Consider the following 71,708-nt stretch of genomic DNA (forward strand, 5'->3'; position numbering starts at 1 on the left):
TTAGAATATATTCACCTTTGGTTGGTCCCATCCAGCTGTGAGATTCTGTTAGTGTCTCTTTTCCAGGAATTATTTCTAGGGCATTCTCACAGAAGATTTTGGGGAAAAATAGCTTCTCATTTCCTTCTTTCCAAAGACTGATTGTTTGACCTCACAAATCAGAATTCATTGCTGCTGCTTCTGGGCCGAGAGCTCCCCGCTCTGTCCCTCAGGTACACTCTGTGTCACTCTGCTCTGAATCACAGGTATTCGTTGGCAGGTTGATTTCTTCCACAGGACGATAAGCTCCTTGAAGGCCAAAATGTGTGTCCTATTCTTTCAAGTGTCCCTTCCTCCAATATTGACAATAGATAGACCCCCTAAAAGCAGAGAAGAATTGGGAAGAACTTTGCACATAGAAGGTTCTCTACACTTGTTCAAGGAAGATCAGATGCACCTCAGACGTTGCAACTTGGTGTCTCAGAGACGGGCGCAACTCAGCAGCCGAGTCTCCCTCCTCTCCAGCCCATGACACCCGGACCAGCCTGGGCCCTGGTGTCAGAGCGAGTTTGTGTATCACTCAGCTAGGCTATGGAGCCCCACGGTTTGGTCAAACATCAGTCTAGATGTTCAGATGAGGGGATTTTTTCACATATGATTAACATTCAAACGATTAGACTGGAAAAGCAGGTCACCCTCCATAGTGTGGATGGGCCTCATCCAATCAGTTGAAGACCTGAACAGAAAAAACTGAAGTCCCCTTGAAGAAGAAGAAATTCTGCCTCCAGACTGCCTTCAGACTCAAGACTGTGACATCAGCTCTTCCCTAGGTCTCCACCCTACCACCTGCCAGCACAGCTCTCCTGCTACAAACCAACTGCTGCTTGTACAGGATGCGTTCACCCCTCTCGTGATTAGCTTCCCAGCCCCACTCCTGGACCAAAGGGAAGTGGATATGAGATGCTTCATGAACGTTTCCATCACTCTGCACTCTGATGCCAGCTCAGCTGCTAGCAGATGCCAGCCTCGGTTAACCTCCCTGGGGCCTGAACCACAGGCAGGAAAGGCCTGGGTTTACTTGTATCTACCATCCAATTTAAGTCATGTCACTTTCCCCAGGAAATCATAGATTATCTGAAGATGAGAGCTTATCTCTACTGGTAAAAGCAGGTTTTAAAGGGCAAGAGCCACTCCAGCAGAAATACTTTGCTACCCCTCAGTAACTATTCTTTTGTATCAGCCCCCTCCCCTGTTGAACTGTATGCATTCCCTTCAGCCCTTTCCAGAAGGGTTAAGATGTGATTCTGTTTCATTATCGGTTCTGAGGGGACCATATATTGATGCTTAAAGGAGCCGCCAAACTAGATTAAGTTCTCCTCTTAAAATCCTAGACTTCTTGCCTAACTTTAAAAATAAAAATAACAGAGGCTGGCCCAGTGGCCTAATGGTTACGTTCCGTGTGCTCCACTTTGGCGGTCGGGGTTTGGTTCCTGAGTGCTGACCTACCCCACTTGTCGGCAGTAGTGGGTGGTGACCCACTACAAAATAGAGGAAGAAGAGCACGGATTTTGGCTCAGGGAGAATCTTCCTGAGCAGAGAAAAAATAACAGAAAGATTGGCAACAGATGTTAGCATAGGGCAAATCTTCCTCAGCAAAAATATAATAAATAAATAAACGAAACCAAGACAGAGGTAACCGGAAGATGGATCACTCCTTCAAAACTAAAGGTTACCGTTTTCAAAAAATGGATCTATTTTCCAATAAAATGTTATTGTAAAAGCAAATGGTATTCAATTGCCCTGGTGTGTGCACAGTCACTTCCTTGCATAAAACTTTTGCTAAAAGCTGAAAACAATTTGCCATCTTGTCCTTCAATCTATTCTCCACATGAAAAGGCAAATTAGATCACAGTAGAATTTCCTGCTTAGAACTCTTCACTGCTCTGCATGCCCTATAGAATAAAATCAGAATTCCTTGGCATGTTGTATAAAGATCAGAGACACAAATGCTGACAGCCTGGAGGTGGGGACAATGACTGAACCGGATGGGCAGAGGTCTGACCAACTGGGAAGTGCACGCGTCATCCATTGGTGCTGTGCTGGAATTAGAACAGGATTGCCAGACTTTCTAAATTTTCTGTAAAGCCGGGAAATCTAGGTTTTTCTGTGTAAAAGATCCTAAATTTTAATGTTAACACCTTATTTTAAAGAAATACTGAATGAGCCAAACAAAACCCATCTAATTTCCCATTTCAACCCACGGCCCCTCTTTGCAATGCTGGACTCTGACGTCCGTCCACCTGTAGGGCTTCAGCTCTCACTCTGCCCCTTAAACACTTACCCAGCGCTCTGATCATAGTCTGAGAAGGGAAGCTCTGTGAATGCACCCCACTGGTTCTCAGTGCGGGCCTCAGTCACGTGCTCACAAACCCCTTCTTGCCTGCTTTTCTTACCTGCAAACATGTAAGTCATATGTCACGATAGCTCAAGCGCATTTCCTCAAGGCATCCCTCCTCTCTACCCAGGCCATACTCACCATACTGTCCCTTGTCCCCCTCCCTCTCTATCGAACTTCCCTATTACACCTGTAATATTTGGCTCTTTTTTATTCACCTGGCTTTCCCCGAAAGACCGTAAGCTTCCCAAAGGCAGAGACAGCATCTTAGCGATCTCTGTATTCTCAGCACCTGATGCAGTGCCTGGTGCTTCATCATCATCATCAATACACGTAGTACCGACTTCAGTCCTGGTGCCTTACAAGTGTCAACTCTCACAGCAACCAGTTTTGTCCTCATTTTACAGATGAGGAAACTGAAGCAGGGAGTGTGACAAGATTCAACACCAAATAGTCCAGACTCAAAGACCTTGCTTCCAGACCACGCTTCTAGACTATATTTCCTCCCATACAGAGCAGTGTCATTCTTCAGAAATTAAAGCTAAAGGTCATTTCCTAGTAGTTGACCACTTTTCAGTATTTCTAATCCCTTTCTTATGTACGTTCAGTGGCTAATCAAATAAAAGGGCTCAGAGATGTTTCGCCAAGAAGGCAAAACTTTATTAAAATAACAGTGTTCAAAGAATCTAAACTCACCTCACCTTCCGATTTCCTCTGCCCTTGATTCAGCCTTGGTGAAAAGCAGAGTATGGTCTGACCCAGTGCATCCCCATTAGGGAGTTTCTTTTCGTGCAAATAGCAGTTTAAGCAAATATGCCCTTCTGTTTTCTCTAGTGCTCTTTGTTATTGTAGCAAAATCCATGGGGGTTCATGTGGGAAATGAAAGGGCCAGAGACAGCGGGACTTTTCATCATACACAGAAGTGCAGTGAAATGCTTTTTATTCCCGTTCGAGCAGTTATTATTCATCTGTGTGACTGAGGAACAGAAGGTCTAAAGAGAATCTAAGTCCTAGACTGGCCTCTGCTCCTTCACCCAGATGGAAGTTTCAGGGCGAGTGCTGTCACTCTCAAAAACCACGGAGTCAGCCTTTTCCTGTGCAGTTCAAGGACTCAAACTACAGACGCTGTCCTGTTTTTAATCTTATTATAAATACCCAAGTGAAGTAGTTAAATGTTTAGAAAAGCTGGAGACCTGATAATACTAAGAGATTGTGAAGTGCTCGGTTGACACTTAAATAGTGGGGCCAAGGACAACGTAGGAATTCATTTAGTGCTAATGATCAGAATGTAAAAAGCACTGTGTCTGTGAGCAAATGTCCTTCTCTTGGCCAACATCTGTGAATGGATCACTGAAAAATCTGATAAAGGAACATTGTAAAGGTACCCAATGTAATCCAAATGATCTCCATCCGCTACAGCTCCCCTTCTGTAAGGCTCGAAGTTGGCATTGTAAAACATTTCAATTACCAGTTTGCTTCAAAATGAACGATGTGCCTGTGGTTAGAAGCCTGCCTTCCTGTCATCAAGGTATTTGAGACCCAGAAAGCTTAACTCCCTGTTTGAATTGATTTTACTTCTGTAATTTTTTAAATAAAGATTTCATGCCTTATATATATGCTTTATTTTTTCCCAAAAATCTTTCTCTATACTCCCAACCCATGGAAAGTGCTGCCATATGCTGGTCATCAGTATATAATTCTATATGAACAGTTTGGGGTCCTTGAGGAAAGAACTATGAAAATCCACATGCACTGTTCTAGAAGGAACTGAAGTAAATTACAGTAGAGTACACTTGCCATGTTAGAATTGACCTTTAAATTATAACGCCTCTCTTTTTGACTCTTTTTCCTTTTTTTTCTTTCTCATATGAAGCCAACATGACTCAAGTATAGGACAATGTTGACTCGTAGGTTTAAACCAGAAAAAAGCAAAGATTTGCTGCCCCTTCCTGTTCCAGTTCCTTAGCATTTCTGAGCTTTCATTTTCTCTTTCGCTGAAACTAAAAACATAATAATTAATTAATGTGTTTGTTCTTCCATTTATTGCTTCATATAGTCGTTCACTCAGTTATTCATTCAGTGAATGAATATAAGCCATAATACGCACCTAGGAACCACGCTCTGTGCAACATGACTGGGACACAAAACTGACCAACGCGACAAGGAAGGAAAAATGAAGAATTTCAAGGCAAAATTACATGAGAATCTGTTTTAAAGTGTCCATCAGTTCTATGAGTTGTAACAAATCCATCCGTTCAGTTGTACCAAATCTGTGATGCCTGGGCTTAGTGACAGTCTGAGGAAGAGAGAAAGGACAGGAAGGGGTGGACAGGAAGGAAAGGGAGGGGGATTCAGAGACAATGGGCAGGCACAGAGAACAGGATGTAATCCAGGCAAGACAGCACGCAGAGGACAACTTGTTTCCTCTCTATTTTAAATCCAATATAAGCTCTTTAATAAAGAGCTACATGAATTTAGCCTGAGTATGTTCCTTTTGGAGCAAGATTTGTGTCTAAAGTTTAACTTAATTCTGGCAATTATTGTCAGATGATCTAGAAGAAAATATTGCATCTGGTACGACATTTCTGGGGAGGCCCATGAAACTCTCACCAACACCAAGCTTCTTTCCTCTTACCTGTGTCCCATTTGGCCAGCAAGAGCTATTCTCACAGTTGGATCAGATGCATACTCTTCAATTCAGCCACTTGGGGGCAATACCACAGTCGTTGGTGGCAATACCACAGCCATTGATGACACACCACAGAGATGCCATATCTCCAGGAAACACCATCCACCCACTTGAAACTTGATGCTTACCATTCCCTCCTCCTCCTTTCACCCTTGACCTTGCTAACTAGAAACTGTCTTTCAGGACCCTCGTCACACAGCCCCTCTTCTCAGAAGTTTGTCCTGATTCTTCCCAAGCTACCAAGCCAATCAAGAACTCCTCTCTTCCATTTCCCCTCAGCACTTTATAAGTACATTTTCCACTGTAGCTGGGAAACGATTGTTTAATTATTAACAAGCTCCTCCACAACCTCAACCTCCTTCCAGATCCCTCTTTCCACCTCCTTGCCTTGGCTGAAACCTAGTCAACCATTTCCCTCCACAGCCCTCTCATGGGGAGGTTGATATACCTCTCCGTATACTACAGGGTCGTGAGGAAGGGTGGCGTTCCCCTGGCTCCTCACTGCCAGTTCTGGACAGTTTGCTTCCCTGACCTCGATAAAACTATCACTATTGTGACGTCTCTGGGTTCGTTGTGGCATCTCTGCCATCCTTGTGGCTGTAATTTGCCAGCCCCTCCAGCAATTGGCTCCTGCCTCCTTGTCTTATGCTTATCCCCAGCCCTGTCACAGTCCCAGGAGATGCAGTATGAATGCAGACAACACACCTAAAACATGCCTTCTGTCCTATCTGATCATCTGATTCAGTTGTTCACTTCCTCATTCTTGCCATAGCCTAGGGTTACTATTCTTCTAAAACCTTGAGTTTCAGTATCTCCCTCCAGGACCTTCCTTCCCTCCATCTTTCACACCTCTTCATCCTGCCATCACTCCTCTTGGACTTCTTTGAGAATTCTAGTTCCTTGGTCCCCCAGTTTCACCCATCACTCAGCTCCTTCAGGCCTCTTTGTTCCCTATAAGGCTGGACTCGCATGGTTGATAATATTTTTTTTTTTTGGTAATTTGTCAGATATCACTTTAATACACAACTTTTTCATATGTAAAGTTGAGGAACCTTTCCTAGATCATTGTCCTTTTTTTTTTTGAGATTTCAGTTGTACATTATTGTTAGTAATGTTGTGGGTACACCACTTCACCCTTTGTGCCCGCCCCCTTTTCCCTGGTAACCACCGATCGGTTCTCTATGTCTATATGTTAACTTCCACCTATAAGTGGGGTCATATAGAGTTCGTCTTTCTCTGTCTGGCTTATTTCGCTTAACATAATACCCTCAAGGTCCATCCATGTTGATGCAAATGGAACAATTTGGTCGTTTTTTATGGCTGAGTAGTATTCCATTGTGTATGTATACCATATCTTCTTTATCCAGTCGTCAGTTTCTGGGCATTTAGGTTAGTTCCATGTCTTGGCTATTTTAAATAATGCTGCGATGAACATAGGGGTGCATGGGATTCTTGGGATTGCTGATTTCAGGTTCTTAGGATAGATACCCAGCAGTGGGATAGCTGGGTTATAGGGTATTTCTATTTTTAACTTTTTGAGAAATCTCCATACTGTTTTCCATAGTGGCTGCACTAGTTTGCATTCCCACCAACAGTGTATGAGGGTTCCTTTTTCTCCACAACCTCTCCATCATTTGTCACTTTGGGTTTTGGATATTTTTGCCAATCTAACGGGTGTAAGGTGATATCTTAGTGTAGTTTTGATTTGCATTTCCCTGATGATTAGCGATGATGAACATCTTTTCATGTGTCTATTGGCCATACTTATATCTTCTTTGGAGAAATGTCTGTTCATGTCCTCTGCCCATTTTTTGATCAGGTTGTTTGTTTTTTTGTTGTTAAGCCGTGTGAGTTCTTTGTATATTATGGATATTAATCCTTTGTCGGATAAGTAGCTTGTAAATATTTTTCCCAATTAGTGGGCTGTTTTTTTGTTTCAATCCTGTTTTCCCTTGCCTTGAAGAAACTCTTTAGTCTGATGAAGTCCCATTTGTTTATTCTTTCTATTGTTTCCCTCATCTGAGGAGTTATAGTGTCCGAAAAGATTCTTTTGAAACTGATGTCAAAGAGTGTACTGCCTATATTCTCTTCTAGAAGACTTATTGTTTCAGGCCTAATCTTTAGGTCTTTGATCCATTTTGAGTTTATTTTTGTGAATGGTGAAAAACAATGTCGATTTTCATTCTTTTACATGTGGCTGTCCAGTTTTCCCAGCACCATTTGTTGAAGAGACTTTCTTTTCTCCATTGTAGGCCCTCAGCTCCTTTGTTGAAGATTAGCTGTCCATAGATGTGTGGTTTTATCTCTGGGCTTTCAATTCTGTTCCATTGATCTGTGCACCTGTTTTTGTACCAGTACCATGCTGTTTTGATCACTGTAGCTTTGTAGTATGTTTTGAAATCGGGGATTGTGATGCCTCCGGCTTTGTTTTTCTTACTCAGGATTGCTTTAGCAATTCGTGGTCTTTTGCTGCCCCATATGAATTTTAGGATTCTTTGTTCAATTTCTGTAAAGAATGTCCTTGGGATTCTGATTGGGATAGTGTTGAATCTGTAGATTGCTTTAGGTAGTATGGACATTTTAACTATGTTTATTCTTCCAATCCATGTGCCTGGAATGTCTTTCCATCTCTTTATGTCGTCGTCAATTTCTTTCAAGAAAGTCTTGTAGTTTTCATTGTATAGATCTTTCACTTCCTTGGTTAAGTTTATCCCAAGGTATTTTATTCTTTTCGTTGCGATTGTGAATGGGATTGAGTTCTTGAGTTCTTTTTCTGTTGGTTCATTGTTAGTATATAGAAATGCTACTGATTTATGTATGCTGATTTTATACCCTGCAACTTTGCTGTAGCTGTTGATTGTTTCTAATAGTTTTCCTATGGATTCTTTGGGGTTTTCTATATATAAGATCATGTCATCTGCAAACAACAAGAGTTTTACTTCTTCATTGCCTATTTGGATTCCTTTTATTTCTTTTTCCTACCTAATTGCTCTGGCCAACACCTCCAGTACTATGTTGAATAGGATTGGTGAAAGTGGGCACCCTTGTCTTGTTTCTGTCCTCAGAGGGATGGCTTTCAGTTTTTGTCCGTTGAGTATGATGTTGGCTGTGGGTTTGTCATATACGGCCTTTATTATGTTGAGGTACTTTCCTTCTATACCCATTTTATTGAGGGTTTTTATCATAAATGGGTGTTGGATCTTGTCAAATGCTTTCTCTGCATCTATTGAGATGATCATGTGGTTTTTGTTTCTCATTTTGTTAATGTAGTGTATCACGTTGATTGACTTGCGGATGTTGAACCATCCCTGTGTCCCTGGTATAAATCCTACTTGATCATGGTGTATAATGTTTTGATGTATTGCTGTATTCAGTTTGCCAGAATTTTGTTGAAGATTTTTGCATCTATGTTCATCAATGATATCGGCCTGTAGTTCTCCTTCTTTGTGTTGTCCTTGTCAGGTTTGGGGATCAGAGTGATGTTGGCTTCATAGAATGTGTTAGGGAGTACTCCATCTTCCTCAATTTTCTGGAATAGTTTGAGAAGGATAGGTATTAAATCTTCTTTGAATGTTTGGTAGAATTCTCCAGAGAAGCCGTCTGGTCCTGGACTCTTATTTTTGGGGAGGTTTTTGATTACTGTTTCTATTTCTTTACTTGTGATTGGCCTATTCAGATTCTCCATTTCTTCCTGGTTCAGTTTGGAGAGGTTGTAAGAGTCCAGGAATTTGTCCATTTCTTCTAGGTTGTTCAATTTGTTGGCATATAGTTTTTCATAGTATTCTCTTATGATCCCTTGTATTTCTTTGGTATCTGTTGTGATTTCTTCTCTCTCATTTCTAATTTTATTTATTTGAGATTTCTCTCTTCTTTTCTTGGTGAGTCTGGCCAAGGGTTTGTCGATTTTGTTAATTTTTTCAAAGAACCAACTCTTTGTTTCATTGATCCTTTCTACTGTCTTTTTAGTTTCAATATCGTTTATTTCTGCTCTTATTTTTATTATTTCCCTCCTTCTACTGACTCTGGGCTTTGTTTGTTCTTCTCTTTCTAATTCTGTTAGGTGTCATTTGAGGTTGCTTATGTGAGCTTTTTCTTGTTTTGTGAGGTAAGCCTGTATTGCGATGAATTTCCCTCTTAGGACTGCTTTTGCTGCATCCCAAATGATTTGGTATGACGTGTTCTCATTTTCATTTGTCTCCAGATAATATTTGATTTCTTCTTTAATTTCTTCAATAATCCATTGTTTGTTCAGTAGAGTGTTGTTTAGTATCCACATTTTTGCACCTTTCTCTACTTTATTCTTGTAGTTGATTTCTAGTTTCATAGCATTGTGATCAGAAAAGATGCTTGATATTATTTCAGCTCTCTTGTATTTATTGATGCTTGCTTTGTTTCCCAAAATATGGTCAATCCTTGAGAATGTTCCATGTGCACTTGAGAAGAATGTATAGCCTGCTGTTTTTGGATGAAGTGTTCTATATATATCTATTAAGTCCATCTGGTCTAATTTTTCATTTAATTCTATTATTTCCTTGTTGATTTTCTGTCTGGATGTTCTGTCCATTGGTGTTAATGGGGTGTTGAGGTCCCCTACTATTATAGTATTGTTGTTGATGTCTTCTTTTAGTTCTGTTAAGAGTTGCTTTACAAATTTTGGTGCTCCTGTGTTGGGTGCATATATATTTACAAGTGCTATGTCTTCTTGGTGGAGAGTCCCTTTTATCATTATATACTGTCCCTCTTTGTCTTTCTTTACCTGTTTTGCTTTGAAGTCTACTTTGTCTGATATTAGTATAGTGACACCTGCTTTCTTTTGTTCATTATTAGCTTGGAGTATTGTCTTCCATCCCTTCACTCTGACTCTGTGTTTGTCTTTGGGGCTGAGGTGTGTTTCCTGGAGGCAGCATATTGTTGGGTCTTGTTCTTTGATCCATCCTGCCACTCTGTGTCTTTTGATTGGAGAGTTCAATACATTTCCATTTAGAGTGATTATTGAAACATGGGGGCCTACCACTGCCATTTTATGTCTTGTTTTCCGGTTCTCTTCAATTTCCTTTGTTTCTCATCCCATGGTTTAGTCTGTTCTGATGGAGAACTGCTACTCTCTGTTGTTGTCCTTCTACTTATCTCCTTTGCTCTTGGTTTTGTAGTCACTTTCCTTTTTTTGATTTTTCAGGAATGAGGGTTTTCCTGAGCATTTCTTGAAGAGGAGGTTTGGTGGCAATGAACTCCCTTAATTTTTGTTTATCTGGGAAAGTTTTTATTTCTCCATTGTATTTGAAGGATATTTTCGCTGGGTAGAGAATTCTCGGCTGCAGGTTTTTGTCCTTCAGATTTTTGAATATATCATTCCACTCTCTTCTAGCCTGTAAAGTTTCTGCTGAGAAACCTGCTGAAAGCCTGATGGGGGTTCCTTTTTAGGTTAATTTCTTCTGCCTGGCTGCCCTTAGTATTCTCTCCTTGTCGTTGACTTTTGCTAGCTTCACTACTATATGTCTTGGGGTTGGTCTACTTGCATTGATAAAGTTTGGAGATCTATTGGCTTCTGTCACATGAAGTTCCATCTCTCTCCCCAGGTTTGGGAAGTTCTCTGCCATTATTTCTTTGAATAGGCTTTCTGCCCCCTTCTCCCTCTCTTCTCCCTCTGGTATACCTATAATCCTTAGGTTGCATCTCCTAATTGTGTCAGATAATTCTCGGAGAGTTTCTTCATTTCTTTTTAGTCTTAGCTCTCTCTCCTTCTCTGCCTGCAGCATTTCTATATTCCTATCTTCCAAATTGCTAATTCTTTCCTCCATATTATTGGCCTTACTGTTCAGTGCGTCTAGATTTTTCTTAATCTCCTCTATTGTGTTCTTCATTTCCAGTATTTCTGTTTGGTTCTTCTTTATAGTATCGAACTCTTTTGTGACATAGCTCCTGAACTCGTTGAGTTGTCTATCTGAATTCTCTTTTAACTCATTGAGTTTTTTAATGATGGCTGTTTTAAAGTCATCATCATTTAGGTTGTATATTTCATTGTCTTTGGGATTGTTTGCTGTGTGTTTGTCATTTTCCTTCTGTTCTGGAGATTTAATATATTTTTTCATATTGCTTGATGGTGTAGATTTGTGCCTCTGCATAGAGATAGAGTTTAGTTTGCTTCTACTTGTTTCTACTGGTGTGGTGGGGGGACAGCTATTTATACTGCTGGAACCCTATCAGCTGTTGCTAACTGGGCCTGGGCCCCTCCTCGCAGTCACAGTGGTCCTATGGGTTCCCTCTTCAGCTGTGGGGGCCGTCACAGGGGGGCTTCAGATTGCTGGTGCCTACTGTTGCAGACCACCTAGACGCGCTCCCTCCTTAGGTTCTGCAGCGGTGTTATGGGCTTTCCCAGTGGCCAGGGGCAGGATCACTTATATTTGCAGCTCTGTCACTGTCGGCGCCTACAAAATCTCGCTTGTCCACTATTGGTCACAGCAGAGCTATGGGCATCTTCTGCAGTCTGTTGTTAGCTCGCCTAGCTATGCTACTTTTGTCCCAGGGTCTTCCAGCCTTGTGGTTGCTGGATGGGTGCTCTCTACTAGTGCTGTGCAGAGGCTATCACTGAGGCTTCTGTGAGACTGTAGAGTATCCCCCTGGGCCACAGAGCCGGGTCGCTACAACTCCACCCAGCCCCAGTCCTCTCCCCTAGGATCTCAGGGAGCCCACTGCCCTGTCTGGGGGATAGCCGGATACCTTGAGTTCAGTGGCAGCTGGTCGGCTGCTGCCCTGCCTGGGATTCTCCTCTTTGGGACCCTCCTGGCGTTGTGGATGCTGGGCGGGGCCTCTCTGATAATGGCTGGTAAAGACTCTGCCTGCTGCCGGGACAGAACTCTAGAGTTTCTCGCCCGGGCCGGCGTAGCCAGCCACTGGAGCTCCACCCAGCCCCAATCCTCTCCCAGGAGATCTCTGGTAGTCCGAGCCCCTCCCGGGCAAAAGCCCGGTCAGTGGAGCTGGCGGTGGCAGCTGGTGGGCCGGCGCACCGTTTGGGAGAGCCCCCAGGCATTGTGGAGGTTGGGCAGGGCCTCTCCGATAATGGCAGGCAAAGACCCTACCTGCTGCCTGGACGGGACTTCAGAGTTTCTCTCCCAGGCCGCGTAGTCAGCCGCTGGAGCTCCACCCAGCCCCAGACCTCTCCCAGGAGATCTCCGGTAGTCCCGAGCCCCTCCCGGGTGAAAGCCCAGTCAGAGGTGCTGGCGGGCCGGCATACCGTTTGGGATTCTCTCCGGGAGCCCCCAGGCATTGTGGATGCTGGGCGGGATCTCTCTGCTAACGGCGGGTAGGGGTTTTCCCCACCGCCTTCGGTGTGTAACTCTGGAGCTTCCCTCTGGGCTCAGGTGTAATTGTGGGGGGCTTAAGTAGGGCTCTGTTCACCTGTTTCCACCATAGCTCCTTTGGTGTGCACTCCCTCCTGTCCTTGGTGTGCGGCAATGTTCTGGGGGCGTCCACTGGAAGAAAGCCGCCCACAGGCTCTAGGCTGTTCAGGGGTCAGGGTCGGAGAGTTTCACCTATCTCCACCTCCTCCCCGAGGGAAGTCCGTGGGCCTTCCGATGTATAGCAGTGTGGGTCTCTCCGATGTCCTGAGATGCTATATAGATATCCTTTGTCAAGCAATGAATGTCCAATTAGTTGTAGATTCGAAGGGGGAGAGACAAAGAAGTCTGCTCACGCTGCCATCTTGGATCTTCTCTCCCGTGGTTGATACTATGAACTCACCTCCCTGACACCCTCCATTCCTTGATGTCCTATCTATTAGTCAGTAGGGGCCTATCATGGAGAACTGTATACCCTTGCAGATTGGTACCATTTCAAATTCATGATGCTAATCTGACACAATATCACAATCATGCCAAACCCATATGCAACCCCCATCTCCTACTTTGTTGGGAAAATTAGGCCATCAAGTGTGGTCTCCTATAGATTCACAACACCTGCTCTTAAATTTATCTGGAGCCCCATTCTTACTTCCTTTCTTGCAGACCCACGTCTTCATCCTCTGATACAGGACAATGCTCCTGTGAGTACGTCCAATCCCATCCCCCTAAGATTCTCTGGGATCCTGCCCCCTTAGCCATCCCTCTCTATTAGTATCTTCCATTTTTTCTTCGGTGTGAACTTCTTCCCCTCTGCTGACAAACAAATTCAAAACTCTCCCATCATTAAAAGGAAGGGAAGAAAACAACTATTGATTTCCTATCCTCTTCTTATCATGTCCAAAGGTCTCCTCCTTTTTCATCCAAACTTCATGAAGGAGGTGTCTCTTGTCTCTTTTCCTCACCTCCAGACTGTTCCTCATGCTCTTCAATCTGGCCAGAGCTTCTGGTCTTGGTGGAGAAATCAATGTGAGTTTTTCTTTCCAGTTCAAATTATAAAGTATAGTTGACTACTTTTGTAGAATTAGGATTTAAAATTGGATTTTAGAAGGAAAGTATTTATATATGTATCCATCTATTTAATGTGTTTTCAATTTAGAATGTAGATCAAGTCAAAACACTAACATGTGAATGGCCAATACACATATAAGAATAAGCTCAAATATAGGAATAGTCAGACAAATGCACATTAACCACAAAATGGATTTTATATTTATAAATGTAATACTTATTATTGGTGAGTGTGTAGGAAATTGATGATTTCATTTTCTTCCCCGGCAGTGCAAGATGGCGGAAGCTTCCTATAATTTGTCTCAATACAAAATGCCCATTCCTTTTGATTCCCTATCTCCACTTGGATTTATTTGTCACAGAAAGCCTAATTAATTGCACCTTTCTAAATTTGTTATGCTTGTCTTATAGGTCAGGAAGTGATTACTATTTACAATAAAATTTTAAGAAAACAAGGAAAAAAAAGAGAAATGCTTCAATCTCCCATCATTGGAGTAAAGTAGCACTGTAACGTGTCACAAGCAAAGAAAAGATTATTTAAATCTAATTTTCACTATATATTTATTGCAGGGTACTTTTTAAAGCGAATTAGAAGCTAACTTCTTCAAAAAATATTTACAGTCAAATTTAGGTGGCGATTCCTTATAAGGACCTTTAATAAGAGTGGAGTGTCCGAGAATAAAATATAACTTGGCATCTGTAATTCTGGTTGAGGACAGAACCACTTGCTTTGAAGTGAGAACAGCAGGGTTGGTTGTGACCATGTATTTTGAATGTGGCTCCGGATAGTCGGAGATTCCCCGACTGTTTGTTTTATTGCAAGGCCATCACGTCCTACTCCTTTAGTTTTATCCCTCTTTCCTTCCAGTCTAAGTCCATTTGACCCTAGAAATAGCTAGGAATAGCTTTCATTTCAAGTCATCTTGTCTCTTATTCAGTGTTCACTTCAAATTGTATCTATCCTTTCATTTCTGAGGACCCTACTGAAGAAGACTTGAGTGTTGGAGAACTCAGATTGTACATAAGTCTAGGCTGGCGGCAAGGAATGAGGTTTGTTATTGAAAGGCAGCCAGATGAGAAGATGGGAGTTAGAACTCAGGAAAAGAGTAGGGATTTTATTTGGGGTTTAGGTAGGGGAGGGACAGCATGTGCTGGGGATTTAGGTAGGGAGAGGAAGCATGCTGCCTTGCTGGTTGGCGCCTTCCCACCAGCCTGCGTGTAGCCTTGAAGACTGAATTTCTTTTCCCTTGACTGTCTGGACTTTTCTCTTTAGTTTTCGTCTTCAGCCTGCATTTGGCCTAGTGAGGCCGGATCTTGATGTTTGGACCTTGACTTCCTGGGAAAGACAGCTCACTCACATAGTAAGGAGGGACAGAAAACGTGGTTAGTTTTAAACAACAGTTGATTACGTTGAATATGCCCAGACGCCGCTAGCAAAGCTCATCTCAAAGTTTGTGCTCTGGGGAAGATTTTTTAACTTTTTCCTTCTCATTTCACTTCCACAGCCATGCTCCCACCCCCAGAGTAATCTGCAACATTTCTGCATCTCAGAACATCACTCTCACCCATTCTGTTCAGGAGAGCTTAATCCATCAAAGGAGGGTAAATTGGATTATCCCAGTAGGGAAAGGATGGGCATTTTGAGAGTAAGGGATTATCCCAGTGGAGGGCTGGTGGTGGTGTTGGGGTGTGTGTCTGCGTGTGTGTCTGCGTGTGTGTGTGTGTGTGTGTGTGTTTGGGGGGCAGGGGGCTGGGCCGAGATGGTGGTGACCACCCAGTGTTGAATGATGAAGACGTGAGTCTGGATTCTGAACCTAGGCGTATGGGCCCTTGTCCGAGGTGGGTGGGGTTAAAGATAGCCCGGGTGGGAGTGAGGCAGCGTCTCATCCCCTTTAAAACTCTCCCCTCAAGTTGAAGATCAATAAGCCATAGTTCGTAAATCAGAAAGTTTATCCGACATATGTAACCCCGTGTATTTCCTTTTTGTCATCCCTGAGTCTCGGGTCAACCCCATTCCTGCTCTGTCCTCCAGGAATTGAGGCAAAGGAGCAAACCCCTGGTCGGGTCGGGTCACCTGGGTAGGAAGAGCAAACCGCGCCCCGCCCCGGGTTGACAGCTAGGAGGAAACCTTTGGGAACAGCCAGTTCCTTACTCTGGACGAATCTCCCACCAATGAGAACTTTTGCAACGTAGACACGCCTAATTTTACAGACAAGACGCTCTATGGTTCTTGTAAAAGTTAAACAGCTGATTAAAGTGCAAAGGACAGAGTCTGGGACAACACAAGTGCTTAATAAACCGTCTCCGTTATTATTATTATCATGAACCCGTTAGTTATAAGCGGGGGTGCGAAAAAGACAAGGCAGAGCCAGAAAGCTCTGCACAAGGGGCGGGACGTGAGAACCTCGAATTTAGGAGGGGGGTGGCGGGGGCGATGCCACACTAGCAGCCAATCCAGCTGTCCCCGGGAGGAAGAGGAGGAGCCAAGGCCCTCCCGGGGCTCGGCTCTGCTCGGTCCAGGAGTGCGCCCTTGACACCGCTGCACTTCTCCGGCTCGCGCAGCCGCCACCGCAGCCTGCTCTCCGCGCCTGACGAGGCCACCGCACCCTCCTCGCGCAGACATGGCCTCAGTGGCCACCACCACGGCCGTGAAGGTGAGATTAGCGGTGCCAGTGGCGGCGGGTCCACCCTGCCCTGTGCTCTCTCGTTCCTACCCCGGGGGACCGCGCCTCTGGGCCATGCGCCCTGCCTGTTCGCCCCCGCCGCGGCGGGGAGGGTCTGGTGCACGGCATCCCGGGCCTGGTCGCCCAGGGGCAGGGAGCGAAGGGACAGGGAACGCTTGCAGAGTCGCACAGCTGCATCTGCACCAGGCAGGGCGTGGGCTAGCCCTTTGGAGAGGGACAGTGCGGGGGCTGCGCCCGGCCCCCAACCCTTCCCAGGCGCCATTCCTTTCCGGGGAGATGCGCCTGGCCGGGGCTAGCGCGCGTGCCAGGTGAGGGAGAATCTGCAGTTGGTGAGACCCTCTTCCTGAGCGCTGCCAGATTTACGCTTCCGCTCGGACTAGGCTCCCTGCCCGGCAGCTCACGTGGGAGAAATGCGTGCTTGCTGTTTTGCAAGCTTCTGGCTTTTTTTTTTCCTTCCTGTTCCAGAAAATATACTTCCAGAAAGTAGCCCTTCTCTGTTCTGAGGTTTTCCCCTGCAGCGCAATGCTTTAGGGATTCTGAGATTTGCTTACAGCACCGAAGTGGAGGACAGTCCAGGGCCGCTCCGTGTTTGGAGGACTCTGGCTTTAAACTGCTTTGCTTGCAACCTGGGAAGTTAGAGGTCAGTTTTCTTGTGCCCTCGGACCTCAGAGGTCTGCGTACAAGGGATCACCTTGCGGTAGGAGCTTGGACCAGAGGAGGGCGTGAGTCCCGAAGGGAGCCGCGAGCTTCCCTGGGGCTTTTAAACACGTCTCTCCTGGTTGCTGCCTGGGAGGGAGTGAAGAGTTACAGAGCCTAGGGAAGAATTGGTGATCAATCTTCAGATCTCTTCTAGGCTGTTTGTGATTGGTTAAGAACCCACTTAACTTGTTTGACTTGAGAAATTCTTGGCGGATGGGATAGGAAGGTCCACCGCCTTCTCGGGAATCTCTTGTGATTCCCCGCTTTGTGCTCAGTTCTCCTGGGAGGAGGCAAATCGCTGGGGTCAGCGTGTAATCAGCCAGAGGGATTCGTTTATTAGGTCCTTGCAGCTCTTAATGAGACACTTATGATGGGGAAAAGGGGAGGGCAGCGTCGCAGTCACACACATGTATGAAACTCCATTTTGAAAAGGATCTTGCATTCAACAGATATTGGTAGAACGCCCCTCCCTCACCAGTCACTGAGAACAAGGCAGAAAGCGTTTTTATGAAGCTCCTGTGCAAAGTGAGCGAGGTCCGTAGGTGCCCATCTGTAAGTGGGGGTTTTACCGCAGGGTTTCCTGGGACGTTTAGACTTGTGTTGTCTGCCCAGCACGTGGTTGAAACTTATTAAATGGTAGTGCTTCTAAGTGGGGGAGCTGAGAGTAATTTTGAATATCTTTTCTCCAACAATTGAATGGTCATGATAGGTCTCATGAGCCCCCAGCCTTCAGTGGGCAAGCAGGAAACTCTGACCTACCCTTACAGGAATGTACTTCAAGTGAGATTGAAAACAGAGAGGGATGCTATTTATAAGTGTCGTTTTAATCTAGTTCCTCATTCTCCCTGCACCCAGGGGCCCTGTGATATTGGGTTGGTGCACTAAGTGCAGAGTGGACGCTGTGGTCGAGCCCCGAGGTGATTATTGAAGGAGGCAGATATTTGGTCCTGGCGAGCAGCTCACTATAAAGTTGAGGTCCACATAGTACCAGGCCTGCCCGCTACTTTCTGTCTCTGAGGATGGGAAGGTGACCACTTTGCTGTTGAGAATCCATGATGCCAACTGCAGTCCCCCGACTGCTGAGCCAACATCCCATGTAGAAAACACGAGGAGCCAGTGTCCAGAGCAAAGCAGGCTTATAGAAGCCATATCCTATCCGCAGATTGTGGAATGTAGAACTGGAACGTTCCTTAAGACCATATAGCCACACAAACCCCTTTTTGTGGACATAAAGCTGAGGCGCAGAAAGGTCAACTGAGGTGTCCAGACTTACACAGTTGGCCCTAGATAGTGACAGAATTGGGCCTAGAACCTGGCGTTCCACCAGCTGGATGTTCTGAGGCATTTCTGAAATGAGACTTGTGGTCTCTATTCTCTGTTTCGTTGTGGAGTAAGGAGATCCTGCAGCCTTAAGGCAGAGGGAGTGTGGAGTGAGGGCGTAAAGCAGGCTGCCTCCCTGTGCCCATGGGGCGCTCTCCCGTGGTGGTGAGAACAGCCGTTTTCTGGGTGGACCTCAGGGAGGTGTCATCCTTATCAGCCATGGGCGGGTGGTGTGCTTCACTTTGTGGAGGGCTGAACCTGTCTTTGGCGTCTAGACAGGGCATTCTGAGGGTTCCTTCAATGGGCTATGTCCCCGCCAGGCAGCTGCCCAGCTTTTGCTCTGGAGGATTAAAAACAAATTCGATGTAATCCTGGTTGCTGTGGCAAGGAGGGCATATGGTCCCCTCATCGGTGGATCGGGGGTTCTCAACAAATATTATTAAGGAGGAGGAGCAAGTCGTGGAGTCTAGACTGTGGAGAACAGGCGTTGTAAGCTCTTTTTTTGGCTGGCTGTCTGTGGCCAGCAAAGGCCTTCAGAATGAAAGGCCTTGAGTGACCCTCCGAACCTGGGGGACAACCCACAGGCCACAACTGGAAACCAGATGACCAGTGAGCCTTTATTTTTTGCCTAGGGACACCATGTCCTGAGCATTGCAGGACGGATGGCGCATCTCGGCCCCTCTGCACGAAATGCCAGTAGCACTACCCCCAGTCATCATGTTGGGGCAGAAATGTCCCCTGGGTTTCCAGGAAACCCCAGGAGAGCCGATTCACACTCGGGTGAGGGCCGTGGACTAAATCCCCAAGACAGACATGGCCCGGTGAGGAGACGTCGGAGCAGCCAGGTTTGTGTCCTGACCAGCAGAGAAAAATGAGGAGAAAAAGGGCCTTTTATTGTTGCTTTGAGGAAGTGCATTTTGATTTGGTTACGTTTTGCTGGAGGTGGGAGTGTGTACAGAAACAGTGACAGGTAATAATGCATTATGTCATTTGATGTTCACAATTCTCTGAATTAAGGAAAAATCTTCCCCTTCTAGGTGCAGATGAGGAAACAGGTGATAGAAACTTTTGTGCGCAATGGACTCCAGGTCCTTCACTGGGATTATGATCGTGGCATCCTAGTCTGTGCCTCAGAAGCATGTACAGCGGTGGTTCTCCAAGCCCACCTGGGAATTTGTTAGAATGCAGATTCTCGGGCCCCACCCCAGTCCTGCTGAATCAGAAATTCTGGGGGGCGGGGCCCAGGGTCTGGGTTTTAAAAAGAGCCTCAGTGGAGTCAGATGCCCATGGGAGCGTGACCCCCGCTGACCAGGGAGCTTTGAAAAGGCTGGGCGTCTGCATTTTCCCCCAGCTCCTCAGGGGAGCCCTAGTATCCTAGTTGCCTGTGGCTGCTGTAACAGTTACCACGGACTGGATGGCTTGAAACAGCGCAATGTCTCTCTTGCAGTTCTGGAGGGCGGGCTTCCAGGATGAGTCCTACGGGGCTACACTTGGGTGTCAGCAGGGCAGGTCCTCTTGGAAGGCCTAACGGGGCATTCATTTCCCTGCCTTTTCCAGCTTCTAGAGGTCACCCGCATCCCTTGGTTCACAGTGCGCATCACATCGCCTTACATCCCTCTGCTTCCAACATCGCATCACCTTCTTCCTCATTTGACCTTTTTTTTTAATTTAAAAAATTTTTTTTTTTTTTTTTTTTGAGGAAGACCAGCCCTGAGCTAACATCTGTGTTCCTCTTCCTCTACTATATAAATATGTGGGACGCCTGCCACAGCCTGGCTTGCTGAGCAGAGCCATGTCCGCACCTGGGTCTGAACTGGCGAACCCCGGCCGCCTAAGCGGAACGTGCGCACGTAACTGCTGTGCCACCGGGCTGGCCCCCTCATTTGACCTTCTTATAAGGACTCTGGAGATTACATTTAGGGCCCGTACAGATAATCCTGGATAATCTCCCCATCTGTAGATCCTTAATCACATAGGTAACATTCATAGGCTCTGGGATTAGGATGCAGATAAGATCTCTTTCAGCGGCAGTTATTCAGCCTATTCAACCCATACCCTCCATCTGTCGCCACTGGTACCTGGACCCAGGGGATCTCACATACCTCACCTGGTTTCAGGAACCACTCACCAACACTTTGGGGCATGGACACACTACCTTAAGGAGCCCAGCACTCAGTGACGGCATTCACAAAACCCCACACCCCTGAGCCGTGGAGACTAGCTCTTGCCAGGGAGATGGCTGCCTCTGGGCGCCTCGAGCTCACGAGGAGGCAAGGGAGCCAGAGCTCGAGCTGGCAGCACTCCCTGATCTCAGCATCTCAGTCCTTCGGCTCTGGTTGCCACTGACAAGTCTGGCAAGCACACAGACAAAAGGCCTTCTTCTTGGACCGACCTGGTTTGGAGGCCTCCCAGGGCCTTGCAAAATCCCGGAAGCCCAGCTGTATGGGGACAGAGTGGCCCAATATCCAGTTTGAGAGGTCTGTTCAAAACCTGCAATGTGGTCCACGAAGATAACTGGGGCTCCATCTCTGACATGACTCCCCCTCTGTAAGCCACCCAGGTAGGTGATGCTTACGGGCTGAATTGCTTCCCCCAAATCCATATGTTGAAGTCCTAACCCCCAATACCTCAGAGTGAGACCATATCTGGAGATAGGGTTTTTGAGGAGGTAATTAAAGTTAAATGAGGTCATGAGGGGGTCCCTAATCGAAAATGACTAGTGTCCTTATAAAGGGAGATTAGGACACAGACACACAAAGAGCGAAGACCATGTGAAGACGCGGGAAGAAGACAGCCACCTGGAAGGCAAGGAGAGAGGCCTCAGGGGAAACCAACCCTACTGACACCTTGATCTTAGATTTCCAGCCTCCAGAACTAGGAGGATAAATTTCTGCTGCTTAAGCTACCCAAGCTGTGGTCCTTTATGGCAGCCCAGCAAACTAATACAGTAATGCTATGCAGTCGTGCGCCACGTAACAACGTTTCAGTCAACCACAGACCACATATACCATGGTGGTCCCCTAAGGTTAGCACCATACGGCCTAGGTGTGTAGTAGGTTGTGCCGTCTAGGTTTGTGTACGTGCACACTATGACGTTCACACAACAAAACACCTAACGACGCATTTCTCACAATTCATCCCCATCATTAAGTGACACATGACTGTGTTTTGGTCAGAGATAACTGAGGGCTCAGAACATTGGTGTTTTTTATTTAACCAATCTCCTCTTGCAAAAGCAAGATATTATTCTAACAGGTAGACACTCTCTGGAAGATACAGTTCGCCTCCTGAAATGTCTAACTATTTTGAGGAGGGTTTTCCTCAGTGCTCACTGTATTCTGTAGAGCTCTCCTTCGCTTGTGGAACAGCAGTAGGATTCTTCCTGGTCCCCTCCTGGTTCTGCCGCTGGATTCTAGAATCCCCCAGGACGCTGTCAATACCAAAGCCCGGGGCCCAGACTCGAGAGTCTTATTAATTTCTTCAAGCTCCTCAGGTGGTTCCAATGTGCAGCCACAATTGAGCACCACCACTCTAGGGCTCAGATCATAAATTTCTAAAATCTGGGCTAGTCAAGAGGTTAGTATGAGCCCTTTGGCACTGCGGGAAGTACGCATTCCGGCCAGGTAAGCCAGCATTTAGATAAAATGCTTTCAGGTCTCAGAGGGGAAGTCAGACCCTCTCCTTTTTTTATGGAGATTGACTGGGTGCTCTGTCATGGAAAGTGTGGGATGAACCACTAATTGTTAAAATTTGCCAGTGACCTTGATTGACCGGAGGTCCCTGTTTCAGAACTTTATCGTGTGCAGTGAAGAAGTCCTGGCTGGGCAGAATTGGCCCAGAAATTCCATCTCGGTCCTCGAACACACTTCCTAGGCCTCCTAGGATTGCCTGGACTGAGGGCTGATGCTGCTGGCCCAGGAGGCCTGGTAAGGTCTTGTCATTGCTGCCTGAGTGTGGCTGACGTCACCGATGGAGACCCCTCTCCCCTCCAGGTTCACTTAGACGCCCAGAGTCATCGTTTCTGTGCTTGCTCTGTGACCTTGGTCCAGAACTTGACCTCTCTGAGCATCAGTTTCCTCAGTACATGGAGACAGTGAAACTTTTCTCATAGGGTCTGACGTTATAAAGGACTCCAGGGGGTGTTGGGAGCTGGTCCGTCATCGTGGGTGAGTGTGAAAGAGCTGGGTTCCTCTTCCAGCTTTGCTCCTTATGATTTGCTCTTGGAGAAGTGTCTTGATTTGTATGCGTTCCTTCTCTGTAAAATGGGTGTAATACTCCAGGGCCTATCTTATAGGGCGGTTGAGAAGATCAGAGGAGGTGAGGCCGCTGAGGTGGTTAGCACAGTGCCTGTGACGTGTGGGTGCTGAGACCCAGTTCCTTTATTACCACGGCAGGGCCTGAGTTGACTGTTGAATTTGGAGGCTCAGGGGTGGACAGAATTAGGCCATCCGTGCTTGGGAGTTTCGTCCTAGTCGTACTCTGCTATGGGCCAGCAGGTGGCGGCATTGCCACATCTTGGCACTGCTGGCCTCCCTCTGCAGCAGGAAAATGGTTAGAGGTCCCTGGTGAGGCAGTACTCAGTCGCTACACTTGTCCTGTATCCCTTGCTAGATACGGTTTTCCATAAACAAGCAGAGCCGGTTGGGTGACCGGATGTGCCCACCTGCAGATAATTCCAGAGCCGGAGACCCCACCCTGGCCTTTCTGGCGAGCAGGAGCAGCTCTTCTTTTCGTGGCCAGCACTCCATGTTCCTCGCTGAGGGCTGAGTACCAGCTTCTAATGCAGTCCTCGTGCAGCCAGCGTGGTGTGGACTGAAGCTTGGGGCCGTGAGGGTGGGCTCGACGGCCTGAACTTCGGCAGGACCCCTGGTCAGCGTTTCTCACCCGCGGCTGCGATGCTTCCTGAACGGAGAGGGTGGTTTCAGAAGACGGTGTGGGCTGTGATTCGTGTGTACAAGTCCGAGAGTTAGTGCTGAATCCGGAATGGGGGGGCCACGGCCCAGGGAGCATTCAGAATCAACCAAGTCAAAGTGGAAATAAGTAAACACAACAAAAAACCAGAAGTTTCCATGAGCAGCAGAATCCCAGATAATTAGAGTCCGCAGTTCGGTTCTGTGTTCTGGGCGATGCCATGGGCTGGACCGTGCATTAGGCCCCCCGTGATCTGTGGTGCTTCAGAGAATGTGAAATGGAGGATGAAACGGAGAAGGCAGCCAGAGGAAGGGTTAGGATTGCACAAAACAGTGTGATTAAAAAAAAAATCTACTGAATTGGCGTGATTTAAATGTACTGACTTAAGTGACCACTTTTGTTGATTTGAAAACTGATATTGGTTAGTCTTTACCTATGGTGTTACGTTGTAACGAGGCAGGAGAGAAATGGGTTGGCTGGAACGCGGAACCTGCTGTGGTTCCAACAATGCACCACAAGGTGGCACCAACTTCACAAACTGTTTTAGCCGCTTAAGGAAGTTGTGGGGACACGAAGTTCTCAACCCCGTAACCTGCAGTTCTTCTGTGAAATCTTACTAACGTGCCCTTATTTTCCTGTTCCGTTGATTTTTCTTTTTCAGGAAACAGGGCCAGAGAGGTAACCATTTTCCCATGTATTAATCTAAATCAACTTGTGGAACCTCTTCTGAAAATTACTTCATTCAGTTGTTCAGCGTGTTCTTAACTCTGGAATTTTCTCTCAAGGAGCTACTTTTTCTATTTAGTAGAAATTTTATTCAAGTGACAACAGATTTAAAGCTATTCATTGACAAAAGGAAATGCTCAGTTCCCTTTCCGTTAGATTTCCAGTACAGTGTTCTCTCTACAGCCTGTTTAAATCTAAACAGGACAATTTAATTACTGTTTCTCCTCTAGGAATTATCAGCCCAGGGAAACCTTCCTAGTTTCAGTTATTTCATTTTTAGTTAACGGTTCAGTTAATGTTTAGTTATTTGTGTAATTGTTCTTGTTTGTGTTTCTTAGTCATCAAATTGGATTACTCTAGAGGGTGGTGCCGAGTTTCTTTAACTCCAGTTAATCCCTGAAGACAAGAACTGTTAAATTAATCTCTGGAAAATGCACTTCAACACTTGAACTTAAAAAAATTTAGAACTCCCTTTGAATTACTTATTTGTATTTACATATGTTTATGAAAGACTTTTGGATTTCATGAATATACATGAGGCTAACATTTCCTGCTATTCCAGACTCATCTATCTGCCATCCCCTACAGCTCTGTGATTTTAGTGGCATAAGAAAGAAAAATCTCTGTTTCTTTATCAAATGGGGTAATGAGAAGCAATTATTACCAAATGGCTATACTGAGTATTTTCTATCCCAGCAGTCTTTTCAACATTCTTTATTCCATAGCCCATTTAGGAGAGAAAATAAAATTGATTAGATAGTCCTTTCTACAATTACATTTATTTACTTTTAGGTTTGGTTTTCTAACTTAAGCTAGTTAAAGTGCCTTTCTTCGTTAATTTGTTATTCAGATAGTCAGCAATAAATGTGATGAGTCCAGTAGACCCATGCTTTGGTTATTACTATAATATAGAAGGCTTTCAAATGTTTGTTGAATGAATGATTGTTTTTCAGTAATGTTCAGATTTTTTAAAAAATAGGGCATAGCAAGAAAGGGAACAGTTGAGTGTGAATAATTGAATTTATTTAAAATAATGATTTTGTTTCTAGTGAAAAGTCATCAAATATGGTATCTTTTTCTTGTCTCTCTTAGATTGGAATCATCGGTGGAACAGGTCTGGATGATTCAGAAATCTTAGAAGGAAGAACTGAAAAATATGTGGATACTCCGTTTGGCAAGGTTAATCTCCAATTAGTGGAGACATACTAGCTTTTTCCTTTCTCCTTGCTGGCTTGATTTTTAAGTTTAAAAATTAAAAAACAATTTTAAATTTTTTTAATTGCTTTTGTGTTGGCAGCCCAGAGCTGCCTCCCCTAGGCTGAGAGGGGCAAGCAGTACCGGCACTGGGTCCCACCAGCTGAGACAGTGGCCCTGAGGATGCCTGGGGCATACGGTAGAGAACATGGCTTTTGAACATGTGCACTGACTTCTCAACTTCTGTCCCTGGAAGCCAGATGCTCATGCAGACACAGCAACGGTACTTTTCAGGTCTCTGCATCCAAATCAGCTTCTAATTTGGGGCCCATATGGCACACCACACTAATTTAGCAGATAGACTGATTACAGATGGGAGGAAATGTCATTGCCAAGTGGCCTTTCCTTAGGAAGCCCTGCCCAAAGTGGGGTTTCTCGGGGATCCACCACATGATTGCATAACTGAACTGGAAATAAAACTCCTCCTTTCTGTTAAAAGGAGGCTGTTTGTTTTTCCAGCCCACATGTCACCCAGCCAGGGCGCGGGAGTCTCCCTCCTCCTGATTGCATAGTGCTCCTTCCAGACATGGCAGCTCCTCTCATCCTCCCATGAGGATCCTGCGTCTGGCAGTCCCAACTAAACTCTCTCCTTTTCGGCCAAGTCCTTAGATGGACCTCACGTCCTCCAAGCCCTGCGGTCGGCTCGGCTCACTTCTTCCCCTCACGTTGTCTTCACCTCCTCGGTTCTCAGGACCTTTCCCTCCATGACCTCAGCTCACCGCATGGCCATCTTAGACCCGGGTAACATGGCACACACTTCCAGTGCTGAGTTCCTAAATTCCATGACAAGGGCCTCCTGTCCTTCCCACGTTTCACTCTCACACCTGTTCTTGAACCTGCCAGATACCCTTGACACGTGTGTAGTTGACGATCGTATCATCAGAGTGCCCCGTGGTGTTTGCTACAAAGAGCTCTTACTAAAGGGGACCTCCCCACGCACCAGGGTGGCCATTCGTCCGGTGACTCTCTGTGCTCAGAGAGGGCTCAGTGAGGACTGATGGGGTGATCAAGTTGATCCTCAAATCCAGACTCTACTTCTTTAAAGTGTATCTTCAGACTCCAAGTTTCCATGAATCCTGTTGTGGTGGAACAGTTGAAATGGCAGCTTTTTAATCATTCATATGTATGTTTTCAACTCACTGAGCTGTAACCATTTTTCATTATGTGCAGCCTTCTGATGCCTTAATTTTGGGGAAGATAAAGAACGTTGATTGTGTCCTCCTTGCAAGGTAACGTATTTCAAAGCATTTTGAATGTTACTAAAGGAGAATTTAAGTTAAGTTCTAGAAGGAGTAGTGATGCAGGTATGAGATTTTATGCGTTGCTGGAGCCAGAGCATCTTAGTCACCGTGATTGACCACTTAGGGTTTGGGGAAGTTTTATTGACTTTTGAGATCAAGACCCACCCCCTCGCCCCCCAACCTGGGTTGAGAAAGTGGTTAGAATAATCCAGTGAGTGATAAGATGAGTCTGACTGCAATCGAAGCTCTGGTTTCAGTTCTAGCTACAGGAAGAAATGTTTTCTTCTGTTTCTCTTTCCTTCTTCTTTTTCCAATTAACAAGATAGAAGCAAAACTGCTTCATTCATGACCCCTTGTGTGGCAATAGTTCTAAGTTTTCAGAGAGTGGCTTTCTGGTCCCTGAAATGGATTCTCTGGTGTCCACACCCTTGTTTTCTTGACAAGGCTAGTGCTGTTCCATATTATAGAGGAGGCAAATTATTCTTATCACACAGTTAGAAATTAATCAGACTACATCTTTTAGCTTTCTATTGCTGCATAACAAAGTACCACAAATTTAGCAGCTTAAAATAGCACACATTATCACACAGTTTCTAGGCAAACAGGAGTGTGAGCACAGCTTAGCTAGGTCTTCTGTTCAGGGTCACACAAGGTCATTCAAGGGCTTGTTCTCAACTGGAGCTCCAGCTTCTCCTTCGATGGCAGAATTCAATTCCTTGGGGTTGTAGGACTGAGGCCTTCAGCTCCCAGAGGTGGTCCACATTCCCTGCCATGCGGCTCTCTCTGTGGGCAGTTCACATGACAACAGCTTGCTTCTCCAAGACCAGCAAGAAGTCTCTAGTGTGTGCTGGCCAGGTGGAGCCTGACTATGGGAGGACTCCCATCGCATTTGCTGTATTCTGTTTGTTGGAAGCGAGTCTTGGGTCCCCTGCAGTCGAGAAGGAAGAAGTTTTTCAGACCATGAGAATGGGGACCATCCTAGGGTCTCTCTTCCACACTGCATTTTTGAAACAGAAATGGCTTCACTGATACTGCAAGTCAAAGGACACCATGAACAAAACTACAAGACAACCCACCAACTAGGAGAAAATATTTGCAAATCATCTATCTGACAAGGAATTGATTTTCAAAATATATAAAGAACTCATACAACTCAACAACATAAAAACAAACAACCCGATAAAAAATGGCCAGAGGCTATGAACAGACATTATTCCAAAGAAAAGCCAGAGAAGGCCAACAAGCACATGAAAAGATGTTCAGCATCACTAATTATTAGGGAAATGCAAATCAAAACTACGAGGAGGTTTCACCTTACACCCGTCAGAATGGCTATAATTGACAAGAAGTAACAAATGTTGGAGAGGTTGTGGAGAGAACGGAACACTTACACACTGCTAGTGGGAATGCAGACTGTTGCAGCGACTATGGGAAACAGTATGGAGATTTCTCAAAAAATTAAAAATGGAAATACCATGTGATCCAGCCATCCCACTACTGGATATTTATCCAGAGAACACGAAATCAACAATTCAGAGAGATTCATGCACTGCCATGTTCATTGCAGCATTATTCACAATAGCCAAGATGTGGAAACAACCCAAGTCCCCGCCAACTGATGAATGGATAAAGATGTAGTGTATATATACAATGGAATACTACTCGGCCATAAAAAAGACAAAATCATGCCATTTGTGACCACATGGATGGACCTTGAGGGTATTATGCTAAGCAAAATAAGCGAGACAGAGAAAGACAAAGACCATATGATTTCACTCATGTGGAAGATAAACACATGGAAAAAGAGAATAGATTAGTGCTTACCAGAGGGGAAGGGAGTGGGAGGAGAGAGAAAGGGATAAAGGGGCTGATATGTATAGTGATGGATAAAAATTGGGCTATTGTTGGTGAGCACAATGCAGTCTATCCAGAAACTGATATATAATCATGTACACCTGAAGTTTACACAGTGTTAGAGGCCAGGATGACCTCAAGAAAAACAAAAAGCTCAGCTGAATGCCGTAAAAGTGAATTTTAGTTTCAGATGGTCACATGGAGTCGGTTTCAGGCAGCCTTCTTTGTTGGTCTGTGGTCATTGCTGGAGAGTCACTTTAATTTTTTCCAGGCTCTATGAGGAAACAGTTGGTGGGGTGGCCCTGGCCCCATGAGGAGAGTGTGATACTCCTGCCGACTGGACGGAAGCGTGTTGCCCCGTGAACTGTTTGAGCCTTTAACGCAGTGGTTCTTTTGATCCTTGAATGTTTTCAAAATCTAATCTGAGTTTTGGAGCCTAGACTTAGAAAAATACATGTGCTTTCTGGACGTTCCTGGGCCTCCAGCTTTTGAGAGGACATCTGTGAACTTGGGGTAAAACCCTGATCGTTACACTTGTCTGAAATTATGTACAAATTATGTTAATGTTTTTAATAATTCTGTTGTCAGTGACCAGAAAAAACATTAAAGTTTCTTTTAAAACACATCCACGGGATGATACAAGGGGTATTTAATAATGACCCTGTGGTGCAGGTATTTTTATAATGCGTTTTACAGATGAAAAAAAAATTGAGCCAAGAGAGCTGAGTGGCTTTGATGAGGTCACACGGCTAGTAGGTGGCAGAGCTGGGGTTTGAACCCAGGCACTGTTACTCCAAAGCCCACGTTTTTAATCATCATTGTACACAGTGAGATTTTTGTGTGTTCAGTTACTTCCTTGAAAGCCTGTCTCAGTGTTATCACATGTGAAGGACGCTGGGCTCTTGACACGTGGCCTTTCTGTGCTAGAACAGCATGTGTGATATTTGTAGTTTGTGAAGCAGCCAAGAATAATTTTAACTCTCCATGTGAAATACTGCTTGTGAGTAACCATCTGACACGTGTGAATTTTAGAAATAATCTTAGAAATTGGGTTCCCTTTACTGGCTGTTTACTGATGCTCTGGGTGTACGTGTGCATGTTTAAGTGCTCAAAGAATTGCCACCAAACACATTTGTTTGTCCAGAAAATTGAGCTACACATGGCAGGTCCTGTTTGAGGTACCAGCAAGGAGACAGACAGGGGCTTCGCCCTCTCGGGGCTGATTCTAGTGGGAAAGACGGACACTGAAAAGGAAAAGTTTCAGTTGCTGATGGATGCTAGAAAGAAAAACAAGGTCATGGGATAGTGGTGTGACTTAGACGCAGTGGTCATGGAAAGCGCTTCTCTGAGGAGGTGACACTGGAGCTGTGACGTGAGGAGGCCTGAGCAGGAATGAGCGCGGATGAGCAGCGAGAAGCCAGTGAGCTGAGTTGGGACAGGAAGGGATAAAGACTGGCCGAGGTGGCGTTAGTAGACTGGTGCCCACATGGCGTGAGGGCCGTGGGTGTAGGATGTTTGGATTTTATTTGAAGTGTGACAGGAATTGTTGGTGGTTTCATTGGCTTTTCCGAAGCTGCCGTTACAAAGGAGCACAGGCTGGGTGGAAAGAAGTTGTTTCCTCACAGTTCTGGAGGCCGGAAGCCCACGACGAAGGTGTCAGCAGCCTGCATCCTTCTGAGGGCTGGAGCGAAGATGTGTTCCGGGCCTGTCCCTTTGGCTCGCAGATGGCCATCTTCTCCCTGTGTCTCCACGTGTCCTTCCCTCTGTGTGTGTCCAGATTTCCTCTTCTACTGAAGACACCATTGGTGTTGGGGTGGGGCCCACCCTAATAAGCTCATTTTAACTTAATTACCTCTTTCAAGACCCCGTCTCTGAATGCAGTCACATTCTGATGCACCGGGGTTCAGGACTTCACCGTAGCAGTTTGGGGGGACACAGTTCAGCCCATAACAGTGGTCACGCGTGAGGTGATCGGCTTTTCGACAAAACCTTCTAATGTCATCATAAACAACTGGGGACTCTAATGTTTTAAATGAATCATTAACTTAGTTAGGTGATCAGACAGAAAGGAATGGAGAGATTCAGCTGGAAACTTGAGTTTCTGTTTCTGTTTTGCATCTTTCTTCACTGGCACGTCTTGCTCTGTTTCCTGGCTCGTGTGAGGCCAGATGCCCCAGATTCTGGGGTGTTTGGTGCCCCCCAGGACAGACACAGCACATCTTCCTGGAGAGTGAATTCTGATTAAGTTATTACCTACTCTTGACAGGAAAATAAATCCGTAAAATGTACAGCTGGCGTGCGCCTAAGACCGAGTAGTTTCTACTCACAGTGGGCTAGTCATTGCCCGACCTTCTCATTCTTCCTCTGCCAGTGCAAGTGCTTTGGCTGAAGGGCCGGAAGGCACTGCTGTAGGTTAGTTTTCTTCTCTAACCGTGTTAAAATGCCCTCTCACTCCCTACCATATTTACTGTCCCTCCCACAGGCACGGGAGGCAGCATAGCATCATGCCCTCAGAAGTCAACTACCGGGCGAACATCTGGGCTCTGAAGGAGGAGGGCTGCACACACGTCATCGTCACCACCGCCTGCGGTTCCTTGAGGGAGGAGATTCGGCCCGGAGACATCGTCATTATCGACCAGTTCATCGACAGGTGAGCAGTCATCTGAGAGGCTTGAGGCTCCTGGAAGAGCATCCCCAGCTCCGATGGGCGATGTGTGGGCACCTGGGGGAGGGGGCAGACCCAGAGATCTGCTTTAAGCTTCTTATTGTGGGGGTTTTTAACATACACAGAATAAAATAAGAATCAAGAAGCATCCTTGATTGTTGTCTGATGAAATGAAACTCTGGTTGAACCATATGAAGTTGCCCATTCTGTATGTCAAGAAATAGTTGAATATCAGCAGTTTCAGGTGGTCCAACCTAATAAATAATGGGGTATACCAAAAGCATCACAACCCCTCACCTATCATTTTCCGATTATTTGTTAGCCCTTGACACTATATACATGTTATCCACCTTCCCCTCTAGAATATAAGCCACGTGGAGGCAAAGACTTTCTCTGTCCTGATCGCCACTTTGACCCTAACACCCGTGCCAGAGCCTCTGGTTACTCAGTCATTATTTTTTGAGTGATTGAATGAATATGATCATTCCAAAGGAGAGACAGCTTGGAGTTCTTGAAAATCTCTCTGGCTGTCAAAGTGCGAGCGTTTGGAGGTAGTGACTTAAGAAAATGGTTGCTATATGGTTGTTTAATAAAGCAGAGTCCAGAACTCCACATTCAGAATGATCCGGATTTATAAAGTATTATAGATGATGCTGGAAAGAAAATCTGATTGGGTCCTAAGCCTGGGATTAATTCGTTACTTATGTGGTATAACTATACACTGTTGCATTTCCTGGATCTTTCTCACGTGTAGTAAATGAAGACAGTTCACGCGCTGGCGCTTTCAAGAAAGCAGTGGAGGCAGAAAGATGTTGACTAGAAGGACCACGGGTGTTGCCCTCAGATCGGAATTCATTCTGTCTTGGCACTTCGTAGCTGTGTGACCTTCAAATCCTGAGGCTTCTGTTTTCTTTCATGTGCTGTGTGGATAAGCTGCCTCCTTTGTCTTGCGTGGGGAGTTCAGTGTCTCTAGCAAGTGCCTTTCTGGGATCTAGCGTATGTTACCTGCCTGATAAATGGGTGCCGTTGTTGTGAGTATGGACATGTTGGGCAGAGGGGTCCAGAGGTTAACATCATTTGGTAACAACAGAAGAAAAGATCTGTAAAAGGAGGATCCCTAAGGGAATACCATTTAGAATGTAATCTCAAATTTTCTGTTGGTTACATATTGCAATGATAACATTTTGGATGTATTAGGTTAGATGAGATATTAAAGCTAGTTTTACTTGGTTCTCATGCTTTTTTATGTGGGCCGCTAGAAAATTTAAAATTACGTACGTGTCTCATGTCCTATTGCCATTGGACAGCGTCTTCTAAATGAGACTGCCACTGGTTGAGCCGCGTGTTTTGCAGTTAACCAGGCTTGGGCATGTACGTGATTCACCGTGAGTATGTTGAATGGCTCAGGCGAGAGGAGAATCAGCTTTTGGCCTTTGAGCAGTGCCCAACATGCAGTGTACTGATGGTGCATTTTTGAACAAAGTGCGCCTCGGTGTGTGGAAGTGGGCGCCGGGTCCCTGCACTTGGTGCCCTCACCAGGCCCGGGATGCTGAGCTCCGGAGGCTGTGCAGTTTGTAGCCTGAGGACCCAGCCATCCCCACGGCTGCAGCGTGTCTGATAGAATTGCAGTGGTCTGCCAAGCCGCCCAGGGGGTTACGGCCACGGGGCAGGGGCACTGGATCAGGAAGTTTTGTCCTGGGTCTGTTTGGCCTCGGGCAAGTCCCTTGACCTGTGTGGGCCTCGGTCCCCTCTTCAGAATGAGGGGTTGAACTGCAGTGTATCTCTGCCCCCTCTTCTCTGCACTACTCCTGGATTCTTCTCCAGCCACGGATCTAGAAACACACATCTGCCTGTCACTGTAACTGCCAGCATCATCTTAGGAGAAATTCCTTGTCCGAAAGTGGTCTTCAAATGCTAGAGGGATTGTTCTAATCTCTCTGCCAGAAATCTTTGATAAAGAATCGGAATGAAATATGGCTCTTATTATTTAATAGATGGCAGAACTAAAACCTGTCGCTTTCTCCACCCTCGGTGCCCAGCACAAGGGAAAGGACACCAACTGGGTATGTGAGCCATGCTGAGCATGCCTTAGAGGTCGTTAAGATTCAGAGTGACAAGGGCTCTGATTTTTATGATTGTTTTAAAAAACATTAGATTTCTACTCTAAAAATGAAGTATACCCTTGAAGGAGTCTGACAGGCTGGAAAGGTCTCTTACGAGAATGAGATCATTCTCTTCTGAAAATCATTTTTTTCTTTCATGCCACTTTCTGTCCTGTGAAAAGTTGAAAGCCGGGCCGAGGACAGGGGGATCCTGGGTGTGACTGACCTGGAGAGAGCGGGACAGCAGACAGGTGGGGAGGGCGCGGTTCCAGGTACTTGTGGGTGTGTGCAGTCAGTCCTGGCATCTGTTTCTCAGATGTGCAAGGAAATGCCTTGGTTTATATTTAAAGTGAAAATAACCTTCTTTCATTTATGATTAGAGCAGCTGTGGAAAGCAAAATGGATCTTGATCTAGAATTTGAACACCAAAAGCATGTGCCGCTTTTGTCACTGTCCCCTTCTCATTGCACAGTGACAGGTTTCTTGACTTCCCTCGCCCTGGGTCCTGGGCTCCATGTGCGGTGTTGTTCATAAACCAGAAATTAAAAATACAATTCCTATCAAGAACGTGCTGGAGGATCGTCCACAGTGAGTTTCTTCAGTGCCGTACACCTCCTGCTGTACTGGGTTTAATTAATCCATTTCTTCTACCTTGGTGGACGTCCCCATTGTCAGAGCCACAAGGCATTTGGCAACTGATGTTGAAATGTGGTTAAGAATGGGACTTGTTCTACTTCTTGACAGTCATTCTACTAGGGTCCATGTGAGCTTGGGAAAGAATTTGTCTGCCCTTTCGTCTGTCCTATTGTTGTGGGCTATTTATACTTGAAAAGGATCTCATAAGGGACACACTGCAAGATTCATAACTTGGGGTTTCTTCTCCCGTGGTACACACCCTTGTGTGTGCAGGGTACACCTGGCACTCACAGTGTCACCTGTGGGGAAGTGAAGCAAGATGGTGAGTGGGGGAGAAAGAAAGACCTCATAAGGGAGTCAAAGTCGATTTCCCTCCCCAGCCTTAGCTTTGCCACGTGAAACGGAGCCAGCATTCTGAAAGCTCAGCTGCTCTCAGATCCAGTAAGGCCTTTTAGGTTGTTATTCTCTTGGGTTGTATACCTGCTTCCATCTCGTGCCTTCTGATCTTCCATGCCTGACTATTTGCCGCCGTCCAGGGAGCAGCTGGGAGAGCCGCCTGTCTCCTTATGTGCTGGGTGGTTGCTGTTACCTCCTCTCCCAGTGGTGACTCTTCTTTCTACAAAGGGCTCTGAGGAAGCACATCCCTGCCTGTGGCATGGTGAGGGCCCCGGGGAAGCCTCACCCAATTCTGAGGCAAGACTTGGGAAAGTTAGAAGCAGGACATTGCAGTCACTTGGCTTCTGTTTTGTTTTTGCTTTTCAGCCTTGCAGCTGGAAGGTGTGACCGTCTCTCACATCAGATACCCACCCCATTCTTAGAGCCTGACCTTAGTGATGCAGTGCACAGTGGAGCGTACAAGTGATTTCTGATGAGAATTTTGCAGCGGGAGCAAGACGCCTGTTTCCCCACCAGCTGCTTTTTCACAGCATGAGGCACATTGTTGTCTACTCCTGTTTTCCTTCCTTGCACACACCCTGCATTGTTGAACCCAGTTACTGTCAGATACTTGTAGGGAGTCATTTGTCTGTGTGAGAGGACTGACTGTATGGCATTTCTTTCACCCCAAACCACTAACTGTCCATGTCGTGGAAGGCACACATGGGCAGGGGATTCCAGCCATTTCCACACGTGACCTTTCTCCTCTTCAACATCATTCCTGATGATTATCATTGAAAGGTATTCAATTCACCATATTTATCATGCATGTATTGAAAGGAACAACTAGATCTGTGACCTGTTTGGGAAGACGCCCACATTATATTAAGTTAAAAAAAATGATGTGGGGGCCGGCCCAGTGGCGTAGTGGTTAAGTTCGCATGCTCCGCTGTGGTGGCCCCAGGTTTGGATCCCGGATGTGGACCTACACACCACTCATCACGCCATGCTGTGGTGGCATCCCACATCTGAAACAGGGGAAGATTAGCAGAGATGTTAGCTCAGCAATAATCTTCCTCAAGCAAAAAGAGGAAGATTTGCAACAGATGGTAGCTCAGGGCCAAGCTTCCTTACCAAGAGAAAAATAGTAGGGACTAGTAAGAGCTCTCAAACTGCTTCTGTCACTATCAGAAATATCTCAAGGTGAGGCTAGCTAACATCATCTGTAAGGACAAGAATAAGATTCTTACTTTTTAATAATTCCCTTTATCAGGAATTTTTTGTAGATAAAGGTTTTGTGTTATTTTTACAATGAGAAAAATATGACCAAAAAATTAAGATAAAGAAAGCAGGTGTAGATCCTAATGCCAAGCGTTTTCTGCAAAATGCTGTTGACACGTTGGCCGGTTGTGCCTGAGGCCCGGGTTAGGTTCTGCTTGAGGAATGCAGCGGAGGAAGCCCCAGCTTGGAAGTGAGGACGTCCACAATGGCTTCCTGTCTCTGCCCCCAAATTCCTTTGTCGCTTAGTCTCTCATCTGCTAAATGAGGGATTGGATTGATTCCTAAGATTTCTGATCTCTACCCTCTTGAGAGAAGTAGTTTCTCACCTGAACTCCCACATTTGACTTATAAGATGGAGATGTTATCACATCAAAGCCTATTGGAATGTAGCGGCTTGAGGTTTCTGCGGCCCTGTTTCATATTTAAACATGGGTGTAAACGGGGATGTTGCTAATACTTGACTCATTGAAGGGTGAAAGCGAGCCGGAGCCTGGAGTACGTGGCACTTGGTTGGTCAGTTTTACAAAAAGAGAAAAGCCTGTTTATCCAGGCTGGAACAGTCATTCCAATGTTCTTAACCCCATTGGAACTGCTTTGGGGTTAACTTAGCATTTCCCTTAGGATACATGTGACAGAGGCCAGCCCCACGGCCAAGTAATTAAATTCGTGCGCTTTGATTCCGTGGCCCAGGGTTTCCCCCATTCGGATCCTGGGCGCAGACCTAGCACTGCTCATCGAGCCATGCTGAGGCAGCGTCCCAATGGCAGAGCCAGAAAGCCCTACAACTATAATGTACAACCATGTCCTGGGGGGCTTTGGGGAGAAGAAGATGAAGAAAAGAAAAGGAAGATTGGCAACAGATGTTAGCTCAGGTGCCAGTCTTTAATGAAAAAAAAAAAAAAAGACACGTAAGCCCAAGGGTTGGGAAGCACAGGGACTGGATTTTCATTCCTGCAGAGCACGGAGGACTTTTTCCTGTGTTACTCATGAGTTTAAGTTTAGAACAATGTAATGGATGTAGAAAGTGGCCTATTCTGAAAACTTCGGGTGAGAAATTGCTGGGTGACTTGGCACTGGGTTAATTATAGCCTCTCTTTTGTGGGTTTGAAAATATTTTATCAAAGAAACTGAACTAAGAGACTATAGAACGAAGTATGGCAGGGAGAGGAACAAGCTAAACAGGGCAGCAAAGAGACAGATTCCCAAATGTGGAGCAGGGCAAACAGCTGCTTTCTTCAATGGGTCAAAGGCATGAAAAAGAAGACAGGGTGGAGGGGAGGAATTACTCTCAATTTAGAGACATGACCTGAAATTGTCAATGCAACTGTTAGAAAAAGACATTTTTGAGGCCATCAGGAAAATTTGCATATGGCCTTAGTATTATGTGATGCTGAGGAATTGATGTTATTTCTATCAGATGTGATAATGACATTTCAGTGGAAAATAATCCACATATTTTGGTGGATCTGAGGTAGGGATAAAATGACGATGTTTGGTTTTGCAACCCTGGAAAATCTAACAGATGAAGCAAGTTTGACAAACTTTTGGAAATTGCTGAGTCTAGGTGATGGGTATATATGGCGTTCACTGTACAAGCCTCTACATCTGCGATGATTGAAAGTTTCCTATTGACTTCTGAAGTGCGTCACCTGCCCTCCTGAGCCCGCAGATGATTTGTCCCTACAGTCCAGTGTGGTTATCGTGTCACAGCCGCCAGACCACAGACATTTTAATTCCCGTTGGAAAGCATGTAGCCATCGACCCAGAGCCAGACAAGCTGAATACCATCTCGGAGCTGCTTTTCTTACTGTTGTCTTCAACTTGTTCAGAGCTGTTGATTCTGGAGTGAGGACCGACAGCTTGGCCTGGATGCAGTTGATTCACCAGCCCCCAGAGGATGGGAGATGGCTTTAAGAAAACCCAAAAACCTTTCACTTTGCTTTGTAGGACCACCAAGAGACCTCAGACCTTCTATGACGGAAGCTCCCCCTGTGCCAGAGGAGTGTGCCATATTCCAGCGGCTGACCCGTTCTGCCCCAAAACGAGAGAGGTGCGTAGACTTTGTGGAAGGTGCACCACAATAAATCATAAGGACTTGGGGTGGCATCTAGAGTTAGATGAATTGGCTCAGCATGTGGTCTCTTTTCCCCCTCAAATTTGTTTCTCATGCAAGGTTTAATGAAGAGCTGTTTCCCTTTGCTAATAATGCCTCTGCTACTATCAATCATTTGTAAGCTAACTCCCTCAAAGTTGCAACCTGCTTTTTTTATAAGTTTAGATTTTCCTGTCAGGATACTTTCTAAATAATTTGTTATATGATAGCATATTAGTCAAGAGTATCCAGTCTGGAATTAGATTACTTGGGGTCAAATCTCTCCTCTTCAGCGTAATAGCTGTGTGTCATTGGATAAGTTACTTAATGCCTCTGAGCTTAAGTTTCCTCATTTGTAAAATGAGGGTGATGATAACATGTACCTTATAGGACTGAGAGAGAAAAGAGTTAATACTTACAAAATACTTGGAACAGTTTCTGTCAGTTATGAGATAGCCAATGACTGCTTACTTCTTTTATAAATTAAATTACTATTGATAATCTGTAAATTGTCAGATTGGCATCATTTGCTTTGAGCTGAGTTCGGCCATTACTGTCCATCCTCCCCTCCGGGATTATAGTAAAAGCTCAGACAGAGGGGCGGCCCTACAAAGGCCAGTGGTGGTGGAAGGGGCGGAAGCGCAGCCTCAGCTCTCAGAGGATGAAAATGGTACCACGACTCAGCGTCCGTCACTCGGTCCACAATGGTGCTTGTCTGATAATCCCAGATTATCAGTCAGGTGGGACCCAACAGATCAGAAATATTGTCAGAGGAAAACTGCCTGGTCAAATCTGCTTTATAAATTAGCTTAGAGAATATAAATACCTAAACATGTTCTTCATTCAGATAATCTTATCACCTGCCTATGGAAAGTAGGTTTAGTTTAGCTTTTCTGTTTAGCCTGCGTAATCCTGTGCCACTGGTTTCCTTCTAGTTCACAGCAGGGCACCTCACTCTGGTCTCCAACAAAAATCTGGAATCCAAAGCCGGGGGTTGTGGGGCCGTTTCAGGTAGACCACTGTGTGTACCTTCTCTAACTTCTGTGAAAGTAAATGTTTTACTTGTTTAAAAAAAAAGGCAGGTTCAGTTTGTGTGAATGTATGTATTTAGATGTATGTGTTTCTGGGTGGTTATCAGCAGAACGCATCAGGATGTGCTGCTGGCCTTCCCTCTGAAACACTGATCTGTCCACGTAATAAATCTGCTCTCCAGGGGAAATCAGATGGATATAAAATTCTCGTCCATTTCAAAATGGGGGCAGCTTGGTAAGAAATGGACTAGGGAGAGAAAATGCATGTTAGTATGAGATCTGAGATCTGGTCTCAGGCAGAAAATAGTGATCTGTGTCACTAGGAGTAGAGGTGGCGGAGGGAGTGCTCGTGCTGTATGCTGAGCCTATGTAAATGTGAATTCCAGTAGTACAGTTTGACCTCCCTTGAGACCGAATGAATTCAGCTATTATTAGTCTAGCCAAGCCAAGGACCCCCATGTAAAAACTAAAGAGTGCTGGGGAAGGAGGTTTAAGAAAATATGAAAAGTAAGCCTCTAGAATATTCCTTTATTCTTCTGTACTCTAAAAGAGATTTTTAAATATTATCCAAAAATTTGAAGAGTAAATGGTGCAACCCTTGGTAATTATCACTTTCACTGTCACCGTTCATGTGATCCTTCATGTACTCATGAGGAAGGACTGTCAGTTGAATTGTCAGGTGGCAAGCAAGATGCACAGCGGTTGTACCGTACCTACCATTTGTGTTAAATATGTGTATATATAAAGAGATTAATATGGACATATTTGCATGTAAATACGTCTTTCTGGGAAGTTGACCAAAAAACTGGTAACAGTGGTTTCCCTTGGAGAGGTGAACGGGGTTGCCAGGACACAGGTGAAAGAAATACTTGTCACAGAATAATATCCTTTTGTACTGTTTATGTTGAGCTGTGTGCAAGTGTTACGTATTCCCAGAGCAGTGTCACTTCTAGTCACTTTAGGAGAGCATCTGAAACAAAGTCTGAAAATTCTGGTACATTAAGTATATTTAGCCTGGTGATATAATATTGCTAATATGCATTTGTGATGATGGCAATACATTCAAAAGTTCCATTATGATTACTCAAGACATGGAAGTGAAAGCATCTTAGCCTCAGACCCAGAGACGTCTCAGCCTGTGGTTTGTATTTCTGGTCCCTTGGGATGGCATTAGCGGTTCTCATGGGGGTGCAAGGTACTGGTTCAGGTGGCACCGCCCCAGGGTCTGTCTGTGGCTGGTCCACATCCACAGCCTCCACCTGCTCCTCCTCCCCATCATAGTACCCACCTCCCAGGGTGATGGGCGGACTTAGGTGCCGCAGGCCAGTGGCACGCGGTAGTTGGGATCTTCCCTCACACATCTCTGGAAGCACTCGGAAGTGTGGCCGAGACATGCAGCTTGGTTATTCGGGATTTTTAAAGACATCTAGTGTCTTTAAAACATTCGGGGCTGAGCTGGTTGTATCTTAATTTTGAAAAAGAAAATGGCGGGGGTCAGGGAAGGAAGGAGTGGTTTAGGCCCTTGAATGCATGACCTGTGCTCTTTGGGGAGAAGTTGCGACTAAGCATAATCTTATTTTCAGCATCTGTAGGATAAATCAGCCTGATGTAGCATCAGCTGTTCATTGTCTGTGACTTGTCATGGTTCTAAATTTGGAGTTGCCAAGACGCTTGTTAAAATTCTTTCTCCCAATGCCATGGCACAGTATGAGTTATTTTTAAGGAGCTAGGTTAATTCGCTTATGTGGTTCAGACATGTGCAGGCAAGACTTTGGCCTAGATTGCAGCCTTCGATTGACTTTGAGTCACTCCTTTTTATATGTGTAGTATCCCAGGAACCTTTGCCAGTTATTTGGTAAACATTTTAGAAGCTGCCGGTGTTAATTGTTAGGAGACCAGTTTAGCATTTATATAGTGTTGACGCTGTGCCCAACACGGTTCTGTGCTGTATCTTCCTTAGCTTATTTAATTTTCACAATATGTCTGAGTTATACATTATCAGTCCCCTTTTACAGATGAGAAAACTAAGTCATACAAAGGTTAAGTGAATTTTCATCAGTGCTTGAGTAGGTTAACAGTTAAGTTTAAAAGACTAATTTTTTTTTAATTAAAGAAGAGTGTTGAAGCACAGGCTAAGAAAAAATGAAATTAATAACCTGAAAGTTAGACGTGCAATATTAATCAGACACTGGAAAAAGTGATCAAACTTTTAAATAATTTTTCTAAAGCCCCTGTGTGGCCTTGCCACTAAAGGGATGCCAAGGTAAGTTTATCCCTGGAAAGAAAAAAATCAGTGTGGCCTCGTTCTGTTTTGACCATACGTCCCTGGAGAGGCAGCAGACAAAGGAGATTATGAAGAAATCACTTTCTAACCAAAGAAATGCTTTTACAAAAGTCTTCAGATTTTGTAAGGGCAATGAGCGTAATTTCTCAGGGGCTGGCAAGCAGTTCTCAGCGCGTCTCTCTGAGGAGATGTGGGTGAGCAGTGGCCCCTGAGCTCAGCCTTGGAGGTGAAGAGCTCAGATCCAAGCTCACGTTCACAGCCCAGCTGAGTCTCTTCAAGCTGTTAAGAAGTCACTGAGATTCCAGTATGTCTACAAATGCCTGGTGGATAGAAAAAGCTCGCTGTTTGCTCTTGTAGCCGTGCGTGAGCTGTCTGCAGGGGCTGGGGAACAAGATTAAGTAAGTGGCTGAGCGTCTAGGAAGCACCCTTCTGTGATTTCCCAGGTTCTCTCTGAGGACCTGCGGGTCCTAGGCACTCACTGTAAAAGACGTTAACTAAGGAATTAACTTATTAAACCTCAGGGAAAGAATAAAATACTAAGCTCTACTTGTGTTTGTACGTTTTGAGTTTGTGGTTGTTTCTTTTCTAGGTCCTCATAGAGAATGCTAAGAAGCTAGGACTCCGGTGCCACTCAAAAGGGACAATGGTCACAATCGAGGGACCTCGTTTTAGCTCCCGGGCAGAAAGCTTCATGTTCCGCGCCTGGGGGGCGGATGTTATCAACATGACCACAGTTCCAGAGGCGGTCCTTGCTAAGGAGGCTGGAATTTGCTATGCCAGCATCGCCTTGGCAACAGATTATGATTGCTGGAAGGAGAATGAGGAAGAGGTAGGTGGAATTCTCTTCTGGACGAGTATGGCCTGGGTTTCCAGGTGCCTTGAGAGCCATTAAGAGAGTGTCTTAACTATTTGTCTCTCTCGCACTAGTTCCAGAAAGTGTCCTGCTACCAGGTTGTAAAGTCAGCTTTTCATACGTTGCCACATACTTTCTGTAGTTCCCACTGGAAGTTAAGAACAAAGATCTTCATAGGGAAGAAAAAGACACTGTTATCCAAGGGTCAACAATGAACAGTACATTGTAGGCATGTTGGGGATCATACTGAGACTTGGGCCTTATTTTAAGGATAAAGGGTCTTTTGGTGATAATTTCCTTATGCTGTGCTGCTGTTTATTATGTTTGTTTTCAAAGGGAGAAACCTATTACGTCTTCCTGGTAAGAGGACTCTATATTCATACCTGTCTGTTTAACTTACCCTGACTGGATACCATCCTTGGTGTAGGAACACGACAGCAAACAGACAAGTCCCTAAGGGGCTAATGCTTTGGTTTTGGGGAGGGGCGAGGGGTAAAGGTTATGCAAACCAGTGTGAGAGCAGATTGCTTCCTGCCTTGGCTTTCTGCTCAGCCTGGTGACGTTTGTCTCCTCCTCTGCAGAGCTAACAGTGCTTCCCTTTAGTTGGCCACAGGGAGTTTGGAAAGCATACAGTTAGAGCTACTTCAGTTAAAAGCAGAGAAACTGAACCCTGTGTAAGTGGAAAGGCGTGAAGGTAAATACTGTTAAATGCCACAAGGAAGGCAGAGTCCAAGATGGCATCATCTCAGCCAGCCATGTGTGTCACTGTGCTTCAAACCAGATGTGCAGCCTGGCGTGGGGGGAAGGTTTTTGTGTTGCTAAACCCATCTTCATGTTGCCATTGTTCCATTTACCTGGGACACTGGGCCCATTATTTACCCCATTACTCTTCTCTAGGATGGAGCCGGGGCTTGGGGGTGACGGGTGTGAATTGTTTAGTTGCAATTCTGACCTTGCAGGGTAACTAGGAGAGTTAAACCAAATGATATATGCTGAGCAACTGGAATAGTGCTGCTCCTAGGAGGGTGGTCCTCAGATGGGAGCTAGGATGGAGTTGGGGGTGGGGAGATCAAAAACAAGTTTGTGAAGAAGGAAACTTTTGAGATTTGAGCTGAACCTTTTGATTAGATTAGATTAGATTTGAATGTGAGGAGGTTAGTAGAAAGGGCGTTTTGGGTGGAGCCCTGGAGCAGGAACAAAGAAGAGGAAAGAGAGGTCCGATTCTTTATGAAATATCAGTCACAGGAAAAGAGTAAATGTAGGGTAGATGTCTTGGATGCTTTATGACTGCATTCAATGACTCCACTTAAGACATGTGTTTACCTGTAGCTGGCAGGCACCCAAGTTGTCACTGCTTTGTGTTCCCACAGTAGTGGGCCCTTCCCTCTGCTATGGTGCTCATCATTTTTTTCTAAACACATTTTGGTGTTTGTGAGAAGTGTCTGGACCTTATACTCCAGGAAATAGAGAGAAAACTACATTCATGGTGACCCTGAATCTTAGAGGTTTTCTAAGCATAGTGAAGTGCGACAAGTTCTATACCTCTCATTGTCCATTTTATAATCACAACTGGTTCCAGCTTTTCCTTGTGAGGCAATTTTAGTCATGTACAAAGTAGGCAATAGTATGAACTACCATGAATCCAGAATCCAGCGTCAACCATTATCACATCAACTTACAGTCAATTGTATTTCATCTACGCTCTCATCCATAATTTTATCCATTAACATGTCAGGAGATATCTAACATAACTGCATCATAGTTATCACATTCAAGCAATAATTCCTTAATATAGCCAAAGTTCAAGTTTCTAGTTATTGCAAATATCATAAATGATGTTATCCAAAAAGAAATCAGGTTTTTTGTCCCATAGAGTTTCCCACAGTCTAAATTGCTGAAATCGTCTCCTTAGGGTAGGTTAGCAGGTTGTTCTGTCGTCTGTTGTTTTCTGTAAATTGGCAGCTGGATCTACAGGTTTGATCACACTCAGGTGTCATATGTAGTGATTTGTTTTTCCATCAGGAAGCACATTAAAATGAGTTGTTCATTTGGTTTTAGTTATTTTTGTTTTGTGATCTTAGCCATCCATTCATTGATTCATTGGGAGCTGTAACATGAAAAATGATGATCCATTGATTCCATCATCTTTCTTTATTGGAAGACTTCTCTAAAGGGAAATGTGCTGATCTTCTGACTGGTTATCCAGTTTGGCAACAGTTTTAAGACTGGAATTCATTCTCTGGACATGGAGAGAATAGACACAGCTTTCCAGAGCATGCTCGCACATTATACATCTGAGGGAGTTCCTCAGACACCATATTGAAAACCAGCGGTGCTTTTTAGAAATATCATTGAGTTACTCCAAGACCTCCCCACTGGGACCAAGACCATCTTGATAAATGCCCAGCTTGCAGGGCTCCAGATTGAAACTGGGGTAAACTGACCACGCAGGTCAGGTAGGAGCTCAGGAAAACATTCCATGAACAGCAGTGGAATTTTTAATTTCTGGCAACATCCTGTGCCGTTGTTTCTCTAGGTTTCAGTGGACCGGATTTTAAAGACCCTGAAAGAAAATGCCAATAAAGCCACAAGTTTACTCCTCAGTACCATACCCCAGATAGGGTCCATGGAATGGTCAGAGACTCTTCGTACTCTGAAGGTGAGTATCCTCAGCCATCTGCAAGCAGACGCTTCCATAGGCCCTCAGCTGCCTTTTCCTCTTATTTGCACTTCAACCTTGGTCCCTCTACTCATGTATTTTCTACCAGCCTAGAGGTTTTCTACAAATTTTCATGTCATTTATAGTATACCATCCTAACCATTTGTGAAACTGAGTAGTCATATATTCTGCCTCGTAATGCAAGACCATTGGAAGGTGAGGTGGGGAGCGTTTTCTTATCTAGTCTGCCAGGTTGTTGGCACTGTCCCGTTCTGCAGTGTGTCTCTAAGTCTTCCGAAGATTCATAGTGCCTGCTCTGCCCGAACCTTACATTGCTGACAAAGCTGTTTTCTCTTTGGCAGATCCATGCAAAGTGTCGGCAGCCTTTAAAGCTGAGACACTGACATAGCAATACCAAAATGGTGCTGGGGGCTGTCTGCTTACGGTTAATGTTGCATCACGTGAAGACAGTAATTCATGGTGAACGTCAGATGGGTTGCATATTGGTAGCTTTTCAGCTCCAGTGTAGTCGTGTGCTGCATAATGACATTTTGATCAACAATGGACTGCATATGTGACCGCGGTCCCATAAGATTAGTACCATATAGCCTGGGTGTGTGGTAGGCTGTACTATCTAGGTTTGTGTAAGTGCACTGTAGGTTGTTCACACAACGAAATCACTAACACCACAGTTCTCAGAACATAGCCCCATGGTTAAGCGAAGCATGACTGTATTAATTCCCAGACTATAATTTAAACTGACTGACAAGCTCAGAGATGCATGATTTTTATTTGGACATTTTATAACTCTCTGATCAAGCACATTAGATAAGGAGTTGCCTCACATTGGTCAGATATCACATTGACCTGGTATCCAGAGAGGGTAGCCTGCATATCCTGAGGTCTCCTAGAACACGCCTGTGCTCTTGGGTCTCATGGCAGTAGTTGAGAGAGGACTTGAGAGGTTGATGTAAGCCCTTCCTACACTGCTGAATTACCACTGAGGAGCCCTGCACTGAGAGTGACAGTTTTAGTGTGATGACATGATAGGGTAGTAAATGATTGACAGCTGATGGGTGTGGAGGCGCCATGATTTATAGTGTTTCCTGATTTACATGGTATAAATTCTCCAGCACAGCTGATTTCAAACTATCAGTATGAAGCCCCTGATAAGCTGGGAAGTGATACACACAGTCATTTCTTGCAAGCTGGTACAGGCAGGCTCACGCGCACCAGTGTAACTAGGGTGCCTCTCAGCCTTTAGGACTGCAAAGTCAGGGATACTGGAATTTGTAATCTGTCTTCCCTAGTAGACTTCAAGTCCCTAAGGAGCAGGAAATACGACTTTTAGTTTCAACCTGTATACCTAGGAGATAAATGTTCATTAATGAATAAATGACAGCTCCTTCCTCCCAAGACATGTGCCATCATAACTGAAGTGCAGGAAGCCCTTAGAATTATGAAGAAAAGGGAAACAGAATATAAATTCTAAGAATTGGAGAATGTCAGTTTGAACTAGCAACAGTTCCATTCAGATGCATAAAATGCAATAGAGCAGCCTGACTTCAGCTTGTCTAAATGAGCACACTATTGATTGGCGGGAAGTGTGATTCATACTTTGTGTTCCTGGGGCTAATGTTACCTGCAAGATGTGGTGGGGGCTTTTTTTCCTTCATTTAACTTTCCTGACTAACCCCTTTTTGACCCTAGAGTCTTGAAGATAATTTCTCAAGCAATAATTTCTTACTTCAGCTTCATTTTTAAGTAAAAATGCTTGGAAGGTAGAAATCAGTGTTCTCTTTTCCTTCTAGGAAGCTTCTGAAAGTGTGTGTAAAATTGTGTGGTTTTGGATGTCTGCGTTTTTAGAAAGCGTTAGTATGTGTAGTTTTCATCAGATTCTCCAAGTGGGATGTGTGACCTAAAGAGAGGAAATGAAGAATTGCTGCTCTAGACACAGTTGAGAATTGTGGCCTCCATTCTACAGCGTGAAGGAACCCCCAATCCCCTTATTCTGGGATCGTGTTTCCAGTCCTCCCAGCACTGAAATGTATATCATTCATTCACTCACTAATTCATTCCAGAAACACTCAGTGAGCACCCCCTGTAAGTCCAGCTGTGGTTTGCAAAGACACATGAGACTTGCAGTGATGAAGAAGACCCTACTCTTTTTGGACATACTACATATTAAAATTTCAGTGGACTTTTATTCAGCAGGATAAGATGAAAGATGGGGGTCCCATAAACGATAATCCAGACCGAGGGTTGTGTCCTGGTGGATGTGAAAGGGGACGGAGATAAGTGAGAATCAGAACAGTCCTCTAGATAAGTGTGATGGACGTCACTTTACAGGAAAGGAGAGTGAGGGACCAAGAGTTCGGAGCGACGCCGGATGTCCCACATCTGGTTAATGATTTTCAAACTTTGGTGAATGTGAGAATATTCTGGAGAGTGTGTTAAAAGTGTATGTCCCCTGAGACCTCACTCCATAAAATAAAAATCTGGTTTTTAACAAGCACTCCAGGTGATTATCATGCTCACACATCTGTAAACCCACTGCCTGTGGTAAGTTCTTGGCTGATCGTAATCTGTGCCTGCTTTCTTCCTTTCAGGATATGGCCCGGTTTTCTGTTTTATTACCAAAAGATTAAAACAGTGTGGCTGCCCAGAAGAGAAGAAGACTTTCTCATTCTACACATTTATTGAATTCCTGCCTAACTTTAAAAAACATGGAAAAGACATGCAGCTTTAATGCCCTTGCACGCTAAGGAGGAACATAGAAGACATTGCACGAGTCAGAGATGGCTTTTATCAGCCATGGACTGCTTCAGAAAACAGAAGGAAAGCAGATGACCAGCAAGTGTCTAGAAAATTCTTACACTTTAGAAAAAAGACAAGAAGATATCATTCACCCTCCCCCATTAAATTTGTAACAATAAATGGTGGGAGGTGGCATCTAATTTCCTATGTTGGCAAGGAATAAGAAGAAGAAATGGGACTCTTAGGTCATTTATTGGTGTGACTGTAAATTGATACAATCTTTTTGGAGGGCACTTTGGTAAAATGTATCAAAAGGCTTAAAAAATACACCCTTTGTGCTGGTTACTCCTAGGAATTTATCTTTAAAACATTATTGGAGATACATACAAAGAATTAGGTATAAAGAAGTATGTCCAATAGAGTGTTAGTTATAATAACAAATATTCAAAACAATCTGAAAATCCAAAAATTGGAGGTAAATTATAATTTAACACTAGATTGTGAAATAGCCAACTAGAGGTCATGTTTTCACATAATATTTGATGTTCTAAAGAAGTGGTGACTCTATAATATGAAATGAAAAAACATATATAAGCACTTTACTGATTTTGTTTTAAAATTCTGTACCTAAATGTACCAAAAGATTGGAAAGATATATGTAATCTTTTGTTACTGTATGTGGGAGAGGGATACTGGGAAATTTCAATTTTATTTATATTTTTCTGTCTCTTCACATTTTTATACAATGAATATAATCAAATAAAGTTTTTTTAAAAATAAAAATGGACTTAGAAAGATCCAGGTCTTGAAAACACACTGTTTCTGATAATGAAGCCAAATTTAAGATGGTAATACTAAGAGGAGTTCTGTTTGAGTTCCAACTTATTTTGTTACAAAAGAAGATCGCTAATGACTACATAGTCAGAATGATATTTGAGTTTGCAACAACTTGAGAAAAGCTGGGTGTTTAATACTGAGTCTTAAAGGTACACTATTTAAGGAACTATGTATATACATATAGTGTGCCAGATATTTCTTAAATTAATATTTGACTTTTTGAGAGGTGACGTCAGCATCGTGGCAGTGTGACTTGTTCCCTTTCTCCCCTCTAAGTTACAACTAAATGGACGTTCATTAACCAGCAGAGGATTCCCTACACAGCACAATAGGACGTCCGAGAGATCCACGCAGCTGTGCATCTGAAGGTGGGTGGAGTGGATCCCTGGGAGGCAGTGGAACTAGGTGAGTGCACCCCTCTCCAGCCCCCGTATCAGCAAGCCGGGTTGTGGATGCTCACACTATGGCCATCATGACTGTAAGTGGAGGCAAGGGCAGCCAGGGCTATGCAAATGCTTTCAGAGTTGTAGCCAGGCCCGCGGGAGTGCCCATCATGCTGTGGTAGCCCCGCCAGTGGGAAGCCTCTACACCAAGTGGTGGCAGCTCAGCCCCCATGCAGGCACTCACCCCTTGAGCACAGTGCAGGTGAGAAGTCACTCCACCCACTCAGAAGGTGCCCAGCCCATGGAGCACAGCAGCCCGTGGGACCAACCAAGTGGCGGCCCAGCTGCCACACAGGCGCCTGCCCACTGAGCACAGTGCAAGTGAGAAAGCACCCCACCCATGGAGCACAGCAGACGGCAGGGCCCACCCAGTGGCAGCTGAGCCCCCACAAAGGCACCTGCCTGCTGAGTGCAGCACATATGAGAAGGCATCCTACCCTCGGAGCACAGCAGGCTGTGAGACCCACCGAGTAGTGGCTCAGCCTCTGAGTAGGCACCTCTCCTGCCTAGCACAGCAGCTCAGCCCATCCCCAGCTGAGCACAGCAGCCCTGCCTGCACAAGAGTGACCTGCCCCCGGTTTGTGACCCACCTACTCAGCATAGAGGACTGGCCCAGGTGAGCTCAGCCTACAGAACATCTGTGGCCAGCCTGTACAAACGTGGAGCAGCCCTACCAGCTCAACTTCCAGCAGATGGAGCGGAATCAGAAAACACAGGTCTTGCTCCCCTGCAGTGGTGGCAGGTGGCATTTGTGACCAGATAATACCACAGGTGCACTTGCAAAGGATGAATTCATTGAACGCCATGAGGAGCTACAATAATACTTCAGAGCAGAAAGAAAGTGACAAATCTCTAGAAACCAATCCTGAAGTCAGAGAAGTTTACAATCTAAGTGATAGAGAATTCAAAACAGTTGTCATAAAGAAATTCAATGAGTTACAAGAAAACTCAGAAAGTTCAATGAGCTCAGGAATAAAACTAATGAGCAGAAGTAATACTTCATTAAAGAGAGTGAAACTAAAAGAAAACCAAACAAGTTCTGGATATGAAGAAAACAATTGAGATAAGAAATAATCTAGAAAACATAAAGAATAGAGCTGATGATATAGAAGACAGGAAAAAGCTTCAGGTAGAGGAGGAAAGAGAACTAAGATTGAACAGAAAATGAAGAAATTCTTTGAGAGATATCTGACTCAATTAAGAAAAGCAATATAAGGATCATAAGTATTTCAGAGGGAGAAGGGAGGGAAAAAGGAGCAGAGAACTTCTTCAAAGAAATAACAGATGAGAACTTGCCAAACCTGGGCAAGTAACTGGACTTACAAGTGCGTGAAGCCAATAGAACTCCTAATTAGATCAATGTTAATAGATCTTCTCCAAGGCATGTAATACTAAAACTGGCAAAAGTCAATGACAAAGAAGAAATATTACTGGCAGCAAGACAGAAGAAAATAACCTACAAAGGAACCCCTATCAGGCTTTCAGTGGATTTCTCAGCAGAAACCTTACAGACTAGGAGAGAGTGGAATGATATATTCAAAATTCTGAAAGACAGAAGCTTTCAGCCAGGAATACTCTATCCAGTGAATGCATTCCTTCAGATATGATGGAGAAATAAAAGCTTTCTCAGATAAACAAAGGTGAGGGAGGTCATTGCCACTAGACCTCCCTTGCAAGAAATGATGAATGAAGCCCTCCCACCTGTAACAGCAAGGCAAAGGTTTACAAAGCTATGAACAAGGAGATAAATAGGACAAATCAGAAAATTTCATGTCTCTATCAGGACAGGTTAGCAAGCAAATATAAAAGCTAAAGGGAAGTAAAGCATAAAAAGTAATTATAATCACTTCAGTTTAGTTACAAATTCACAACACACAAAAGAATAATTTGTGACAGTAATAACTCAGAGAGGGAAGAGGAAAGCGATGGAAGCTGCTTAGGCTAGTGGAGATAAGAGGCTATCTGAAAATGGACTATCTCATCTATGAGATCTTTTAGGCAAACCTCATAGTAACCACTAAACAAAAAATCAGAGCAGAACTACAAATCATAAAGAAAAAAACCATCACAGAAAACCACCAAACTGTAATGGCAGTCAGAAATACAAGGGGGAAAAAAACGTGGAAACACAGAAGACCTGGAAAAAAAGAGACAAAATGGCAGTATTAAGCCCTCATATATCAATAATCACTCTAAATGTAAATGGATAAAATTCGCCAATCAAATACACAGAGGGGCTGGAGGGATTAAAAAACAAGACCCAACAATATGCTCCCTCCAGGATAGCATGAATCTATATAGAGAATACCCTAAAGAATCCACCACAAAGCTATTAGAAATCATCAACAACTACAGCAAAGTTTCAGGGTAGAAAATCTACAAAATCTACAAAAATCAGTTGCATTTCTAAACACTGGTAGTGAACTAGCAGAAAGAGAAGTCAAGAATACAATCCCATGTACAATCACAACAAAAAGAATAAAATACCTAGCAATAAATTTAACCAAGGAGATGAAACACTTATACACTGAAAATTGTAAGAGATTATTGAAAGAAATCGAAGAAGACATACAGAAATGGAAAGATAGTCCATGTTCATGGATTGGAAGAATAAACATAGTTAGAATGTCCATATTACCTAAAACAATCTAGAGATTCAATGCAATCTCAATCAGAATCCCAGTGACATTCTTCATAGAAATAGAACGAAGAATACTAAAATTTACATGGAACAGAAGACCCCGAATAGCCAAAGCAATTCCAAGAAAAAAGAACAAAGCTGGAGGCAAGCCCTGACTTCAAAATATGCTACATAGCTATAGTAATCAAAACAGCATGGTACCAGCACAAAAACAGACACATAGATCAATGGAACAGAACTGAAAGCCTAGAACTAAACCCACTCATCTCTGGACAGCTAATCAACAAAGGAGCCAAGAACATACAACGGAAAAAGCAAAGTATCTTCAATAAATGGTATTGGGAAAACTGGACAGCCACGTGCAAAAGAATGAAAGGAGATCATTATCTTATCCCATACACAAAAATTAACTCAAAATGGATTAAAGACTTGAATGTAAGACCTGAAACCATTAAACTAATAGAAGAAAATATAGGCAGTACCCTCTTTGACATTGGTCTTAGCAGCATCTCTGAATACCATGTCTACTCAGGCAAGGGAAACAAAAGAAAAAATTAATGGGACTACATCAGACTAAAAAGCTCCTGCAAGACAAAGAAAATCATGAACAAATGAAAAGATAACCCACCAACTGGGAGAAAATATTTGCAAATCATACATCTGACAAAGGGTTAATTTCCAAAATATATAAAGAACATATACAACTCAACAACAAAAAAACAGACAACCCCATCAAAAAATGGGCAAAGCATATGGACACACATTTTTCCAGAGAAGATTTACAGATGGCCAACAGGCACATGAAAAGATGTTCAATGTAACTAATATTAGGAAATGCAAATCGAAACTACAGTGAGATATCACCTCATACCTGTTAGAATGGCTATAGTTAACAAGACAAAATAAGAAATGAGGGAGAGGATGTGGAGAAAAGAGAACTCTCCTACACTGCTGTTGGGAATGCAAACTGGTGCAGCCACTATGGAAAACAGTATGGACATTTCTCAAAAAATTACAAATTGAAATACCATATGATCCAGCTATCACGCTACTGGGTATTTACCCAAAGTTCATGAAATCAACAGTACGAAGAGACTTATGCACTCCTATGTTCATCACAGCATTATTCACAATTGCCAAGTCGTGGAAGCAATCCAAGTGCTCATTACCTGATGAATGGATAAAGAAGATGTGGTATATATGTACAATGGAATACTACTCAGCCATTAAAAAAAGACAAAATGGTCCCATTTCCAACAACATGGGTAGACCTTGAGTATTATGTTAAGCAAAATAAGCCAAAAACTGCATGATTTCACTCATATGTAGGAGCTAAACAAATGGATGAAGAGAACAGATTAGTGGTTGCCAGTGGGGAAGGGGGTTGGGAGGTGGGTGAAAGAGGCACATATATATGGTGATGGATAAAAATTAGACTACTGGTGGTGAGCTCAATGCAGTCTATAGAGAAACTAATAAGTAATAATGTACACATGAAGTTACAGAATGCTATAAATCATTATGACTTCTATTTAAAAAATTGAAAAAAATAAAGTTAAATAAAATAACTTCTTCCCAAGTGCTTCCCAAGTACATATGAATATAGCCATCTCCCGGTTAAAGTGGCTTCCATTATCACATACATCTTGATGCCCTCAAATCTACTTCTCTTTTGCAAATGGTTTTCCTGAGCTCTAGTTCTGTACATCCAATTGCCTGTTAATATCTCTGACTGGATGCCCAGCAGACACCTCAGACTTGAAAGGTAAATGCATTCTTCTCCAGCTTGATCGCCCCATCCCTAGACCACTTTTTCCTGTGCTCCCTATCTTGATGAATGGCTCCACCACCTACCCAATTGTCTGAGACAGCAACCTGGCCATTACCCTCTGCTCCTCCTCTCTCAACCCCCACAGTCAATTTGTCCTCAAGTCCTGTCAAATCTACCCCTTAGATATCTCCTAATTTTGTCTCCCAACTCTTGGCTTCCTAGTATCACTGCCTTAGTTCAGACTCCCATCTTCCCCTGCCTGAATTATTCACCAACTCTCTAACTGGTCTTCTTGTCTCCAGTATTAGCCACTCTATAACCAACCAGACCTCCATATGCTCCCAGATTCATCCTTCTACGTCACAAATATCACAGTGTTGCTTCTCTGCTTAAAAATGACTCTCCATTGATTTTTAGGATAGAATCTTAGTAGCTTTGTGCATGAGGCTGTTCATCAGAACACTGTCTTTACATTCAGCCTCTTCTCTCATCACCTCCTCTGCCAGACTCTTAATCCAGGCATAATTAGTTACTGTAAACCTGAGCCAACCTAGCCCTTTTCCTCCTTACGGAATACTGTCTCCAGCCAGCTTTGCCTGGCTTCCTCCTTCTGATCCATTGGAGACTGCATTCCCCCTAGAAAGCCTTCCCTCACCCCTCCATTCTGTGCTCCCTAGTACTCTGCAGCCATCCATCTGTTTATTTACTCATCAAATATTTATCCAGCAGTATGGCCCAGACAATGTGGATCTACTGTGAACGAGACAGTCACGGTCCCTGCAGCCCAGAGGGCATATTTGTACCTAGTTACTTATTCTTCGTCTCTCTTTAGATTGAGCTCTTGAAAGGCACAAATTAATGTGTCCTACTTACTTTTGTATCTCCAGTACTCAGCACTGTCAGGGCAGGCCGCAGTGGTGCCGGTCACTTCAGGGGAACCTCCAGCTGACAGTGGCAATGCGAGGTGGGATGCGCCTCCTGCCAGGGTCATCGGGGTGGTGGCGAGCTCAGCCAGAGTGGTGGGGGCCTGGGATTCAGGCACAGCCCCTCGGTGGCCCAATGCCCCGGCTATAGCAGCAGCTGCCGTAGTCCACGACGTGTCCAAGGCGGTGGAGCTCTGCCTTCTGTAGGGCCTCTACCTCAAGCCCATCACAAGGATACCATGAGCCCGGCCCTCCTGCCGCTGAAGTAGCTGGGAAGTCCATCTCCAACTGGGAGGCGATGGAAAGGCTGAAGGGCACGGTGCACAATCATCAGTTCTCCACCCTCCAGATTTCCAAGAGCACCGTGGACTTCATCCACTTCAAGGGCGAGGTGGAGAAAAGACTCCGGTCAAGTCTTTCGTGACCTGCCTCCACAGCAAGACCATCCAGCTCTGCGGCGTCTACAACATCCTCAAGTTGCCGGGCCGCCGAATTCAAAATCCATTTCCCCACCTGCCATAATGAGAAGGATATGAAGGAAATGCTGCCGGGAGAGAGGCCAGGACGTGATTCCACCTGGAGGGGCTGCCCTGCACGTGGGTCACCTTGAAGGAGTCGGGTTCAGAGAAGCCTAATGAGGACATTCTGGTCAAGGTGTTTGAGAAGTTTAAGGAGATACAGAATGTGGACATCCCCATGCTGGACCCCTGTTGGGAGGAGATGAGAAGCCAGAACTTCCACACATTAAGTTTGGGGGACACTTGACCCTGAAGGCATATGTCCAGAACCGTAGATACATGGGCTTTATCCAAGTCATGAGCATCTTGTGTGGGATGAAGCTCAGGTACAACGGCAAGGATGGCAAGGCTGTGGCCTCCAACTTCAATGTTTCTGTTGACTCAACTGCATACCTAAGTGATGCCTCAATGAAGAAACCACCGCGAAGAGAAGAAAAAAATCTCCGAGAGAAAGAGGCAGAGGAGAGGCAGAGAGCAGAGGAAGGGAAACAGAAAATGCTAGAAGAATTGGAGAGAGAAAAGAAAAAGAAAGGAGAAGCTTCGCAGGAGGGAATGAAAACAGAGGGATGGTGAATTCTGTTGGAATCAGAAAAACTCGAGGAGCTACAAGCAGAGGAGCCAAAAAGCTACAAGAAAAAAATAAAATTGGGAGAGTGGAAGCTGCTGCTGGCTCAGAGGATCCTGCAGCACATCAGCTGTTTGCCGAGCTGCTGGGCAGAGCCGAGGACCTGCCCGGGAGCGGCTGGTCTTGACACTCAGCAGGAAGCAACCGCTTCCTGTTCTGGGCTTCGACCTGTGCATTTCTCTGAAACTCGGGGCCAGTGTCACAGCCCCCCTTTCCTTGACTGGTTACAACCATCATTGAACTAAATAAGTGTTAATACCAAGAAAGAACTATATACCAGAAAAAAAATTTGGGGAGAGTGTGCAAAAACAATTTTTTATCATTTTAGAGTGACTCTCAGTAACATAAACAAGAAACTACTCTTGGCTAGAAAGCGCTTACACTAAGGGAGTCTAAACGAACCTGCGAGTGGTCATGCGCTGTTCACACCAGTCCTCGAGTTTCTTTCATGTATCTCAGAGCATGGTGGATCAGCACTATCCAGCAGAAATACAATGCAAGCCATACATGTAATTTTACACTTTTTAGTAGTCACATTTAAAAAAATAAAAATAAACAGGTCAAATTAATTTTAATAATATATTTATTTAACTAATATATCCAAAATATTATTTGAACATATAATCAATGTAAAATCTATTGAGATATAGATTCTATTTTTGGTACTGTCTTTGAAATCCGATGTTTATTTTACATTTACAGCACAACTCAAGTTGGAGCAGCCCCATTTCGGGTGCTCAGGAGCCACGTGTGGCTGGTGGCTGCTGTACTGGCCAGCACGTCTCTAAGGCAGAACAGTGGTTTCAGGTGGTACTTTTGCAGGAGGCCATTTTCCTCAGATGCAGTCTTAGGCTGAATCCTATTCTGTAAATGGATCAGGGCAGAGCTGCTCAGACTGGAGCAGAGGAGGGGTCTTGGAGCCCCATCGGATGCCCCCACTCTGCCCCTCCCACCACTTCCAGGCAAAACCCCAGCACACAGCGTTTCCCACTCTTCGCCCATCTGCTATTGACTCTCACCTTTGAAAGAATTAGTCTTCCAAACAAACTGCGTTTAAGTAGTCATCAGTTTGTGTTCTCTTCTTTTTATTCCAGAGGTACATATAGTTGCTGCTCAAAACTTCTCATCAGAATAAAATAAATGAGAGACTACACTGAATTGCGGGTGGGGTAGGAGAGTGGTGGAAAGTTTGCATTGGCATTGGCCTGTGGTGGTAAATATTGACTTTCTATTAGGCTTTTTGAAAAAATGAAGGTATTTCTCCTGCCACCATCTTTAGATGTGTAGGGCTTTTATTCCAATTAGGATTGGCAGATAAAATATACTGTATTTTAATTAGCTAAATATGAAAACTCTAGTCCCAACCCCCTGCTGCAGTGCAGTGGGCTAGTGGGGGAGAGGGGCCCTTGGTTTCTAATCAAGACCAGGTAACCGTCATTAGGTAAGTTAATGTCTCTTAACTTCAATCAAAAGAAGACACCAGCTTTTGAAGATTTTTGTGGGAATTAGAGAAATATTTAGTGAGGTTGTGAGCACACTTTGCAAAACTATACATCCTTTAATTGGGTTTTGGATTTCCTGGAAGGATTAAACATCATGATTTCAAGCATTCTCAGTCTCAAAAGTTCAAAAGTACATCCAGACAATGGGATACTATTCAGCACTAAAGAGATGTGAGCTATGGAGCCATAAAAAGGAATGGAAATAAAAAGCCATAAAAATGGAGGAAGCCTAAACACATATTGCTAAGTGAAAGAAGCCAAACTGAAAAGGCTACTGTATGATTCCAACTATATGACATTCTGGAAGAGGGAAAACTATAGAAGCAATAAAAGAATAGTCGTTACCACGGGTGGGGGATGGGGAGAGAGGAATAGACAGAGCACAGATTTTTTTTGTTCTTTTTTTTTTTTTATTTTGAGGAAGATTAGCCCTGAGCTAACATCTGCCACCAATCCTCCTCTTTATGCTGAGGAAGACTGGCCCTGAGCTAACATCCATGCCCATCTTCCTCTATTTTATGTGGGACGCCTGCCACAGAGTGGCTTGACAAGTGGTGTATCAGTCTGTCCCCCGGATCCTAACCAGTGAACCCTGGGCCACCAAAGCAGAACGTGAGAACTTGATCACTGTGCCACTGGGTGAACCCCCAGAGATAATTTTTAGGGCAGTGAAAATATTCTGTCTCATGCTATAAAGATGGATATATGTCATTATACATTTGTCCCAACCCATAGAATGTACAACACAGAGAATGAACCCTAAGGTAAACTGTGGGCTTTGCAACACGGTAGCTAACATGCAGCGGTGAGGGTCTCTGGCCAGAAATTGAACCCAGATCACAGGCATGAGAGGAACTCCAGCTACTAGACCACCAGGACAGGCGTTAGGTGCTGGTGGGATTTGACTACTTACAGCTTTCTGACGAATTTTTACACAGTTGGATCCTTCAAACTAGACCAAAGAGAAAATCTTGGCTGGTCTAAGGTTTAAATGTTGTTTTACCAAATTTCTAAAAAGAAGTGAAGAAGGCCTCTGCCTACCAGGAAAAAATGTTGTGGGGAGCAGCATCCAGTCAGGTCAGGCTTGGTGTGCCCTCCTCAGAAACCTCCACCTGGCTAGTGAGGTCCCCAGAGGAGGCAGGTCACCCGCTGGCAGGATCTGGGTGGCTCCTGGCTTGGGACCCCATAGAAAGGGCTGGTGACACACACCCAGGCATGGAGAGGCCTACAGGGCCAGTGCCCGGGTGGGGTGTGCTCCGTGGATGGGGCCTCCCAGTCCTGACCTGTCCCCACATGGTGGCCCGTTTGGTGCTCAACACCTGCACCTGCAGGAGCAAGACCCAGGAGCTAGAAAGTTCAGCTGGGGTGGCACTGGGGCCTCACTCTTTGGCGCCATCTCCTCAGGTGCTGGGCGGCCCCAAGCCCCTGGCTCCCCTTCTCTGTGACTTGTTCTGAGGGGATGTCACAGGCGTCAGGCTGACTAGAGCAGTGTGGTTTGGCGTCAAGAGGAGTTGGAAGCTAAGGAGACGCTCTCCAGTTTCAGACTCCATTCTCTGGGATCATTTGGCACACGACAGGCTCTAAATGGGCAATTTCCTTTCTAAATTTTGTCCCCTTCCCCGTCGCTGTCCTCTCCTTCGCCCTCGCCCAATGGCTTCCCCTGCCAGTGATGCTGCCCTGCATGGCCAGGACCCCCCACCCCTTGCTGCTCCAGCACCCACCCTCTGCCCTGGTGACAGGCAGTTCCACCTGCATCCTGTGCCTTTACCAGCTGGCTTTTATGTTGCACCCAAGAGGCAGTATCTGATCCAGCAGGCCATGCGCTCCCCTCTGGGGAGCCTCCCCCTGGTGAGCTGGAGGGACTCTCCAAAGAAGCCCATACTCGCCTCATGGAATTCCACGATGTTTGGACACTCCAGAGGCATAAGGATCCCTCCTCCAGGGCAAATTTACTCTCCTGCATTCTCCACCTGAGCAGGTAGTCAAGGCTATGAAGCCAGCACCATATAGTCAGCTCCACCTTTCTTGCCCAAAGGAATCTGAGGTGGAGGTCCAAGAAGAGACAGGATTTTCTTCTTCCTTTTAATGCCAGTCCCATTTTGGGAATTCCACTTCATGAGAATGGAACCCCTTTTCATTCAATCATAGCTTCCACATCTCCTTTTTTGACCTCCTCACACCTCCCAGCACCTCAACCTTCTCCTTCCAGCTCCCCTCCTGCCAAAAAGAATCCCCGACACCCATGTGTGTAGATTCTCCCCATATTTTCTCTTACACACCCTTCTTCCAGTCCCTTCCAACAATACTCCTGTTTTCACCAGCCAGCCCACCCCTTCGGTGGCTGTCCCCTCCACCATCACAGCCATGGCATCTGCAGGTTGGACCTCCCTACTTTAGATCCTGGTGTCATTGACATGGACATGACTTCCCCTTCCCAGGCTGTCACTTTCAGGTCTCCCGCAGGCTCTGCCAACTTCAAGCCTGCGCTTGACAGCGATGCTATGAATGCCACGCCTCCTCCCCAGGCAATCATCTTCCCGTCTCCTCCTGTCTCCAGGGAGGACCACTTCCCATTTTACAAGGTGCCTCCTTGTTCTGAGAATGTGCCACCCAGAGGCGACATTGCCTAGGCCAACGTCTCCAGCCATTTACCTACAGTCAGTCAGCAGACGGGCCGCAATTTCCAACCTTCTCTTTGACCCAGGAATCACTTCTCGGCCCAAATTTGGGTCCTGTGATGGGCAGCAGCCTAACAACTCTGTCCTGGTGGGAGAACTAGTAGCCCCGGCACAAGCTTGGGCCTAACCTCTCCTGCAGCCCAGCCACCCACGGGCGGCATAAGGCCATCTGGTTTTGCAGGTTTGACATTGCCAGCTTCCACATCTGACACCACTGTCAACACCTTAAATCTAAGAACCTGGGGCCCGCCTGTCCAGAACACAGGAGGGGACAACACCATTCCCATGACTGGAGGACCTGATATTCCCACTTTGCATCAGTACAGCTGGGGCTCACCTGGCCAAACCACAGTCGTGGGTAACAACATCTCACTTGTGATGGGAGGTCCCTGTGTCACCGTCTACCATCAGAATGCTTGGAGCCCATCTACCCAGAGCATAGGTGGGCTGATGGGGGATGCCACTGTTCCTACTATGACTGGATGCACTTATGGTCCCCTCACAGAGAACACCTGCAGCCCCCTGGGCAAAGTGCAGGTGGGGTCATGGGGACAGCACCAGATGTTTATATTGAGAAACCTCTACTCTCAGTCAAATCACCTGCCCCCCACCCCCGACCCAAGCTCTGGGCCAGTTTTCTCTAGGCTGGGAACTGGCAGGATGCCCACTGCTCTTTAGAGGGGCTTCCTCTGCCCCTACCCATTTCCTCAATGGGCTCTTATCTTTCCCAGATTACATGTATGTTTTTAATGTATACAAAACCTTGTTCTTGTTTATCTGCCTCTGCTCATGTGGCTTTCCTCTTTGCTCAGCTGTAAAGGAAGAATGGACACATACGAGTGGTGATGTGTTGAGCCAAAACTAACTATGCAAAATGTTCTGTGTCCCGGTAACGGGGATGTGGAAGCCGCCACACTTTATGACTGCACGTGCTGACTCCTGAAATCTGGGTTTGAGTGTGAGGGTGACGCTCCAAGAGGAAGGAATGTCCAGAGGAGGGAGCGATGGGTCACTCACCCTGGCCTCTTGTCTCCGTGCTGCTCTCTTGTCTCCCCCGCTCTGACTCACTGGAGGCTAGATAATCCTTGATGTGTGACAGGAAACTACACTTTATGATTTTAGTTTTGAAAAAGGTTTCAGTGTCTTTTTTGTGCATCTTTTTATTTAATTTACCCATCGGGCAGTCGTCCTCACACATTCCCACTTCACCGGGGAGGGTGGATTTGCACCCAGGTTCTTGCATCTGGAGGAACAAAGGAAGAAAGAGCTCATGCCTGCTCTGCAATTATTGAAAATTTAAATTTTACTTAGAATTTCTCATGCTGCTTAAAAATATCACAAAAGATCTTCTTTAATAACCAGCCTGACTCTAATCTAAACTGCTAAAATATCAGATCGCATGAGTTACAATGGCGCCCAGTTCTAGCTGAACCTAGAGTTCCACTGGGCCTCCACTAGACCTAAGAAATGCATAATTCCTGACCCTGTGGAGCCTATGTTCTAGCTGGAGGGGAGAAAAGAAACAACAAACGTATGTACATTGTCTGGTAGGTTAGCCAGTAATAAATGCTGTAGACAATAAAGCAGCATATGGAGGATTGAGATTGTGGGCAGACAGAGGCAGAGCTGTCAAGATAAGCAGTGGACAGGATAAGCCTCACTGGGAAGGTGGGACTGGAACAGTCTAGAGGGAGGCCAGAGAGTCAGATGTCTGAGGGGAAGGCATTCCAGATCATGGGAAGGCAGAAGGCTGACCAAGCTGGAAAATAGACCTCACCAGGCACTGCATCTGTCTTGATCTTGCACTTCCCAGGCTCCAGAAATGTGGGAAATGTGTCTGTTGTTTAAGCTGCCCAGGCTATGATAGTTTGTTACAGCAGAATTAACAGACTAATTCTGAATTGGTCTGAATTATGAGCAGACTAATTCAGATAGGTAGGGAGGGAGGGAGATAGATGATAGATAGATGATAGATAGATAGATAGATAGATAGATAGATAGATAGATAGATGATAGATAGAGGATAGATACGTAGAGGATGAACGGAGACAGAGTGCATCCATATGAGTTCCTTCAGCAGTAATGCTTTGATTGCCTTCACTAGGCAATTCAAATAGGAGATTCCCATTTTAAAGGGAGCATAAAAGTGCTCACTTCTATGAAGCAAAAATATGGAAAAATATGATAACTGAGTCTAAAAATGCAACAGTGATGAGACGAGCCCTGTGGGAACAAAGCGCGCCATCAGAGAGGCTGCCGGACTCCTCCAGGCCCTGCTGCCTGGTCACGCACTCTGACTTGTGTTTCACAGGCCAGAGATCAAGGCTCCTGCTCTCTGGCTTCAGAGAATCGCCTGCTTCTGTCGTCAGAACTGCCTCTCAGAAGCAGGGCTGAAATCCGGTTTGTTCTGATCGTCTTGCACCCTCTCTCCGCCATGCCTGCAATATTACCAGGGACAAATTTTGAAAATTCATGCTTCTTTTCCTTTGAAAAGGCCTTCAAGCTAAAAATAATGATCCTGATAAGGCAAACGTTTAACAAGTGTGTGAGGGATGTAAAGATGATTTTAAATTCCATGTTTTGATGCACTTACACGATTGAAGCTATTTCTAAATAAATAGAATATTTTAATTTTTTATGAAAATAATACATGAACATGATAGTGACCAGAATACTATGGAAATTCGACCCTTCTCACCCCCATTCCCCTCTCCAGAGACAGGTTTTTGCTATTTCGATGCTACCCCACAATCCTAAACATTATGCTGATCCAGCTGCATCAGGTCGGGTCCATTTTAGACAAGATTTTTAGCCCCTAACACGAGGGGGCAGGATAGACTCCCACTCCCACCACTTCTCCTCTCTCTTCCTTTCCAAAACGTCACGTTCATTTCATTAATTTGCTGCTTCTCTCTGGTAACTTCATCTAATCTTGTTCACTTTATCTATGAGGGAAGTTGGGGGCACGGGGGCTAAAAGCACTGGATCTGGAGATCAACCACCTGGCTTGGAATCCTTGTTCTTCAACTTTTATTAGCTCTGTATCCCTGAGTAATTACATAAGCTTCCTGTGCCTGTTTCCTCATCTGTAAACCAGAGAAAAAGCCAGCCCTGGGGGTCTAGTGGTTAAGATCCGGCGCTCTCATCATCACAGCTCTGGTTCCTTTCCTGCTCAAGGAACCACACCATCCGTCTGTTGGTTGTCATACTGTGGTGGCTGCGTGTTGCTGTGATGCTGAAAGCTATTCCGCCGGTATTTCAAACACCAGCAGGGTCACCCATGGTGGACAGGTTTCAGGGGAGTCTTCAGAGGACCTGGGCACCCACTTCTGCAAAACTTGGCCATGAAAACCCTATGGACAGCAGCAGAGCATCATCCGATACAGCGCTAGGAGTCGGAATTGACTCCATGGCACTAACAACAACAAATTAGGCTTTTCCAAGTAAGGGATAACAAAAGATGCTGTATCTTATGTTTTCTCCTTTTTAGTTTTTTACCTTCAATGACTAAGTTTGTCATATCAGTTATGAATTTTCCCTCCTAAAAATCAATCCAATTGTCTTTCAGCTCCATCATCACTGACTCAATTAGGCCCCTAGTCTCTCTCATCTGCGCCTTTCCTACTTCTTCCTGAGTTATGGCTGAACTACAGTCTCTTTTGCTACCCTGCTAGCAAAAGTCATTTCTAATCATCACATTCCAGGCTCCTCATCACCTACATTGATTACGACATTCAAAATTTTGCACATATGGCCATTGCCTCTGTCTCCAATCTCATCACCATGAGCTCCTGGCCCCTCCTTGTTTCCCAGCCTCCCATTTATACTCCAATAGGACTGAATCGTCTCTAAATTCACTGGGATAACGTCCTCTCATCTCATGTCTTTGGGTGCACATTGTTCAGACTCCTCAGAATATTCTTCCCCCACATTGACCTATTGGAGAATTTCTGGTCCTCCTTTATAATCGTGTTCCCTTATAACCTCTCCTGGAAGGTCTTCCCCGACCTTCTCGGAGGTTAATCACTTTCTCACCTGGCTGCTACCTGGGTAACCTGTGCGTATAGTTTTTCACATCATGTTGTGATGGACTTCTTTGAATATATATCTATATCCACTAAAAGACTTGTACTCCTTCAGGAAGCTACCGTTTCCTTTCCAGAACCTAGCATAGGTAAACAATCTTACTTGGTAAACAATCAAGAAATATTGGTGGAATTGAATTTTAAGAAGACAGGATTCAGTTCAGATCCCAGGTGGACATGGTACTGCTTATCGAGCCATGCTGTGGCAGGTGTCCCACATGTAAGGTGGAGGAAGATGGGCACGGATGTTGGATCAGGGCCAGTCTTCCTCGGCAGGAAGAGGAGGATTGGCAGCAGATATTAGCTCAGGGCTAATCTTCCTCAAAAAAAAAATTAAAAAAAAAAAGACAGGATTCACATATATGTCTCTATCAATTAGACAATGATAGACATCATGGGTTGTATTATGCAGTCCATTCCTTTTTGGTCCAGAGTATAAATGGTAAGTGGGAAGGGGGAGGAGAGGTGGTGTCAGTGAAGTGTGAGGAGTATGAGATAACTGCAAATTAGAGCATGTAGGGGCTGGTTCCACAGGAAAAGGATTTGTGCTTGGACTTGATTTGAAAAAGAAAAGGATGTAGGAGGTATTCCTTGAGGAAGTCACTGGAGTTATTCAGTCGTTGACCTGACTTTTATGATAATAATAGTAATAACATTAATTCACCATGTATTAGGAATGTACCACGTGCCGGGCACTGTTCCAGATACAGGGGAAGAAACAGTGAATGGAACCAATCAGATCTTGGGCCTTAAGGAACTTGCCATCCAGTTGAGGAGAAAAAAATAAATCATAACAACACAACTACCATATTTGTTGCCTTCTATGTGCCAGACACAGTCTGAAGCACTTTTCTCATAAGATCTCACTTGGTTTGCACAACACAAATGCTATAGAGTAGGTAATATGATCCCTCTTCACAAATGAGGAAATGGAGGCTCAGTGAGGATGCTCAAAGTGCTGTCAGTCAGAGTGTTTGGGAGTGGTCCAACTGGGATTTGAATCCAGGACTCTCTAGTCCATGTTCTTTCTCTACTACCACTCTGCTTCTAACCAAAGAGTGAACATAGTCTCTATCAGTGATCCTGGGACCTCTTTTTGGGAATAGTGTTAGCTGTATGGAATTTGCCATAACAATGAATCACCAGGTGATGCCAGTGAAGCACCTATGGGATCCTGCAGTTCAGATGCACAATCTCACCTGGTGGCATGGTGTTGAGGGTCAATGACGAATGTTGACCATATATAACTATAAGTCAACCCATTAAGACGTATTCATGAGAGATTCTACCATACAGAAGAAAAAATCTCAAGAATTAAGAATTTCCAAATATGGATTCAGAAGTGGCATCAAATGAGTATAAACGACTGCTATTTAGAAAACCTGAAGATAAAGACTTCAGGTGCTTGACATATACATTTAACGTTGGAATAGACCTTTCAAATCTGTTCAGAGGCCTGCCCAGTGGTGTAATGGTTAAGTTTGCATGCTCCGCTTCAGCAGCCCGGGGTTTGTGGGTTCAGATCCCGGACGAGGGCCTACACAAAACTCATCAGGCCATGCTGAGGCAGCATCCCACATAGAAAAACTAGAGGAAGATTGGCACAGATGTTAGCTCAGGGCCAATTTTCCTCACAAAAAAAGAGATCTGTTCAGAGTTGAGGAGGTTTACTTTAGAGTTCATGAAAAAAGAAACTGCTCAGTGTAGTACCCAGCTGAAGAACCAAGTTTAGATGCCATCAACTGAAGTAAATAGTAGTCTTCATTCACAGTGAAATATAAGAATTGTAAATAGATTGTGTTACAAAAAGAAATATATGAACTCTATCAATGCATGCTTGGCACAGACTTTGGATCTAACTGATCCCTGCATATTAACAACATCTGATAATGAATAAATGAGATCTAAAGAACAACTTGAGGGTGTCTTTGGAGTTTGGCTACCTATGTCTACTTTGCATGTTCTCAAACACAGGCAAAAAAGTCATAAAGGTGTCAACACAAAAAATAAATTGGCCGGTTATTTTACCCTCAAAACCAGTTTATTCAGGAGCAACCGAAAGAATTGCAATTCAGGATATGCAGGCTATGGTGGACCAGAGGCAAATTCAGAGAAACAAAGGAAGGGGCTGGCCTTCAGAGGAAAAGGGGGACCTGGGGGAGTGGCTTAACAAAAATATCCATTGGAGGAAACTGGGAGTCCAAAGTGTAGAGACTTCTCATTGGCTGGGCTGTTGCCCTGCAGGAAGAGAAATCTTCCTTCCTCCTGCTGGGTAGAAAAGTAGAAAACATCTTCCTGTTGGAAACAAAAGCTCAGGTCTCTTCCTGTTTGGAGAAATTGATGATGTATGATACTGAGAGCTCCCCCTACAGGCCTTTCTCATCCAATTTAGTTAAGGTTTCTTTATTAATTTCACATTAGTGAAGAAAGATAAGAGGGATGAAGTCTGCTCTGTTCCCTTTCGGGATCTTAGTGAGTAACACGCTACATGGCGTAAAGGCAAATACCTGTTGAGTGATTACAGGAATGAAAATCACTGCCTGCCTGTGCCTTCTGAGCTAAGAATAGAAGCCAGAACTAGGTCCTGTGGCCACATTTACCTGAAGGGTGGATTGAAAGCAAATATCTGGTAAAGGGAAATCAGATTATCATGACAGGTTTAGAACAATCATGACTCATCTTCTGCGGCTTTGTCACCCGAAATAAAAGTTTGTCATTATCAAAGAAGAGAAAGATAGGGCAGCGGAGCTGTTAGACAACCTGGTAAGAATGCCCCTCACTCTGACAAAAGTGTTCATTGATGAGAACTGATGCCAGTCTTCAAGGGAAATAATATAAACCTCATCAAACTGTTAAAGGAAACAAAAGTGTGTTTGTGAAACAGAGAATTGTAACTAATACAAGGGCAGAACAAATTTGAGATCAGGAGGATTACCATCCCTCTGATTAAGTGATTATCAGTGAAGCCTCTTTGGTGTCTAGGAGTGTGACTCTGGACCTGATAGAAATTCTGCTGTGTCCTTTAGGTTGCTTTTCATTATAAATGATAGAAAAGTCAACCCAAACTGGCTTAACTACAAAAGGAATTTATTGGCTCACTTAATCAAAAAGTCTAGGGCTTGGGGTGGGATCCGTTACTGCTGGAAATGGGGCTCACATCATGGCATCAAGTACTGGTTTATCTCTCTCTCTCACCTCTGTCTTTTGCTAGGTGGGCTCCATCCTCACCAGAGCTCTCCCCTCACAAGGGCTGCCAGTGAGGCTAGACTTTGCATTCTCTTGTGCCCACATCCAATAGGAAAAAGGCCCTACCTCTGATCCAAGTCTCAGAAAAACTTTCATGGTGTCTTGCTGGCTCAGAAAAAGAATTTGCTAATTTCCATGGTGTAAATACTCCCATCATGGCCAATTTCAAGCTTCAAAAGTAATGTCACTTTAACGTGGAGTTGGGAAGAAATGTAAAGAAGCAAACCATTATATTGTATTCCCATCATACAGAGACATTAGATGCAAATAACCTTGAGTGCATGGCTGATACTAAAATATAAAATAGTTAAGAAGTGATGAGTTTTGGATATTTGTTACCTATGTTTTTAATATAACTTCTTTAATTGAAAGTTTTATAACAATTTTTAATAACAGCTGTGGCTAGCAACTAACTCACAAGATTCCTGAAAAATTAACGATTGGCTTGCATAAGCTGGGACAAGCCAGCTTCCACACACCACTTGTTTTTAGGTAGAATCTTTTCCTCTGTAATTGTTTTCTTTCTCTCAATAGGAAATCTCTTATCAGAATTTCCAGTCTTTTTTCTTTCATTAGTTCCTCCACTCCAATGTTATCAGAAGGCAACAAAATTTTTTTTCTCATTTCCACCATCAATCAGAGAAAAACAGATGGAATCAATAATAAAAGTCTTAGCGAAGACTGTTGTAATTATAGCACACAATTCTGGCTTCTGTTTACTGCTACCTGTCCATGTAGTGACATGAACAATTTCATGCGTTACTTGTACAGAGTAAGCCAGTGTACTCATTTTCTATTACTGCATAGCAAACTGCCACAAATTTAGCAGCTTAAAACAACGTCCATTTATGATCTCAGAAGTCCAGGTGGGCTTGACTGGGTTCTCTGCTTAGGGTCTCACAAGGCCAAAATCAAGGTGTTGGCCAGGCTGGCTCTGACCTCGGGGCCCTGGAGAAGGATTGTTTTCCAAGTTACTCAGGTTGCTGGCAGAATTCAGTTTCTTGTGGCTATCGGATTGAGGTCCCTGCTTTCTTTTCTGGCTGTTGGCAAGGGGTCACTCTTGGCTTCTGGAGGCCACTCTCTGGTCTTGTGGATATAGCCTCCCCCTCCCAGCCTTCAAAGACAACGTCCATGCCTTGAATCCTTCTTATTCTTTGACCCTTTTTGACTTTCCCTCTTCCTACCAGCTGGAGAAAATTCCTTGCTTTTAAAAGCCTCCTGTGATTAGATTAGGCCCATGTGGAAAATCTCCCTTTGGCCACAATGTGCCATAATCATAGGCATGATATCTCATCACATTCACAGTCCTGGGGATCAGAGTGGGAAACCTGGAGGGGCTATTTTAGCATTCTGCCTACTGCAGCCAATAAAACTCTTTCTTTCGCAAGTTGAGTTAGCAAAACCTGTCGAGTCTTTTCAATGTTTGTTCTATTTGAATTCACCAAGTCCTTGCTGGGAAATTTTATAAACAGAACTAACGTGTTCACCAAAAAAGTTCGTTTTTGTTTATAATTAAAACTAATTTACAACATTTTAAAAATAAGTTTATAAAGAATACACAAAATATGCTAGAATAGTTACATCTAATAATAAGCAAGATATAAAAGTTTATGTACAGTACCATTTCAAGCGTATTTCTAAAATTAAAAACCTATGTGAATTATGCAAGTTAAACTATAGAGAGGAAAGGTAAGCAACGTGATCTGCCCCCAAAGGGCTTAATATTGAGGAGGAAAACCAGATATGCGCACAAATAACCACAGAATGAGGGAGAATGCAAACAATGCAATAATTCGGGGGGGAAAAAGACAATAAAACTGTTGGAATACAGAGACTGTTATAAAAACCAAATCAATGCATCTACATACTTTTTTGGGGAAAAGTTGAGGGCAGTGTTTGGGAATACAAAATGATCTGCAGAGCTCAGTAAGAGCGGCCAGCAAGTCTCCATCTCGATTTTCCTATGCTCAGTAAAATGAGAGACACTGTTCACATGAAGGTGAGGTCACAGGTCAATTTCAACTAAATGTGATAAAGACATTAGTCCTTGGGCCCCTGGAAGTTCTATAGGTGAGGCAAATGTAGCAAGCAGTGTCTTTACACGGTGGGCCCTACCCTTTCTGCCTAAATCACTTCCCCTTCATATGCTCTTGCTTCTCGAGACACCAATGGGCCTAAGAAGTGGGAAAGTTCCAGAAATGTCAAAAGACTTTGGCTCAGTGCCAGCTTGAGAACTGTACCCTCACTTCGCTTTCAATAACTACATCTCACTTTCAATAACTACATCTCACTCCCTCCATTGAAAGACTATTCCCAGGTATGAAGCTTTTTTTTTTAATCTTGGTGGGGGATGTCCTGATTAGATTCACCATTCCTGTATTCTTTTTTATGCAGATGGTTTGGCATAACAGAAATGTCATGAGTTTGGCATAACAGAAATAATCATCATTCCTGGGATGGAACTCCAGTTCTGATCATTTCTTGTACGGAAATCTTGGGCAAGTTACTGAACTTCTCTGGTTCTCTGCTACGTATGGGAAACTTGAACTCCAGACATCCCAAGAATGCCATAAGAAATGAACGAGATTATGTTTGCGATAGGCCTGGTATACAGAAGGGGTTCTATAAGTGCTAACTCCCCACTCCCATTGCTCTCATATCGTTTTAGTAGCAGTGGAAGCTCATTAATAGGCTCTCTTTCATGAACCTACTATTTTGAAAGGATTTGTGAAGTAAGATTACAGGAGAGGGGAAAGTAGACTTCACCTGCTCTGTACACTTCATCTGGAAGCAAAGACACACCCACTCAGCGCTTGTTAATGAGGCCTCTTCTCAGCCAAGCAAATGCGCTCAAATGAGCGGGTTTAGGCAACCAGATCATTAACTGGAGTTTCTCGTTTGATTTCTCAGCAGACAGAGAAACAGGAGATTGTTCTTTCAGAAACTCGAACAGTGATTTGTTTCAAAACCAGGAAGAAATAAAATTCATTCTTCGCTGAAGTGATAAAAGTTTTGGTTAAAAGGCCATAAATTCAATAAACATACTGGCTGAGTGCCTGACCCCTAATGAAATCTGCTTATCCCCCCACAGCTTTTCACTCTGTAAAGAGCAACCACAGTTCCACCCAGCAGAATAGATTCTTCACAGAAATCTTATTTATACCTTGATTGTCCAAGAGAATCCATCTCTACAAAAAGCTCCTCTTTTCTCCCCAGGCTTGAAAAACTCAAATGTTAGAGTATGGCTGTGAAGCCACAGGTAATCTTGTGTTGTGAGCTGAGAACATTGGCGAAAGAATGAGGACAGAAATCTGGTATTTCTCTAGGTCACTTTTACTTTGAATCCGGGTAGAAAAATCCTTAGGACAGAGTGTTTAAAAGTGCCCCGAGAACAGAGTCAGGGAAATGGGCCTGTCTGGACTGTGGAGGTGCAAACTCATGGAGGCATCCTCCTCGGCCTCCCTGGGCCCCGCATGGCTGTGCCTTGAGGACAAGGTTGCAGCTCATGGTGCTCCTCCACTCGGATCCAGTCAGCCCACACCGGGCAGCAAGCAGCAGTGGCCTGGACTTCGCATGTCAGGGTGGAACTGGAGCTGTGCAAACAGGGCCAGCAGAGGCGGGAGATCAGAAAGTCAGACGACTAGGTGGAGGCAAGTGAAAACCCACAGTCTGGGGCAGGAGGTTGGTTGGAAGGTTGTGTTTGTTCTGGGTCCCAGATTCCAGGTCTCAGACCAGCAAGCTTATAAAGGTGGCTTGACAGTGTTTCAGTATTGATCTGTTCCTCGGACAAAGGGACACAGAAAACAAATCAAACCGCTTATCAAGAAGCAACTGGGCAAAGATAGAATCTTTGACAAAGGAGTTTTCAGCTGGACTTTGAGATGCATATCCCTGGACTGTGAGGGATCCCGGGATCTTTGTGACTGATGCTCTGGGATGCTCCAAGAGCAATGTCTCTCTCTCTCTCTCTCAACCTGGAATTGAAATTTTTTTCCCTATGGTCCCTTTGGACAAACTCCATGCTGAGTCCTTTGTCGTCTTTGTAACTTCCTTTGCAGCACAGCCGTATAACATCTGGATAGGTTGTCTGTCTTATTTTTCTGTTGATGTTCACTTTTAAAGAGCTGTTTCCTGTTTGCCTTTTGAATCAATTTTGTCTCCTGTGTGTGGATTTCTGATGGCCTTAAACAGGTTTACCTCCTGACATCCACCTGTGAGGATTAAAGGACATCACGCATACGAAAGTCCATTGTAAGCTGTCAGGTGCACCACCAATGTTATACTTTCCCTGTTCACTCATTGTCCATCTTAGGCTGGCAACTGCTATACTGTGGAAACTGAGAGAAATCAAACAATATCCTCAGGCGAACTATCTGGATGTGGTTTCTCGGAAAATGAATTGGGTCAATCAAAGGCAGCTACATAATTTGTGGGGCTCAGTGTAAAATTTATTTAGAATTTCAAGGTGGTGGCAGCAGAGCTTTGAAACTAAGCGTGGTGCCCTTCTAAGCATCTGGCCCTTTGCAACTGCCCAGGTGGCATGCTCATGAAATTGACCGTGACTTCAATATATTCAGAGTAACATGAGGCTTGTAAAATGCATCAGCCACTGCTCTGCCTCCATCCCCAAGTGGGTCAAAGAAGTTACATACCAGAGGTGGTAGCTTTGGGGAAAAGAGATGAAGAGCTCTTAAGATCTAAAAAACAGGTAGATATAGAGGAAACACTAAGGAACATGGCTTGTATGGAAGAGGCAGAATTTCTTCTCAGAATAAAAAGCTTAATTGAAGAGAGCTGGTCTTCAAGTCTAGGATATCTTCATTTCCATTTTAGCTCTGTGTGACGATGGCCAAGTCATTTGAAATAATATGTGTGGCTGTGCCTGATACAGAAGCTCTAAATCTCAAGTTTGTGTGCCCAACGAGCAGGAAGCCAACCATTGAGACACTGGTGCTTGGAGGCAGAGAAAGGTTTATTCAAATTGGCCAAGACAAAAGGCAGGAGGATAGGTTCTCTCAAGTCCGCCTTAATAAAAGAAGAAAGTGGGGGTGGGAGGAGGTTTATAGAGCTAAGGGGCTTTGGAGGAGGAGTTTTGGAGGAATCCGTGTTTCTTTCACTCCAGATAAGCCCTTGGGCAATCAGATGTCTGGGCATCAACAGCAACTGGGGGCTGGTTGTCTGGCCATCCTAACTTCCGGTCAGTAGACGAAATGGAGAGGATGTCATCACTCACATCTCAAGTCTCTACAGGGAAACTTGGGGATCTTACTCTGCTCCTGAATGTTCAGTGTGCACCTCATCAGCTGTGTTTGACTTTTAAAACTGTGTTCTTACAAAGAGCATGGTATCCTCAATGTAGTTAAGCTGCTGCAGTAATAGATATTTCATGTTATCCTTCCCTTTGCAAGACTGTCTAAAAAGGAATGAAGAAGATAAACTTTCAAAAAGGGAAAGGAATCCAAGAAAACACTTCCTTTCGTCTTCGAAAATTTCAAAAAAGTGCTCAAATCAAATCTGTAGAACACAGTAGAAAACAGATCTGAATGG

At 44.6% G+C, this 71,708-nt stretch overlaps 1 protein-coding gene and 1 pseudogene across 6 annotated transcripts; both read left to right on the forward strand.

Annotated features, from left to right (window-relative positions):
- Positions 1 to 15,677: 15,677 nt before the first annotated feature.
- On the forward strand, positions 15,678 to 47,675 carry LOC100065392 (S-methyl-5'-thioadenosine phosphorylase). Of its 6 annotated transcripts, none has more exons than XR_011431466.1 (9): positions 15,718 to 16,122; positions 18,804 to 19,016; positions 24,901 to 24,987; positions 26,233 to 26,291; positions 30,640 to 30,807; positions 37,164 to 37,266; positions 41,213 to 43,932; positions 44,013 to 44,135; positions 46,745 to 47,675. XR_011431466.1 is itself a non-coding variant. In XM_005605034.4 (9 exons), the coding sequence occupies exons 1-9, from the start codon at positions 16,090 to 16,092 to the stop codon at positions 46,781 to 46,783; spliced, it is 1,065 nt and encodes a 354-aa protein (XP_005605091.1). In that variant the 5' UTR covers positions 15,718 to 16,089; the 3' UTR covers positions 46,784 to 47,675. The 6 variants fall into 6 exon arrangements, 3 of the variants coding, with proteins under 3 accessions (XP_001496041.1, XP_005605091.1, XP_070104641.1); XR_011431467.1 differs by having other exon boundaries at positions 41,213 to 42,150; XM_005605034.4 differs by having other exon boundaries at positions 41,213 to 41,452.
- Positions 47,676 to 48,192: 517 nt separating this feature from the next.
- Positions 48,193 to 54,777, forward strand: LOC100065417 (A-kinase anchor protein 17A pseudogene; annotated as a pseudogene).
- Positions 54,778 to 71,708: the final 16,931 nt, after the last annotated feature.

The sequence above is a fragment of the Equus caballus genome, chromosome 23, assembly GCF_041296265.1.
Source record: "Equus caballus isolate H_3958 breed thoroughbred chromosome 23, TB-T2T, whole genome shotgun sequence".
In the NCBI taxonomy this organism is placed as follows: Eukaryota; Metazoa; Chordata; class Mammalia; order Perissodactyla; family Equidae; genus Equus; species Equus caballus.

Bases quoted from the DNA above. Each gene is read 5' to 3' on its own strand.
- LOC100065392 (XM_005605034.4), top strand. From the start codon at position 16,090: ATGGCCTCAGTGGCCACCACCACGGCCGTGAAG. The intron at 26,292-30,639 runs GTAACGTATTTC...TCCCTCCCACAG, and splicing joins GATTGTGTCCTCCTTGCAAG to GCACGGGAGGCAGCATAGCA. The intron at 41,453-44,012 runs GTAGGTGGAATT...TTGTTTCTCTAG, and splicing joins GGAAGGAGAATGAGGAAGAG to GTTTCAGTGGACCGGATTTT.